Source organism: Oncorhynchus masou, chromosome 21 (assembly GCF_036934945.1).
Source record: "Oncorhynchus masou masou isolate Uvic2021 chromosome 21, UVic_Omas_1.1, whole genome shotgun sequence".
In the NCBI taxonomy this organism is placed as follows: Eukaryota; Metazoa; Chordata; class Actinopteri; order Salmoniformes; family Salmonidae; genus Oncorhynchus; species Oncorhynchus masou.
The window spans coordinates 26,983,662-27,055,750 of NC_088232.1; the positions used below are offsets into that span (position 1 = coordinate 26,983,662).

The 72,089-nt window shown below is 42.5% G+C and overlaps 1 protein-coding gene across 1 annotated transcript; it reads right to left on the minus strand.

Annotated features, from left to right (window-relative positions):
• Positions 1 to 9,387: 9,387 nt before the first annotated feature.
• Positions 9,388 to 54,279, minus strand: zgc:174356 (uncharacterized protein LOC100137120 homolog). Its single transcript, XM_064926920.1, has 7 exons — positions 54,039 to 54,279; positions 52,076 to 52,838; positions 49,334 to 49,431; positions 46,995 to 47,133; positions 45,437 to 45,520; positions 43,004 to 43,160; positions 9,388 to 9,962 (listed from the first exon to the last, which is right to left on the minus strand). The coding sequence occupies exons 1-7, from the start codon at positions 54,153 to 54,155 to the stop codon at positions 9,911 to 9,913; spliced, it is 1,410 nt and encodes a 469-aa protein (XP_064782992.1). The 5' UTR covers positions 54,156 to 54,279; the 3' UTR covers positions 9,388 to 9,910.
• Positions 54,280 to 72,089: the final 17,810 nt, after the last annotated feature.

The window sequence follows — 72,089 nt, forward strand, 5'->3', positions numbered from 1 at the left end:
ATCATTTCTTTGGAGATTCTGCATCTCTCCTTGGTCAGCCAGGCGTATTGTTTTTGCAGGAAAACCAAAGGAGATGCAGATGTTGTAGTTAGTTACATTATATAATGACCCTGAAGCACCCTTCTCATTATTCAACCTCTTTCTTTACTCAGATTGGTCTCACCTGTATGTACGTGAAGAATCTAAATTACTTTCAAGTGTTTTACTTTGAGCTAAACACACCGTAGGCTTATTGAAAACACTTACTCTGTGTTTTCTCTGTACGTATGAAAAAGATATTCCTGGCTACTGCACCCAAATTCACCCAAAGTCATTTATATATCTTAAGAGGTTAATAAGAGAGCATGTCTTATTGAGCATGTTCTATTAAAAACACACACCATACTTCACTGTGAAGAACAAGTGCACCCAGCATATAGAAAGAGTAGGGTGGGAAAGGAGATGAGAATAGAAGAGAAGTGCAGAAGTATAAAACGTAATGGATTAGATGTGATGTCTTGGATGTGTTCACTGATGGCCAACATGGAAAGGTCTGCTTTACAGTTAATACAGCCCACTTGATGCCACTGGGCCTGAAGTAATGTCCTTGTCACTCCTATTATTTCCCTCTATGCCACTGACGTATCTTTAATGGTCTCGTCTAACGTTCGTTCGTCACCCTGACCAATATTTTCACAGACTGCACGGCCACGGCGCGATTATGTTTTATTGTTAAAGGAAACACGAAGGGAGAAAAAAAGCAATTTCATGCACCAGAAGACTTGATGTATAAACAAAATGGATCTCGATATCCTCATGAAAGTCATAAAGCCTTCATAAGATGCTCTGCTCAACTTAATTCTTCAGGGGCAATATATAGGAAATGTATAGACGGCTACGGAGCGCTGGCCTTTGTTAAATGCAGGGATTCTGAAAGCCAGCACTTTCAAAACATTAATGGGAAAATACAACTTTCAAATGGCAAGTCGCACAAAAAAGTGCTCTTGTATCATATTGCAAATGTCATCACCTAGTGTGAGCCTTGATACGTTTAATTGATATTACATACACTACCCTAGGGAATTAAATTCCTTGCCTCATTTGCGCCTGCCCTCATAACCTTCTCTTTTTGGTAAATAATCTACTGAAACTATGTACCAAATTCATTATTACCCTTTTTTTTGCATATACTTCGCTAAGTATGTGCGGTGCACTTTCTGTGGAGGGAAAATCTCTGTTTTAGTGCTGTTCTGGCCCATTGCTCACATGCAACTATTTAGCATTTTCCATTTGATGAACAGAAGATCATGAAAACAGGGCCCAAGGAATTTACATATGGATGCAGTAGCTGTAAATATAGCTGGTCAATGTGATATACTATATATATGCAACGCACATGCGTTGCCAAAGGGTTGTGGAGCTGTGGAGTATGAGCTACTTGTATATGATTAATGCCTCGCAGCACAATCTAACATCCCCTTCAGTTTGAATCAGCCCCATGTGGTTCGACATGTGTCAACTGCAGCAGTGTTGACAGATCAGACTGCTAGGCCTACATTATTGAGCACTCCAAATCTACATAAGATTAATCATTTACAAAATAGACATTTTTGGTCAAAATGGCATGAGTTCTCGTTCAATCAAATACATGAATAACCATGGGAAGATAGAACCCTCCTCGAATAAGAGTTATATTTTACCCACCAATGACACCATAGTCCAATGAATGATCCAATCTGCTTTCTCTGATTTCAGAAGTGACTGCTTCTGAATTAACATGCGACACGAAGGGTTGAGTAAAATGTGGTGGGATTAAAAAATATTTAAAAAAATAGGTGTTTATAAGGTTCCCCATTAGCTTTTGTGGAAGCAGCAGCTACTCTTCCTTGGGTCCACCAAAAAAAACACAAAACATGACAAGTAACAAAACACTGATACACTGACAGACAAGGACCATCACACACATTTTAAGTACAACGGTATACAGAAAAATACAACAAAAAAAGAAAACAAACAATACACCACCCAACACATTTCTGTGTTAGAGTGTGCCTGTGTGGGCGTGTGTTTGTGTGTATCCCCTCACAGTCATCTCCGTTCCGTTTTTTGAAGGTTCCGTGTGATCACGGCTCTGTTTAATACTGTGCTTTGCCGTTTTGGAGTTGAGGACTGTGAAGAGACCCCTGGTGGCATGTCCTGTGGGGTATGGAGTGTATGCCGGTTGCATGGGCACATTGGCACATTAATAAACCAGATAATTATCATACCGGCAAGGTTGTGCTATTAGAGCCATTTGAACTAGTGCAATAATTAAAGAAGCCTAATTATATAGCAATCACATCACAGTGAATATGTATTGTGCCCACTCACCTCGTCTGACTGTGAGAGCACTCACACACAATGGTGCCCCTTACATGTGACCACTGATTACAGGATAATGTCCACTTTCAGATATGTCCTATGATTAGCATTAGCCCCATACATGAGATAACAAACCAGACCACAGAGCAATGTTTCATTCTCATATCTATAAATGATAAATACATGTTTTGTATTTTATCCATGGACATTCACAAAGCCCTTTTCTGTGGTTACATTGACATGAATTTGATTTACATACTTCCGAGTGTCCAGTCAAAGGACAATACCAGCTTGATGGTTGCTAGTCTAATGTGTGTTGTCAGGTCAGCTTAATTTTTACATCTATAAATGAGCATTACATGTTTTGTATTTTGTTCATGAATATATTTTGTCCAGGAATACAATGCCATTTTAATGCCCTTTTCTGTACCTACTTTTACAGCAAAATACTAGCTTAATCAAATAAAAATGTATTTGTCCATGCACCGAAATGCTGACTTACAAAGCCCTTAACCAACAATGAAGTTTTAAGTAAAATACCTAAAAAAATTAAGAAATAAAAATGAGAAATAATTAAAGAGCAGCAGTAAAATAACAATAGTGAGGCTATATACAGGGGGTACCGGTACAGAGTCAATGCAAATAGTCTGTGGTAGCCATTTGATTAGATGTTCAGGAGTCTTATGGCTTGGGGGTAAGAAGCTGTTTAGAAGCCTATTGGACCTAGACTTGGCGCTCCAGTACCACTTGCATTGAGGTAGCTGAGAGAACAGTCTATGACATGTTTGGCTGTAGTCCTAGACAATTTTTAGGGCCTTCCTCTGACACCGCCTGGTATAGAGGTCCTGGATGGAAGGAAGCTTGGCCCCAGTGATGTACTGGGCCGTACGCACTACCCTCTGTAGTGCCTTGCGGTCGGAGGCCGAGCAGTTGCCATACCAGGCAGTGATGCAACCTATCAGGATGCACTCGATGGTGCAGCTGTAGAACCTTTTGAGGATCTAAGGACCCATTCCAAATCTTTTCAGTCTCCCGAGAGGAATAGGTTTTGTCATACCCTCTTCACGACTGTCTTGGTATGCTTGGACCATGTTAGTTTGTTGGGGATGTGGATGCCCAAGAACTTGAAGATCTCAACCTGCTCCACCACAGCCCCGTCGATGAGAATGTGTGTGCAATCTCGGTCCTCCTTTTCCTGTAGTCCACAATCATCTCCTTTGTCTTGATCACGTTGAGGGATAGGTTATTGTCCTTGCACCACATGGTCAGGTCTCTGACCTCTTCCCTATAGGCTGTCTCGTTGATGTCAGTGATCAGGCCTACCACTGTTGTGTCATCAACAAACTTAATGATGGTGTTTGAATTCGTGCCTGGCCGTGCAGTCAGGAGTGAACAGGAAGTACAGGAGGGGACTGAGCACGCACCCCTGAGGAGCAGCGTGGCGAATGTGTTGTTACCTACCCTTACCACTTGGGGGCGACCCGTCAGGAAGTGTGCAACCAGAGTGAAAAAAACTCATTATACCATTTCTATTCGCCACATGAAGTTGTTCAGTTTATGTCTCAGTTGTTGAATCTTGTTATTTTCATCCAAATATTTACAGATGTTAAGTTTGCTGAAAATAAACACAGGACGTTTATTTTTTATTTTTTAAATTTGTGTGTTTATAAGGGTTAGGGTTAACCCTAACCCTTTTCTCCTCAATTTTGTGGAATCCAATTGTTTATAGTTACTATCTCGTCTCATCGCTACAACTCCCGTACGGGCTCGGGAGAGACGAAGGTCGAAAGCCATGCGTCCTCCGAAACACAACCCGTAACACAAGAAGCCGCACTGCTTCTTAACACAGCGCGCATCCAACCCGGAAGCCAGCTGCACCAATGTGTCGGAGGAAACACCTGGTTAGCATGCACTGCACCCGGCACAGGAGACGCTTGTGCGCGTTGAGACATGGATATCCCCACCGGCCAAACCCTAACCCGGACGACGCTAGGCCAATTGTGCATTGCCTGGGCGCAAACCCAGCCTGGGCACGAACCCAGAGTCTCTGGTGGCACAGCAGCACCAATGCGATGCAGTGCCCTAAAACACTGCGCCACCCGGGAGATACAATGTGGGCACAATCAGAATCAGATTCTTCAGTGGTACTGTGAGAACTTGCTGCAGACAAAGGACTTATGTTAGCCCCAGGTTTGAACTTGGCTTCTGTGAGGAGGGAGGCATCAGACTGGGATTTTGAAAGTAGAGAGCAGCCTTTGGGCCCCAGTCTGTTTGAGAACACATGTCAGACTACACGTCAGTAAGAGTTCCACAGGCAATGTCTACTCTCATTTAAGTCTCTTCCTGACAGACGGCTGAGGAACATCATGCCAAAGAATGATCGCATGTCACATGGGATGGTTGATGTTGAGGGAATCTGTCCATCTCGTTCTCTCTCACTCTCCCTTTCTCACACATTCATATACCCCCCCCCCACACACACACACACTCACACACAAACTTAACTAACGTGTTACAGTACAGTGAACAATATCACCTCAATATCATCTGATTATATTTGGGTGAAATAGCACCGTTCATGGACCACACTTTATAGCTTTAGCACTGGAGTGTAAGAATGACAAAGAGGTGAGTGATGGTGCAGTTACTCAGACAAACCTGTGCTTTATGATCACTATACACACACTTAACCTGCAACACAACAAACATTTTTAGCCAAGCTAAGAGTAAGTTATTTTCAATTTCCTCAAGACTCTTTCCAACTGCATTGGTCAGCTGCGGCATCAGAGTCATTAATTAACACATTGGATGTGTCCCAAATGACACCCTATTCCCTAAATAGAGCACTACTTTTGAGCAGAGCCCTGTGGGCACTCTACGGAATAGGGTGTCTTTAGGGCCGGCACCATTGAGTCAGGGAGTAACTGGTGGAGGGAAACTCACTGACCATTCGACCATGCTACTGGACTGGTATGTATTGATCTCAGCAGGTAATAAGAAGAGCCAATTGGAAATAACGATTCCTTCTGTACAGATGAGCAGATATTGCTGGGAGAATAATCTGTGAGATTGGATTATTTTTTGAAACACAGACTGGAGGATCTATAACGATAGGGCCATTAGTGACATCTTCTATTACTCATTATCTTGGACTATCATCTGTTTATCTGTTCCTCGGGGCTCAAGGGCCAGAAAACATTCTGAAGTCAGTCTTCTAGTCTGCCGAGGTGTAATGAGGTCTCCACACACACACACACACACACACACACACACACACACACACACACACACACACACACACACACACACACACACACACACACACACACACACACACACACACACACACACACACACACACACACTGTGTTATTATGAGCTCCCTGACGGGCTCTCTCTCCGGCATTACTGTTGAGCCACCGGAGCATCCCTCATAACAGGGCTACTACATGAGAGCTGAGATGAACAAAAATAAATCCCCTTAGTAAACATCCGTTATTAATTGACTTCAAGCTTCTACATGACTGTTGCTGTAGTGTAAGGTCATCTCTTAAAATATTTGAGCATACACATTTCTGTGTGAGCAACAAGTTCTCACAGTACCACTGAAGAATCTGGCATTTGTCTATAAATGTCAAATTTCGAAGTTAAATTAAGTTTAGGCTTTCATTCTGAATTAAGGTTTAATACAAGTCTAAGCTGTGAATGGGGTGGGGGTCTCAACACACACACTCACCCACACACACTGTGGCATTATGATCTCTTTGAGGGGCTCTCTCCTCTGTTACTGTTGATCCACGGGACATCGGCGAATGTGGTGGATCGAGACACATCCAAAGCAAAAAACAGATAGCGTAAACTGATGGATTTGGATGGGGATTTTATGTTACTTAGATTAACGCACTGGTGCATCAGTTGACTCTAGGGGGTTATGGTTTGGGTTAAAACAAAGCAACTGCACTGTTAAGTTTAGGCATTAATTCTAGCACTAGGATTGAACACACAACCCTCGGTGCCAGAGCTCGCTGCTTGATGGTAATAGTGCTCACCGTTGCCCGTAGGGGCCGGTTTTGAAGTAATCTTCCGATGTCCTGCTTACCTGAACAGACGTCAAATTTTGCAGTGGACCTTGAGCGACCTGGCTGGAGTGTCTGTGTTTTGTACGTGGTGTCCATATGCAGCAGTCTCACTGTTCTGTATTCACACTGCTTCCAAGTGGTGCGGATTTGGCAAAGCCACAGCTCCCTGTGTATGGTGTGTGTGTCTGAGAGTGTGGACCATTAACATTACAGAGTGAGAGGGAGAAAACAACGGGAAAAGACCAAACAAGACCCCTCACTGGTTCAGCAAGGATTGGACAATATCACGTACCCCTAGGCTCGCTTTTTACTGCATCAAGCACAGTAATGTTGACTGGCTGGCATTGCAGCAGGAGATGTCAATTATGACATGTTTTTGTGCTTCCAACAAAAAAGAATGTGAAGTTCAAATGAAAACCTTGGGGTTGTTCGGTTTCCAAATATCATGGGCCATTGCCTTTACAGGGCTAGCTGAAAATCTTTTGTGTTCAAGTGAGTGATGGGGGAAAAAAAGCATCTTAGGAAGGAGTTATTCCTTTGTTGACTGCTGTCAAACTCAATTTGACAAAAGAACAGCACTAAGAGAGCATTAAGAGCCTAGCAACTAAATGTACTGGCGCTGACACTCAGCGTTTTCTGTCCTCAAAATACATCCTTGAATTGTTTTCTGGTACTATAACTACCTCCGTGATAAGGTCTGGTTAGACCTAGAACACAATGAATGACAATTAAATGAGGAATGGGCCTGCTGATGTACAGATAAACTACATAATACTCTACTTATATTGTCAATAAAACAAGTGTAGGGATACGGCTGAAAATGTATGTTAAAGCGCATAGATCATCTGTAGCGTTAACAACAAAATCCCTTTAGTAATTCAATATGATACTGCAGTTGAAATAGTTTTTTGAAATAGTTTCTCAAGAGATGAAAGGGCTCCCTGCTCTAGAAGGCATGTGACAGGAAATTAAAACATTGTCATTCCACAGCTATAAAGAGACAACACATCGACGAGGCTGAAGTGGAGCGGGTCGAGAGCTTCAAGTTCCTCGGTGTCCAAATTACTACCCACTGGGTACAAACGTCAATTCACCATCTATTCCACTTTGGTTCAATGTAATTTCAATGATAGGATGTGGAAACACCAGTTAGTGCCCAGTAGGTAAGGACTTAAAATGGTCCACACAGACATACAGTTGGGAACCTCTCAGGAGGTTGAAAAGATTTGGCATGGGCCCTCAAATCCTTAAAAAGTTCTATAGCTACATCATTGAGAACATCTTGACTGGCTGCATCAGCGCTTGGTATGGTAACTGCACCGCCCTTGATCGCATGGAGCAACAGGGGGTGGTGTGGCCGAGCTCCCTGCCATCCAGGACCTTTATATCAGGCGGTGTGGAAGGAATGCACGGAAAATTGTTAAAGGCTCCAGCCACACAAGCCATAGTTTTCTCTGCTTACGCATGGCAAGCGGTACTGGAGCACCAAGTCTGACACCAGAAGCTTCTGAACAACTTCTATTCCCAAGCCATAAGACTGCTAAATAGCTAACAAAATGGCTACACAAACTTTTATTTTATTTACATTTTTGCACTGACTCTATGTACACTCACAGGACTATACACACTCACTCATACACACTGACACTCCAACAGACACTCACACACCCATAACACGCACATACTTTCATACTGACTCTACTCACACACAGTCATCATATACACTGCTGCTACTCTGTTTATCATATGTCCTGATGCCTAGTCAACTTACCCCTACCAATCCAGTATCCCTGCACATCGTAAATGGCACTGACCCTGTATACAGTAGCTTACTTAATTTCTTGTGTTCTTCCATCAATTTATCATGTGTTTTTGTTCTACTTTACTTATTTTATATTATAAACTGGGTGGTTTGAGTCCTGAAAGCTGATTGGCTGAAAGCTGTGGTATAGCAAACCATATACCACGTGTATGACCAAAAACATTATTTTACTGTTTTAATTACATTGGCAACCAGTTTATAACAGCGATAAGGCACCTCAGGGTTTTGTGGTATATGGCCATTATACCACAGCTAATGGCTATATCCAGGCACTGTACATTGCGTAGTGCATAAGAACAGCCCTAAGCCGTGGTATATTGGCCATATACTGTACCACACCCCCTCCTGCCTTATTGCTTAAGTATAATAGTTTTACTACTGATATTGATTACTGCATTGTTGGGAAAGAGCTTGCAAGAAAGACATTTCACTGTACTTGTGTACTCAACAATAAAACTTGAAACCAACAAAAAGCACTCGGCTCGGTACTGTAGACCATCTAAGGTAAAGGGTGCACTGGAGCTACTGTATGTGCTGTACTGTTACAGCAGTCAGTTGGATAGGAGGAATGTTGTTTTTAAATCGTATCTCCTTAATTGGAGGATGATATTTGGCTCGGTCTCTGTAAAAGGTAAAAAAGCTGCAGAATGCTTGCTCTCAGCTCTAATTGTGGTGCGTCGTATGAGAGCCTGTGTGTGTGTGTGTGTGTGTGTGTGTGTCAATAGAGGCTCATCAGTGAGGCCAGAGAGAGGTTTACTACAGCTTTTCTCAATGACCTTCTCCAGATATGGAGTCTGACCTTTTACTCTTCTAACTTTATTAAACGGTTATTATGACTTCCTTTATCAGCTCAATCACAACTCTCCATTCTGTAAAACAACTTCAACAATCTCTCATCTTCTCGCTCTCTGCCTTTCTTTGTCTCGCTCTCCACTCATTTCCCTCTTTTCGTCTCACTCATCTCCCAATCTTTCTCCCTCAAATCGGTCTTACCCTCTCCCCTCTCTGCCTTTGGATTTCTCTCTCCATATTTTCCCTTTCCCATGTCAAATTAAAATAATAATGGAATGCATAGTGATACCACAGAGATCTAAGATGTTTGTCTTTCTCTCAAGCGGCATAGGCTTTTATTATGATAATGCAATTTTATTCATAAAAGCAATTCTGCTGCAATCATTTTACAGGTGTGAAGAAACATATGTGTTGATTGAAATAACAGAAATGGGTAGAAGAGGTGATATTATTCATTTACCTTTACCCGTTTCCTGCAGAGCACAGCAGAATCAGAACATATGTGATGAGAATAACTTAAAAACATGGATTATAGGTTACTCAAATGCAACGGGGTTGTCCCATTTTATTTATCGGAAAATAAATAAATATATAAATAAAAAATCTATATGATTTCCTGTATAATGTACCATCTAATGCCCTCAAACTCAACTCTGGACATCGAAGCCAATTACACTGCATTTTTCATTGTTCCCATCTAATCAGGGACTGATTTAGACCTGGGACACCAGGTGGGTGCAATTAATTATCAGGAAGAACAGAAAACTCCGGACCAGGTAGGGTAAGATTGAATAGCCCTGATCTACTGTATATTATGCACTGTATAGGGAGTAGGATACCATTTGAGACACATCCTAGGTGTACTATAGGACTGGATTTAGTCCTGTATGACCAGGCGAGGTTGTGTGGCTGGCATCTCACTGATCCACCTGTTTGAAGAGACAGTGAGAGAGAGACAGAGAGAGAAATACATTGTTTACTGGAGAAACTGACCTATTCATCACACCAAATTATCCACCAATGAAACGCTTCAGTTTGTATTTCTCCTGAGGGATCTCCCTATTCTCCCAACCTTGCCCTATGAATCTCATATCCCGTACAGAATTTCATCAAATTGGGGTTTTATGGATATAAATGCAGGACATAAGATTACTGTGTATGAATTATTAAAGGATATACCAGTAGGGAGCAGTCCACAGATAAACACTTTATAATATGGTAATCTATTATAGATAACATAATCTAAAGACTACGGTCATCAGGTGGGACCCTGTGTTGTATCGACCCTAATGCATTGCTAGAGCTGTTCCAAGCCATCATCCTGCTGGAAACAATACAGCAAGGTTTGGTCGTCCAAGTGAGTTTGAAATAGAGTCAGGGATAGGGTCGCAAAATTCCTGGAACTTTCAATAAATTCCCTGGTTTTCCAGAAATCCTGGTTGGAGGATTCTGGATTTCCTGCTTATTCCTTCCCAATTCCAGGAATACCCCAACTGGGATTTTGGGAAAACCATGGAATTTATTGAAAGTTCCCGGAATATCATATCAGCAACATGTTATCTACGATGTCCACCATGAACAGAATATAACCCTGTAGCTAGTAGGCTACATCTGAAGGGTTTAAAAACAATATATACACACTTTTCACATTTGTGTTTTTTCATCAGAAATGATTGTTATGGGTACCTTCATTTGGGTGTAAAATATGACTATTCTCAGATTTTTCATTCATAGGTTTTTGGTTGACTATCCATTGTTTAGCTGAAATGGATTGTTCGTATCCTGTATATGTGTCTCTGATATGTGGTTGTCTCACCGAGCTATCTTAAGATGAATGCACTAACTGTAAGGCGCTCTGGATAAGAGCATCTGCTAAATGACTAAAATGCAAATGTACATGTGTTACATACAGCTCTCATAATACTGTATTGAATTATACATAAATATTGATGTCACAAATGTATCATTTGAACAGTTCTTTCTTAAAAACAAAACAAATATGTTTTAAGTGAGAATAGGCATTGGTCTAAAGCCGAAAAATAAATTCACATGAGCACCACAATGCCAATTCCACCAATACTCTAACAAGGTTTTCCAGCACACAGCTTTGACCTACTACAGTAGCTATGTTGGTATTGTACTGCAAACTATGTGTTGGCAGGTTGCTTAGGGTTCAAACTTTCAAATCTCAAATAGACTAATTCATACTCTTAGAGAAGGTGCTTCCACAATAATGTGATGAGTACCGCATACAAGGTAAAGTTTTGGATTCTTCACACACCACAGTAAGACATTATCCCATTAAAATATCTTTACATGCTTTTTTTTATTAAATGAAAGCAAGCTTTGATTGTATACTTACAGGACTGTAAGTTGGTGCATGCCTGTATTTCCTTAAACCTTTATTTTAGCAAAACATGTAATTTAAACAAATATATCATAATAAGAAACATTTTTAGTCAGTAGGTGCCCAACATAACAAAAAGGTGGTGGTGTGTTGGACACAGTAGATCAGATAGATGCATTCCTGATTTCTGTAATTGTTAGCTCACCTGTGTAATAATGACATAGGCTCAGAACCACTTGCCTTTCACACATGGCCCTGTTTTATCAATTGCTTTGAGGAACAATGGACAGTTCATTACCTCTGTCGAAAGAATGTGAGGCTTAAAGTTATGTTTGTACTTTTAAAATAAAGATGGTGATGCAAAAACAATACACATTTAAAATAGGCCCATATCTAAAAATACATAAAGCGAAATGATACTGTAGATATAATGTGCACTCGGAAAGTATTCAGACCTCTGGACTTTTTCCACATTTTGTTATTTTACAGCCTTATTCTATAATCGTTTTTTTTTTTAAAATTTTTAAATACAAATTCCAGGCGGAAGCCACTCCTCAGTAAAAGGTACATGACAGCCCGCTTAAAGTTTTCCAAAAGGCACCGAAAGACTATCAGACCATGAGAAACAAGATTCTCTGGTCTGATGAAACCAAGATTGAACTGTTTGGCCTAAATGCCAAGAGTTACGTCTGGAGGAAACCTGGCACCATCCTTACGGTGAAGTTTGGTGGTGGAAACATGCTGTGGGCGTGTTTTTCAGCAGCAGGGACTGGGAGAATAGTTAGGATCAAGGGAAAGATGAATGGAGCGAGTAGAGAGAGATCCTTGATGAAAACCTGCTCTAGAGCACTCAGGACATCAGACTGGGGTGAAGGTTCACCTTCCAACGGGACAATAACCCTAAGCACACAGCCAAGACAACGCAGGAGTGACTTCTGGACAAGTCTCTGAATGTCCTTGAGTGGCCCAGCTAGAGCCCGATGGAACATCTCTGGAGAAACCTGAAAATAGCTATGCAGCGATTCTCCCCATCCAATCTGACAGAGCTGGAGAGGATCTGCAGAGAAGAGTGTGGTGTGCCAATACAGGTTTGCCAAGCTGGTAGCGTAATACCCAAGAAGACTCGAGGCTGTAATCACTGCCCAAGGTGCATCAACGAAGTACTGAGTAAAGGGTCTGAATACGTATGTAGATGTTATATTTCCATTTATTTATTTATATACATTTGCTAAAATAATTTTGGGAAAAGTATTTGCTTTGTCATTATGGTGTATTGTGTGTAGATTGATAAGGGGGAAAAACGATTTAATTCAATTTTGTCTAACAATTTTTTTTTTTAAGTCGAGGTGTCTGAATATTTTCAGAATGCACAGAATAGCGTTTTGAAATGACACCATAAAATTATAGATTTTAAACAAATACAGCTCTGTCATTGAACAACCCCATGTCATAATTAGATTGTGTTTCTTCACTCTCTTTCATAAGATCTTTAAATTAAACAAAAGCTAATTTACCAACATTTCTTAAAATGCACATATAGCGTTTTGGAAATAAACTAATTTCATAAGGGATGTTTGAGTTGAAAAACAGCATGTAGCATCATTGATGACTTGATAATATAACATACGTATAAGATGAAATGTAACAGTCATATTCTCATTCTAAGCATGTTTATTTTAGCAAACAATGGGTGTAGTAAAACCACTAGACGGTATCACAGTGTGTATTACACTTGACCATTACACACCTACTCATACAAAAGACCATCACCTGGATGAAATCAACTTTAGAAAAGTGTTGGCTAATAAACTATTGGCTTGTTGTCGGAGCCAAGGTTGGCGCGGGTGACTGAATTGATAACTACTTGCTGCTGTCAGATGTGTATACACCGGTGACTGCTTGCATTCATTCTTTGCTTGCGGGCTCATTTCTGTGACAGGCCCCAACGATGTGCCTTCATTTCAGTCTTAATGAGAGAGTGTACATGCGGAACAGAAAAGCTTTAGGGTGCCGCAGCCACAACTAATCCAAACAGCCGTCTCTCTGTTGGCGTTCCTTCACTGTAATAACACGAGCGCAGCTGAGGCCAAATTAAACCTGTAATTTTGGGAAATAAAAAATATATAATTGTGGCGGATGTGTCGGCACGCTACAATGCTCTCTGAGTCTGATCCCTGCGGAGAGTCTAGTTGGTGCTGATGAAGGAATGTCCAGTGGGATTATGCAATATACCCATCCTTGTCATTGAGAGTGAGACAATTGGAAGTGTCATGTTTATCATCACCCGTCCAATTACCAGCTTGGTTTGGAGTTCTTGGTTATACCTTTGACTTTGAAACATCCTGGATTTGTTTTGCAGGTGCATTACAACACTGTTGTTTTTACAGCGTACTGCATCTGGCCTACACACAATACGCCATAATGTCAAAGTGGAATTGTGTTTTCAGAACATTTTTATGTTTTATTAAAAATGTAAATCTGAAATGTCTTGAAAGTATTCAACCCCTTTGTTATGACAAGCATAAATAAATTCAGGAGTAAACATTTGCTTAACAAGTCACAAAATAAGTTGCATGGACTCACTCTGTGTGCAACAATAGTGTTTAACAGGATTTTTGAATGACTACCTCAGCTCTGTACCCCACACATAAAAGTATCTGTAAAGGTCCTTCAGTCAAGAAGTGAATTTCAAACACGGATTCAACCAAAGACCAGGGAGGTTTTCCAATGCCTCGCAAAGAATGGCACCTATTGGTAGATGAGCAAAAAAAGCCAACATTGAATATCCCTTTGAGTACTGTATGGTGAAGTTATTAATTATTATTAGACTTTGGATGGTGGGTGTATCAATACACCCAGTCACTATAAAGATGTAGGCATCCTTCCTAACTCAGTTGCCAGAGAGGAAGAAAACTGCTCAAGGATTTTCCATGAGGCCAATGGTGACTTTAAAACAGAGTTTAATGGCTGTGATGGGAGAAAAGTGAGGATGGATCAACAACATTGTAGTTACTCCACAATACTAACCATTTAGGTAAAATGTTTTAAGTGAGAGTGAAAAGAAGGAAGCCTGTACATAATACAAATATTCCAAAACATGCATCCTGTTTGCAATAAGGAACTAAAGTAAAATTGCAAAAAAATGTGGCAAAGAAATCAATGTTATGTCCTGAATACAAAGAGTTATGTTTAGGGCAAATCCAGCACAACACATCACTGAGTACCATTCTTCATATTTCCAAGCATGGTGGTTGCATGTTATGGATATGCTTGTCATGGACAAGGACTAGGGATGTCATGTCTTATTATGTCTGTTCCTGTCCTTTCTCTTCACTCTGTCTCTCTCTGCTGGTCTTATTAGGTTACCTTCTCTTTCTCTCCTTCTCCAGCTGTTCCTCATCTCCCCTAACTAGCTCATTCACCCTTTCCCCACCTGTTCCCTTTTTTCCCTCTGATTAGGTCTCTATTTCTCTCTCTGTTCCTGCTACTTTCGGTGTCAGATTCTCGTTTGTGTTTCTCATGCCAGAAGCAAGCTATCGTCTCGTTTGCTTCCACCTAGTCCTATCCTGTCGGAGTCTGCCTGGCAGGTGCATCCTGCACTCTACTAACTATCTTTTGTTTGCACCGTGTCCAGTTCATCATATGCTACGTGTGATCAGCTACCACCGTTCCTCTGTGACCCGCACCGACCCAGAGCGACCTGCAGCCTGTCGCCGCTACCCAGCTATTCATCAGAGGGACTTTATGTTTCATTTGTCACCCTCTCTGCGGGTATTCTATTGTGCCATTGACAACGTCGGAAGAGGATCTATGCCATTCCTGTTTTTTCATTAAAAGAACTCTGTTTCTGTTAAAACCGCTTTTGGGTCTTCACTCAAGTACATAACAGAAGAATCTGACCAAGAATGGACCCAGCGGCTCCGGACCCTTTTCACTCCGCCGTCGAGATCCAGGGAGCGATGCTAGGCAGACACGAGGAGGAATTGTCTGCTGCTCGACATGCCGTTGAGACCCTGGCCGTCCAAGTCTCCGACCTCACAAGACAGGTTCACCAACTCCACCTCGATCCACCGCCCACTTCCAGGGTTTCCGAGTCTCCGGAGCCCAGGATCAATAACCCGCCGTGTTACTCTGGGGAGCCCACTGAGTGCCGCTCATTCCTCACTCAGTGTGATGTGGTGTTCTCTCTCCAGCCCAACACTTACTCCAGGAGCACAGCCCGCATCGCCTACGTCATTTCTCTCCTTACCGGACGGGCGCGTGAGAGTGGGGCACGGCAATCTGGGAGGCGAGGGCTGAGTGTATTAACCAGTATCAGGACTTTAAGGAGGAGATGATACGGGTTTTTGACCGTTCTGTTTTTGGGGAGGAGGCTTCCAGGGCCCTGTCTTCCCTATGTCAGGGGAATCGATCCATAACGGATTATTCTATTGAGTTTCGCACTCTCGCTGCCTCTAGTGACTGGAACGAGCCGGCTTTGCTCGCTCGTTTTCTGGAGGGTCTCCTCGCCGAGGTTAAGGATGAGATTCTCTCCCGGGAGGTTCCTTCCAGTCTGGACTCCTTAATAGCTCTCGCTATTCTCATAGAGCGACGGTTTGATCTTCGTCGCCGAGCTCGTGGAAAGGAGTTCGCGTTCTCCGTTGCCCCCCTCTCCGCATCACTGCCACCTGCCGCATCACTGCCACCCTCCTCCGCCGGCTCGGATGCTGAGCCTATGCAGCTGGGGGGTATCCGCATCTCGGCCAAGGAGAAGGAACGGAGAATCACCAACCGCCTCTGTCTCTACTGCGGCTCCGCTGGTCATTTTGTCACCTCATGCCCAGTAAAAGCCAGAGCTCATCAGTAAGAGGAGGGCTACTGGTGAGCGCAACTACTCAGGTCTCTCCTTCAAGATCCTGCACTACCTTTCCGGTCCATCTCCGCTGGACCGGTTCATCTGCTTCCTGCAGTGCCTTGATAGACTCTGGGGCGGAGGGCTGTTTTATGGACGAGACCTGGGCTCGGGAACATGACATTCCTCTCAGACAGTTAAGGGATCCCACGGCCTTGTTTGCTTTAGATGGTAGTTCTCTCCCCAAGATTCAGCGTGAGACGCTGCCTTTAACCCTCACTGTCTCTGGTAATCATAGCGAAACCATTTCTTTTTTAATTTTTCGTTCACCTTTTACACCTGTTGTTTTGGGTCATCCCTGGCTAGTGCGCCATAACCCTTCTATTAATTGGTCTAGTAATACTATCCTATCCTGGAATGTTTCTTGTCATGTGACCTGTTTAATGTCTGCTATCCCTCCTGTTTCCTCTGTCTCTTCTTCACAGGAGGAGCCTGGTGATTTGACAGGGGTGCCGGAGGAGTATCACGATCTGCGCACGGTGTTCAGTCGTTCCAAGGCCACTTCTCTCCCTCCACACCGGTCGTATGACTGTAGTATTGATCTCCTTCCGGGAACTACTCCCCCGGGGTAGATTATACTCTCTGTCGGCTCCCGAACGTAAGGCTCTCGAGGATTATTTGTCTGTATCGCTCGACGCCGGTACCATAGTCTCCTCCTCCTCTCCCGCCGGAGCGGGGTTTTTTTTTGTTCAGAAGAAGGACGGGTCCCTGCGCCCATGCGTGGATTATCGAGGGCTGAATGACATAACAGTTAAGAATCGTTATCCGCTTCCTCTTATGTCTTCAGCCTTCGAGATCCTGCAGGGAGCCAGGTTTTTCACCAAATTGGACCTTCGTAACGCCTACCATCTCGTGCGCATCAGGGAGGGGGACGAGTGGAAGACGGCGTTTAACACTCCGTTAGGGCACTTTGAATACCGGGTTCTTCCTTTCGGCCTTGTTAACGCTCCAGCTGTCTTTCAGGCACTAGTTAACGACGTCCTGAGAGACATGCTGAACATTTTTGTTTTCGTTTACATGGACGATATCCTGATTTTTTCACCGTCTCTCCCGATTCATGTTCAGCACGTGCGACGCGTCCTCCAGCGCCTTTTGGAGAACTGTCTTTATGTGAAGGCTGAGAAGTGCACTTTTCATGCCTCCTCTGTCCCTTTTCTCGGTTCCGTTATTTCCGCTGAGGGCATTAAGATGGATCCCGCTAAGGTCCAGGCTGTCATTGATTGGCCCGTTCCTAAGTCACGCGTCGAGCTGCAGCGCTTTCTTGGCTTCGCGAATTTCTATCGTCGTTTCATCCGTAATTTCGGTCAGGTGGCAGCTCCCCTCACAGCCCTTACTTCTGTTAAGACGTGCTTTAAGTGGTCCGTTTCCGCCCAGGGAGCTTTTGATCTTCTCAAGAATCGTTTTACATCCGCACCTATTCTTGTTACACCTGACATCTCTAGACAGTTTGTTGTTGAGGTTGACGCGTCAGAGGTGGGCGTGGGAGCCATTCTTACTCAGCGCTCCCTCTCTGACGGCAAGGTCCATCCTTGCGCGTTTTTCTCTCATCGCTTATCGCCGTCAGAACGTAATTATGATGTTGGTAATCGCGAACTGCTCGCCATCCGCTTAGCCCTAGGCGAATGGCGACAGTGGTTGGAGGGGGCGACCGTTCCTTTTGTCGTTTGGACTGACCATAGGAACCTTGAGTACATCCGTTCAGCCAAACGACTTAATGCGCGTCAGGCTCGTTGGGCTCTGTTTTTCGCTCGTTTCGAGTTTGTTATTTCTTATCGTCCGGGCTCAAAAACACCAAGCCTGATGCTTTATCTCGTCTCTTCAGTTCTTCTGAGGTCTCCACCGACCCCGAGGGGATTCTCCCTGAGGGGCGTGTTGTCGGGTTGACTGTCTGGGGAATTGAGAGGCAGGTAAAGCAAGCACTCGCTCACACTCCGTCGCCGCGAGCTTGTCCTAGGAACCTTCTGTTCGTTCCCGTTCCTACTCGTCCGGCCGTTCTTCAGTGGGCCCACTCTGCCAAGTTAGCCGGCCACCCCGGCGTTCGGGGTACGCTCGCTTCCATTCGCCAGCGTTTCTGGTGGCCCACTCGGGAACGTGACGCGCGTCGATTTGTCGCTGCTTGTTCGGTCTGCGCGCAGACTAAATCTGGGAACTCTCCTCCTGCCGGCCGTCTCAGACCGCTTCCCATTCCCTCTCGACCGTGGTCTCACATCGCTTTAGATTTTATCACCGGACTGCCTTCATCAGCGGGGAAGACAGTTATTCTTACGGTTGTCGATAGATTCTCTAAGGCGGCTCATTTCATTCCTCTCGCTAAGCTCCCTTCTGCTAAGGAGACGGCTCAGATCATTATCGAGAATGTTTTCCGAATTCATGGCCTTCCGTCAGACGTCGTCGTTTCGGACAGAGGCCCGCAGTTCACGTCTCAATTTGAGGGAGTTTTGCCGTTTGATTGGGGCTTCCGTCAGTCTCTCGTCCGGCTTTCATCCCCAGTCTAACGGTCAAGCCGAACGGGCCAATCAGACTGTTGGTCGCATCTTACGCAGTCTTTCTTTTCGTAACCCTGCGTCTTGGTCAGAACAGCTCCCCTGGGCAGAGTACGCCCACAACTCGCTTCCTTCGTCTGCTACCGGTCTATCTCCTTTTCAGAGTAGCCTCGGGTACCAGCCTCCGCTGTTCTCATCTCAGCTCGCCGAGTCCTGCGTCCCCTCCGCTCAGGCTTTTGTCCAGCGTTGCGAGCGCACCTGGAAGGGGGTAAGGTCGGCACTTTGCCGTAATAGGGCGCAGACTGTGAGGGCCGCTAATAAGCGTAGGACCAAGAGTCCTAGATATTGTTGCGGTCAGAGAGTATGGCTCTCCACTCAGAACCTTCCCCTTAAGACAGCTTCTCGCAAGTTGACCCCGCGGTTCATTGGTCCGTTCCGTATTTCTCAAGTCATTAATCCTGTCGCAGTGCGACTTCTTCTCCCGCGCTATCTTCGTCGCGTTCACCCGGTCTTCCATGTCTCCTGTGTTAAGCCCGTTCTTCGCGCCCCCGCTCGTCCCCCCCCCATCCTTGTCGAGGGCGCACCTATCTACAGGGTTCGTAAGATTTTGGACATGCGTCCTCGGGGCCGTGGTCATCAGTACCTAGTGGATTGGGAGGGGTACGGTCCTGAGGAGAGGAGTTGGGTTCCCTCTCGGGACGTGCTGGACCGTTCGCTGATCGATGATTTCCTCCGTTGCCGCCAGGTTTCCTCCTCGAGTGCGCCAGGAGGCGCTCGGTGAGTGGGGGGGGGGTACTGTCATGTCTTATTATGTCTGTTCCTGTCCTTTCTCTTCACTCTGTCTCTCTCTGCTGGTCTTATTAGGTTACCTTCTCTTTCTCTCCTTCTCCAGCTGTTCCTCATCTCCCCTAACTAGCTCATTCACCCTTTCCCCACCTGTTCCCTTTTTCCCTCTGATTAGGTCTCTATTTCTCTCTCTGTTCCTGCTACTTTCGGTGTCAGATTCTCGTTTGTGTTTCTCATGCCAGAAGCAAGCTATCGTCTCGTTTGCTTCCACCTAGTCCTATCCTGTCGGAGTCTGCCTGGCAGGTGCATCCTGCACTCTACTAACTATCTTTTGTTTGCACCGTGTCCAGTTCATCATATGCTACGTGTGATCAGCTACCACCGTTCCTCTGTGACCCGCACCGACCCAGAGCGACCTGCAGCCTGTCGCCGCTACCCAGCTATTCATCAGAGGGACTTTATGTTTCATTTGTCACCCTCTCTGCGGGTATTCTATTGTGCCATTGACAACGTCGGAAGAGGATCTATGCCATTCCTGTTTTTTCATTAAAAGAACTCTGTTTCTGTTAAAACCGCTTTTGGGTCTTCACTCAAGTACATAACAGGGAGGGTTTTTTTAGGATAAAAAGAAACGGAATAGAGCTAAGCAAAGGCAAAATCCTAGAGGAAAACCTGGTTCAGTCTGCTTTCCAACAGACACCGGGAGACAAATTCACCGTTCAGCAGGACAATGACTTAAAACACAAGGCCAAAAATACACTGTAGTTGCTTACCAAGACGACATTGAATGTTTCTGAGTGGCCTAGTTACAGTTTTGACTTAAATCGGGTTGAAGATTTATGGCAAGACTTAAAACTGGCTGTCCAGCAATGATTAACAACCAATTTGACACAGCTTGAATAAGAATTGTTTGTGCAATCCATGTTTGCAAAGCTCTTAGAGACTTACCCAGAAAGACTTACAGCTGTAATCACTGCCAAAGGTGATTCTAAGATGTATTGACTCAGGGGCGGGAATACTTACGGTAATGAAATAAAATAAAAAAGTATCTTTTGAAAAACATTTCAAGTGACTTTTTAGAAAAAGGATACAGACAAATATTAACTTGCAAATGTACAAGTCTAAGGGGGGCCTTGCAGAGGTGCACTTACTCTGGTACTGTCCAAACAGCCTTAGGGCCATGCCATTAATACTATACTGAATACCAGTGTGACTGTTCATGTGGATATATTCAATTGAAGAATCATTTTGTACACTTTTTCTGCTACAATTTAATGTTCACGAATAAAAATCTAAAGTTCAATGGGTTTCCATCGCATTTGGAACTCTACCGTTTTGTCACAAAAACAGGCACACGTGTGCTCTAGTCAATGGCTTGTAGATACAGTCCGGATCGGCTGTGAGGGTACGCTAGTGTAGTTGAAAATAGAGATAGTGAATAAATGTGAACGATGATGAAGGCCAGTGATGAAGATGCGTCTAGCGACTTGCTGAGGACCAGCTTGATGACTCAATCACGATTTATGGCATTGTTTGGGTGGCCTGTCATCTGTGTACTATCACAGGGGTCAAACACACCTTATCTGTGGTAAGCTCGAGGAAGAGCCATTCCCACAGAAGTCATAGGGTCACTGAAGCCAGGAGAGATGTGAAGAATGATGAAACTTGAATCGACTAAATTAATGTTAGTGAATTAAAATGGTCATGTTTGGATTGTTTCAAGAGTTCGTAAAGAGCTAAGAATTTTGATATGTTACATTGTACTGTAAGTGGTATGGATTTATCGTTACAGAGAAACTGTTATTCTAATTGTCGGATGGCGGATAGTTCAAAGAGGAGTGACACGGGTGCACCCGTATAATTTAGATAAGAGTTGCGATGATTAGATCCAAGAATGTGTGTGTTGTTTTCATGTCTCTGTTTTAATGTTTTGAGTCACGCAAAGTGATGGTAATTAGACGATAGGAGATACTGGGAGTTAGTGATCTTGGAAGAATAAAAGCTGGGCTTAAATTTAGATCAGGGAGTCAATGGTAAACCGATCTCTTGATGTACATTTGTATGTCATAGTGGTGAATTTCTATGCTGTTAAGACTTAGGATATTTTGTATTCTTTATATCGTGAAGACTTCCGGTATGTACCATTTGCTTATTGAATTCTTATTGCGTAACTGCAATAAATATGATTACTTTTCAAATGGATACAAACAGTAGTCCTCACATTTCTGAGTAATATTCCTTTAATTATTATTTGGTGAAATGTCTAATGGTAAATGTTATTCACAATACACATAGCATATGTGGCTCGTATTCAGGAAACTAGGCCTATGTCACATGTCACTACTTCACAGGAACTGCATTTGAACATAAACATTTACTTTTTATCAAAATGAGTTTTTTGGCAGAAAGACCTTCAGGAACATGTGAACGTTCATGTGCCTTAATAACAAACTTGTATTTTATCCATAAATCCGAATAAAATTGTTAATTAAATGAGCCTAGTTGGTTTAGCCACAGAAAAAGTCAGAAGCCTTCCCGCTAGCCATGATTGGCTGAGATAAGATGGGCTGGACATGCCGGGAGATGAGTTTGGATTGCTGTGCATGTAGTATACTTCTGTCTATAAAGTGAGTTGTTCAGTATGTGTTGATAATCTTTTCAACAGAGCCATTTTTAAAAGATATAACGTTAGCCATCGAGAACTACAAAAGTTTTGCTACTTTTCTCAACAACATTGATACCCTGAATTTACCAGGCGCTATCGACAGATCAGCTGGTAAAAAGTGATGTGCTACTTTCTGCACATGCCACGGTCAGTGTGAACCAGAGTGACCTGACACCACGCTGGCCAAACAAGATGTAGCTACAAATAAAACAGAGTTAAATGGTTCCAGTCTGCCGTGAAGCATTCATCCATTCATCCATATAAGCAATTTAGACAAGTGTTGGGTAAGCGTCGTCTAATAATGATAAAATATTTATACAATACTTTTTTTCTGGACACTTTCTGTTTTCGATATTAATATACAAGTAACCACTTCGCTGTACCATTTACATCTTCTGTATCCTGTGCATGTCACAAATAAAATGACCTTTCATTTAATATAGCGTGTGTTCACCAAATGGCCTCATGTGAATCCTTAAAGAGATGGATGTGGCTAAGGCTTAAGGTGTGAACGATGCTGAATGGGTGTAGACAAAGAAGACCTCTCCACTACTTGTACCAAAACATTCAAGGGCCATTTTCTCAAAAGTGGGGTTACAAGTTGATCAAATTTCAAGCCAGAATTACTTTCCCATTGTTCTTCAATTGCAGTGTATGACCGAATCTAGGCGGTCGGTCACATACATGCTTGGTCTCTAACTATACATCTCTGAGTCAAGGTTAACTCAATCATTTAATGCTAGGACATTGATTGCAAGACATTAACTCCTTGTCCCTTAGCCTCTTAATAATTGCATTGAAAACCTAGACACGTGCATCTTATAGTATTTCGAGCGGTGACATAAGGCTCGCAACCTTGGCTATTCCCGCTGTATACGATTATGGGCCTATAGCATTCATATGATAATGAAGTTAGATGGCATATCATAGTAGGGTCAGAGACCCCTACACACATTCTCTGTCATCCTCAGACAAAGTGAATTTTCCCTATCCTACATCAGTGCTCGACTTGGACTGATCTAGGTTCCGGTACTCATTTTGGGTGCCGGTAGTATTTTTATTAAGGTGCAGGAGCTCCACAATACCTTTGAGCTAATATTCTGTAAGAGAAACATGAGCTCAAGCAGTAGAAGATTTGAGGTGCCGGTACTCAAGTTCCAGTGATCTCCTGCCCAAATCAAGCACTGGCCGACATGTTGAGATTATTATGGATAAGAGCGGGAACATTTTTAAAATGTCAGCCTAGAATCAATCATCATGTCACCAGAATAAGACCCTCCATACCCTGGACCCAAACTGTTACAGACCTATATCCATCCTGCCCTGCCTATCTAAGGTCTTCGAAAGCCAAGTCAACAAACAGATCACTGACCATCTCGAATCCCACCGTACCTTCTCCGCTGTGCAATCTGGTTTCCGAGCCGGTCACGGGTGCACCTCAGCCACGCTCAAGGTACTAAAAACGAGATCATAACCGCCATCGATAAAAGACAGTACTGTGCAGCCGTCTTCATCGACCTGGCCAAGGCTTTCGACTCTGTCAATCACCATATTCTTATCGGCAGACTTAGTAGCCCCGGTTTTTCTAATGACTGCCTTGCCTGGTTCACCAACTACTTTGCAGACCTAGAACATGTGGACATCTATAAGTACCTCGGTGTCTGGCTAGACTGTAAACTCTCCTTCCAGACTCATATCAAACATCTCCAATCTAAAATCAAATCTAGAGTCGGCTTTCTATTCCGCAACAAAGCCTCCTTCACTCGCGCCGCCAAATTACCCTAGTAAAACTGACTATCCTACTGATCCTCGACTTCGGCAATGTCATCTACAAAATAGCTTCCAATACTCTACTCAGCAAACTGGATGCAGTTTATCACAGTGCCATCCGTTTTGTTACTAAAGCACCTTATACCACCCACCACTGCGACTTGTATACTCTAGTCGGCTGGCCCTCGCTACATATTCGTCGCCAGACCAACTATCTCCAGGTCATCTATAAGTCCATGCTAGGTAAATCTCCGCCTTATCTCAGTTCACTGGTCACGCTGGCAACACCCACCTGTAGCACACGCTCCAGCAGGTGTATCTCAGTGATCATCCCTAAAGCCAACACCTCATTTGGCCGCCTTTCCTTCCAGTTCTCTGCTGCCTGTGACTGGAACGAATTGCAAAAATTGCTGAAGTTGGAGACTTATCTCCCTCACCAACTTTAAACATCTGCTATCTGAGCAGCTGACCGATTGCTGCAGCTGTACATAGTCCATCGGTAAATAGCCCACCCAATTTACCTACCTCATCCCCATACTGTTTTTATTTATTTACTGTTCTGCTCTTTTGCACACCAGTATCTCTACCTGCACATGATCATCTGATCATTTATCACTCCAGTGTTAATCTGCAAAATTGTAATTATTCGCCTACCTCCTCATGCCTTTTGCACACAGTAGAAAAAAAAGAGTCTATATATATTGTGTTATTGACTTTTTATTGTTTACTCCATGCGTAACTCTGTGTTGTCTGTTCACACTGCTATGCTTCATCTTGGCCAGGTCGCAGTTGTGAATGAGAACTTGTTCTCAACTAGCCTACCTGGTTAAATAAAGGTGAAATAAATAAAATAAAATAAAAAATAATATTTATAGGAAAGGAGCATCAAGATAACTTTGCACTTTCACCACCCTGTTAAGTGGCCTAATAAACTACATGGTTTCCCCGAGTCGTATCGCGTGACTCCAAGTTTACTTGGAGATGGTTATTATATCAATATTTATGCATAAAGGCATTTCCACCCACATTTATCGCATAATTAATTTTACCGACAAAAAGATCCGACCATGTTGAACGAACAAATTATCTGTCAGTATTTATAAAATTGTATCATAGCTGTCGTGATTTCTTTTAATAAGATGACTTTACTCGTCTAAAAACTGTGGATGGAAACGTGGTTAAAGTCATTAATAGTATCTTCAGCTCCTGCACAATTTATCCATTCAGAGTGGACTGTCACTCATCTACCTACAGTTGGGTGCCAGTCTGGCTCTGCTTTGTCCATGTCTAGCACAGAAAAATCCAGGGAATCAATAAATATAGAAAGAGAAAGGGAGGGGGGGGAAAAGGGAGAGCGAAATAGAGAGAGAAAGAGAGAGACAGTTATGGAAACAACCCTGGTCTTACAGCCACCAGTTATTACCATTGTACCAGTCAGACAGTTTGGCCATTGAGTGGAACTTTAGAAGGAAGGCAAATGTATACCTAAATAAATAATTAAATCAACAGACATGCTTATTTTGCATTGAATCTGAGCAGTAGCAGTATCTTTCTGGCAAGTGTGTTTCTGGTTTGTGTGTCTTTAACAAACTGGATCAATCCACTGTTGTAATCAATGCAGTCGCTTCAACAAATCTCCATTCAGCAACAGTAGGAGTAACAGACTGTTCCCACGCATCAACAGACACCACAAAAAGACAGTAATCTGTTTCATATCTGCCTTCACCAGACGGTACTACGACCATCCTAACAGATGACAAAAAATCCGTCAAATTATCAGTCTCTTGAAAATGTTTTTCATCAGTTGACACATTTGGACTTCTGTCTGTCATCACCTCAGTTCCGTTTTCTGCAACTTCCCTTTGATTGTTTGTGAAAAATATATTTGGAATATAATATATTTTGTCATGTATTATACGGCATTCTGTACCATTTCCACAGTCATTAATTATAATCTAAGCTCACTACTTTATGATAAATGTAAATCTCTAGTGGAATATACCACATTTGCATTCAATTTCCCAACCTGCTCAACCAATAAACAGAGTTTGATTTCCAGGCTGTACAACATGGGAGGCTGACTTAACCTCATCCATTTTGATTTATTGTGGGGGGGGGTTTTCCGGTGCTTTCGGGAATTATTCAGACCCCTTCCCTTTTTCCACATTTTGTTACGTTACAGCCTTATTCTAAAATTGATTAAACATTTTTTTCCATCAATCTACACACAATACCCCATAATGACAAAGTGAACAGAGGTTGTATTAAACATAAATGTATTAAAACATAAAACTTTATTTAAATAATTATTCAGACCCTTTGCTATGAGACTCGAAATTGAGCTCAGATGCATCCTGTTTCCATTGATCGTCCTTGAGATGTTTCTACAACTAGAGTCCACCTGTGGTAAATTCATTTGATTGGATATGATTTGGAAAGGCGCACACCTGTCTACTTAAGGTCCCACAGTTGACAGTGCATGTCAGAGCAAGAACCAAGCCATAAGGTCGAAATAATTGTCCGTAGAGCACCGAAACATAATTGTGTCAAGGCACAGATCTGGGGAAGGGTACCAAAAAAATGTATGCAGCATTGATGGTCCCTAAGAACACAGTGGCCTTCATCATTCTTAAATGGACGAAGTTTGGAACCACCAAGACTCCTTCTATAGCTGGCACCTCGGACAAATTGAGCAATCGGGGGAGAAGGGCTTTGGTCAGGGAGGTGACCAAGAACCCGATGGTCAATCTGACAGAGCTTCAGAGTTCCTCTGTGGAGATGGCAGAACCTTACAGAAGGACAACCATCTCTGCAGCACTCCACCAATCAGGCCTTTATGGTAGTGGTCAGACGGAAGCCACTCCTCAGTAAAAAGGTACATGATAGCCCGCTTGGAGTTTTCCAAAAGGCACCTAAATGACTCTGACCATGAAAAACAAATCCCAAATCATATCGTATTGGTCATATACACATGGTTAGCAGATGTTATTACGAGTGTAGCGAAATGCTTATGCTTCTAGATGCGACAGTGCAGCAGTATCTAACAGGTAATATCTAACAATTCCACAACAAAACCTAATATCTAACAAATTCCACAACAAAACCTAATACACACAATCTAGTAAAGGAATGGGACAAGAATATAGAAGTATAAAATATATGGATGAGCAGTGACAGAGCGGCTAAGATGCAATAGATAGTAAAGAATAGATAGTGAATGATATTATATACATATGAGATGAGTAATGTGAGATATGTAAACATTCATAAAGTGGCAATATTAAAGTGACTAGTGTTCCATTTATTAAAAAGTGGCCAATGATATCAAGTCTGTAGGTAGGCAGCCGCCTCGCAGTGCTAGTGGTGGCTGTTTAACAATCTGATGGCCTTCTCTCTCTCTGTCCCAGCTTTGTACCTGTACTGACCTCACCTTCTGGATGGAAGCGAGGTGAACAGGCAGTGGTTCGGGTGGTTATTGATCTTTTTGCCATCCTGTGACATTGGGTGTTGTAGGTGTCCTGGAGGGCAGGTAGTTTGCCCCCGGTGATGTGTTGTGCAGACCGCACCACCCTCTGGAGAGCCTTGCGGTTGTGGGCGGTGCAGTTGCCATACCAGGCGGTGAAACATCCCGACAAGATGCTGTTGTTGTTGCGCTGTTGAAGGCACAACTACACTGTCTGTGACCGTGGACGATTTCAGTTTGTCGGTGATATGTACAATGAGGAAATTAAAAACCTTCCACTTTCTCCACTGCTGTCCCATCGATGTGGATAGGGGGGTGCTCCCCCTGCTGTTTCCTGAAGTCCACAATCATCTCTTTTGGTTTGCTGACATTCAGTGAGAGGTTATTTTCCTGACACCACACTCCGAGGGCCCTCACCCTGTAACGGTTTTGACTTGAGGTTATTATTTATAGGGGTGCCAGGTAGTTTGTGCCTACCAGAGAAAACAAATGTTTCTCTTTTTGGTTTGGGAGGAAATGAGTCCCATCTGGTCCGTCAAGTCTACACCAATGCAAAGGACTCATGTAAAAATCAGGATGGAAATACACTTTTCATAAACCCTTAAAACATTGGAAAGAACTTCAAAAACAACTGTATTCTTTTGCATGGGTTGTATTACAAACATAAATGATCACATACATGTAACAATATAACAAACAATGAGCTCTGGTTCCTCCAGAAATGTCCTGTACCTCAGGCCTAATAAGAGTCCAGCCCGGTAAAGTAGTTCAAGGAACTCAAGTGACCTTAGTCACGCAATGTTTGTCCATTCATAAAAGTGTAGCGTAAACCCAGTATCAAATCATACAATCAAAATAACAATTATTTTACCACACAACCATCAAGTGTTTCAACTCTTAAGTCCTCAACTACAACTAACTACATAAATCATCATGGTATACATCACATCAAAACAAATTAAATACCGTATACAAAAAGGCTGTAGTCAGTCGGTCAGTCAGACAATCCAATCCGCCAATATATCTCCAGCGGAGAAAGGCCACGAAGAACAACGGAGAGGTGTAGTCCACGGAGCAAAGAGTGGATCCGATCCTGGGTAAACTTGCTATTAGGCTACAAAACACACTTTTAAAAGCAACAAAACAAACGGAATAGAGAAGCTTTGGAACTGAGGGTTGAACACACTCATTCACGTCTCCATCACAACCCCACTTTTGCGCAGCTGATGCTGGCTATTTAATTGGGAATTAAAGGGGAAGCGCCCTATTGGAAGAAGAAGCACAGTTGGTTCAGAAAAATTCAGGGCCGCCACAACCTCCTCCCTGTAGGCTGTCTCGGCGCTATTGGTAATCATGCCTACCACTGTTGTATCGTCTGCAAACCTGATGTTTGAGTTGGAGGCGTGCATGGCCATGCAGTCGTGGGTGAACAAGGTGTACAGGAGGGGGCTGAGAACACACCCTTGTGGGGCCCCAGTGTTGAGCATCAGCTCGGTGGAGATGTTGTTTCCTACCTTCACCACCTGGGGCGGCCCATCAGGAAGTCCAGGACCCAGTTGCACAGGGCAGGGTCAAGATCCAGGGTCTCAAGCTTAATGATACGTTTGGAGGATACGATGGTGTTGAATGCTGAGCTGTAGTCAATGAACAGCATTATTACATCGATATTCCTCTTGTCCAGATGGGATTTGACAGTGTGCAGTGTGATGGCGATTGCATCGTCTGTGGGCCTATTGGGGCGGTAAGCAAATTGAAGTGGGTCTAGGGTGACAGGTAGGGTGGAGGTGATATGGTCTTTGACTAGTCTCTCAAAGCACTTCATGATGACAGAAGTGAGTGCTACGGGACGGTAGTCATTTAGTTCTGTTACCTTAGCTTTCTTGGGAACAGGAACAATGGTGGCCATATTGAAGCATGTGGGGACAGCAGATTGGGATTGATTGAATATGTCCGTAAACACACCAGCCAGCTGGTCTGCGCATGCTCTGAGGACGCGGCTAGGGACACCGTCCGGGCCGACAGCCTTGCGAAGGTTAACACGTTTAAAATGTTTTACTCACGTTGGCCACAGAGAAGGAGAGCCCACAGTGTTCGGTAGCGGGCCGCCTCGGTGGCAGTGTATATTCCTCAAAGCGTTGTTTAATTTGTCTGGAAGCAAGACGTCTATGTACACGATGGGGCTGGTTTTCTTTTTGTAATCCGTGATTGTCTGTAGACCCTGCCACAATAGTCTCATGTTTGAGCCGTTGAATTGCGACTCCACTTTGTCTCTATACTGATACTTTGCTTGTTTGATTGCCTTACGGAGGGAATAACTACACTGTTTGTATTTAGTCATATTTCCAGTCACCTTGCCATGATTGAATGTGGTGGTACGTGCTTTCATCTTTGCGCGAATGCTACCATCAATCCACCGTTTCTAGTTAGGGAAGGTTTTAATAGTCACAGGTATTAAACAGTCCCCGGGGCTAAATTATGAAAGACTGTAGTAACGATAAGCTCCGATGTGATATGTTCTGCTTTTGGTACTGGAGAAATTAAGAAAATACCTTTCCTATTTATTATTGCTGCATAAACGTTATCTTGCACATTTTATCTCACCAACCGTTTCTAATTTGCAATAAGATGAAGACATTCGTCTATGAAGCATATTCGCTATTCCCAATCCAGAAGAGAGACTTCTCTCGTGCAGAGCCTGTGTGTGTCTCGCACACATCACACACACACACACACCTTAATTAGCAAAGATGGCGGAGAGAACTAAACGTTCAAAAGGCCACAAGTGCAACAAGAATTTTGATTGTAAGGGCGGAAATACAAACAATCTGTCCAAACATCTATGGAAAGTGCATCATGTACAGGCAGAGAAATGCAGTTTTCGACTGCCTAGCTCGTTGTTCATCCCTCGTTGCCCGATCTACTTTCGGTATATATGCTAGCAGCCTGGAGCCCACACACAGAGTTAACTCAATTATGAGAAACATGGGGTCATGATCAAAAGTAACCATTAGCCAGCTGATTTAATTTATGTACGCACCCATAGCTAAACAATCACCCATTTAAAGATTTTGCTACTTTTTTGTTAAAGTTCCAGCTACAATGAACCAACCCACTCCTCCCTCTAATACCTCTGGTCCAAGCCAAAGACAAGCCCAAAGCCCCTTCACGCTGTCAGATAGTGTGACTGAGGAGAGGGTGAATGAGTGCCACCTAACCGTGACCAAGTTCACAGTGAAAGGCCTAGACCCCTTTGACACAGTGGAGTCCAAGGCCTTTAGGTAACAGTCAGTATATATATATATATATATTGAGTTGTATTCATTTTTAGGTTATAGTAGTATAAAAGGGTTGTATGTTAGTCCCATCACTCCACAATACACAACGACACAATAAATCAATAATGATAATTCAACACATTAAAACTTTTTTCTTTTTTACTGTAGGGAGATGAACAAGGCACTCAACGTCCAAATATACCCCTCCCTCCAGGAGTTACCTCAGTGACACATTCATTCCTACCTGGTGTGGTGTAGAAAAGGCCAATGTGATCACTGAGCTGAAGGACCTGCCAAAGCTGGCCATGACATTCTACACCAGTCTCTGTCAGGACCACTCTCTCACTGTTACAGTGCACTACACAAGCCAGGACAGTTTAAAACAGAAGGTCCTCCACACCAGGGCAGAGTACAAATCGCAAACTGGCGAAGTAGTGGCAGAGGAGATCTCAGACATTCTGGAAGAGTTTGACATAGAGCCGAGCAAGATTGTAGCTGTGACTGTTAATAATGCTGGCAATATAGATGTTGCAATCAAGAGGTTACACATCCTAAAAATAGGATGCTTTGCGCACACATGTAATCTGGCAGCGCAGAAAATCTACAAAATGAATTCTATTGTTAAATCAGGGCAGTGGTCGTGTAGTTCAAGTGATTGATGTCCAAAACAGTCTTGAAGGAAATGTGGCAGCTCCTTGGTAAGAAGCCAGTTCAATCTATTAAATTATTATTCTGAAATTCCCACATTTAACAATTTCAGTCAACATTCAAGTGTGTGGTAATTAAATGTACTGTATGTTATTTTTTGTTGTCGTTTCAGGCATTTCGCAACACTCACTCATCCTTGATGTCAAGAACAGATGGAACTCTATCTAATGAGAGAGAGATTCATGGAGCAGTATTCAGCGATCCAAGCAGCAGCCTTGAACCCACAACCGTGAAAAGCAATGTCCAAGGTCAACCTGGACCGTCTGAAGGACGAGGACTTCCATAAGGCTGAGGAGTTTGTCCAGCTCATGAGAATCCTCTATACATCCACACTGTGTGTGTCATGTGAAAAGAATGCCACCTGTGGACAGATCATACCCAACCTCCAAAAACTGGAAGAGAACTTCACTGTGAAGCATGAAGATACAACGTTTGTGGCAACCATCAAAGAGAAGGTGTTGGGAGAACCTCCCCGAGTGCTATCAGGATGAGGACATTCAAGCCTTCCTGCATGAGGCCACAGCAATGGACCCCAGATTTAAAGGGAGGCCGGTGAGTGACACTACCTGGGACAGGCTGAGGAAGGCAACTGTTGAGGCCAATGTGACAGAAGCAACACCAGGGCTGTCAGAGGAGCTGGAGCAGACAGACACAGAGCACCAGCAACATGAGGAGGAGTCTGAAGGAGAAGGGGGTATGGAGGAGACAGTCCCTCCATTGTACAAAACAAGGAGTGCCTTGGAGGAGCTGTTTTCAGAGGAGGACGGAGTTGAGGTTGACGATCCAACAGGACACCTCGTCCCTTACCGAGCGTGTTGACCTAGAGATTGAGCTCTACAAAGGCCTGCCTCCCATTCCCATGGCTGAAGATCCTGTGATGTGGTGGTGGGAGAAGAAAACCCACTCTGCCCCTCCTGACAAACAGCACAACAAGCTACCTCTGTGCTCAAGCCTCCTCCACCCCTAGCGAGAAGGTATTTTCGATTGCAGGGAACACAATAAGCCAGGAGAGGTCCCGACTTCTGCCAGAGAAGGCAAATATGTTGATCTTTCTCCAGAAGAACTGCTAGTCCTTTTGCAGCCTACCTTCATGCTCCACCAGTGTTGCTCTATACCACTATTTTCGCAGGAAAATATTGTTCATTTCATTTGTTTTACATTTCCATCATCATGTCACGTTCTGACCTTTATTTTCCTTTGTTTTGTCTTTATTTAGTATGGTCAGGGCGTGAGTTGGGGTGGGCAGTCTATGTTTAGGTTACTGTTTCGGCCTAGTATGGTTCTCAAGCAGAGGCAGGTGTCGTTAGTTGTCTTGATTGGGAATCATACTTAGGTAGCCTGGGTTTCACTCTTGGTTTGTGGGTGTTTGTTGTTTCCGTGTCTGTCACCACACGGGACTGTTTCGGTTTGGTTTTCGTTTATGTTCACATGTATTGTTTTGTATTTCTTAGTGTTCAGTTTATGTTTTATAATAAACGATATGGAGACTTACCACGCTGCGTTTTGGTCCGATCCCTGCTACACCACTTCAGATGAAGAGGAGGAAATCTGCCGTTACACATCACAACATTAGAGTCTATTGTGATTTATTCTAAACATTCCTGTTTCTTTAGCTGTAAATAATTGTTATTCTACATTTCAGAAAAAAAAGCCATGTTAATTCTGTTCTTAATGTTTGTTTTTTTCGTAAAAAATTACAGAAAACAAACCAATAAGAATACCGTTAAAGTACCAGATTGATAAGCAGTATTGGTAAGAGTAGTAATACCGTTAAAATCTTACCGATACCCATCCTTACAGTGGGTACAACATCTCCTATACACTTCCTTATAAACTCGCTCACCGAGTCAGCGTATACGCAATGTTATTATCGGAGGCTACACGGAACATATCCCAGTCCATGTGATCGAAGCAATCTTGAAGTGAGGAATCCGATAGGTCTATCCAACGCTGGTCTGACCAAAGTGCGAGCGCTTCCTGTTTTAGTTTCTGCCTATAGGAGGGGAGCAACAAGATGGAGTATTTTTCAGATTTTCCAAAAGGAGGACTATGAGGGCCTTGTATACATTGCGGAAGTTAGATTAGCAATAGTCGAGTGTGTTACTTGCTCGTGAACAACAATCGATATGCTGATAGCATTTAGGTAGCCTTGTTCTCAAATTAGCGTTGTTAAAATCCCAAGCTACAATAAATGCAGCCTCAATATATATGGTTTTCAGTTTGCATAAAGTCCAGTGAAGTTCCTTGATGGACGTCTTGCGGGGGGGATAAACACGGCTGTGACAATAACCGAGGACAGTTCTCGTGGGAGATAATACAGTTGGCATTTGATTGTAAGGAATTCTAGGTCAGGTGAACAAAAGGACTTGGGTGCCTGTATGTTGTTACAATTACACCATGAGTAGTTAATCATGAAACATACACCTCCCCCTTACCGGAGAGATGTACATTTCTGTCGGTGCGATGCACTAAAATTACTTGGCTGTATGGACTCCGATAGCATGTATGTTACAATCCCGGAAATCTCTTTGGAAAGCAACTCTTACCCAGATTTCGTCGACTTTGCTAACTAGGGACTGGACATTAGTGAGTAATATACTTGGGAGAGGTAGGTGGTGTGTGCGCATCCCGAAGCCTAAATAGAAGACCGCTCTGGGACAATCTCCGGTGGCGTTGTTTTGGGTCGGCCTCTGGAATCAGTTCAAATGCCGTGGAAGATACAGACAAATGATCCGCTCTGGTAAGTTCACGTCTCTCTGATATCCAATAGTTCCTCTCAGTTGTATATAATAACACTTCAAGTTCTGGGCTAACAATGTAATAAATAATACATATCAAATTAAATACTGCACAGTTTCCTAAGGACTTGAAGCGAAGCTGCCATCTCTATCGGCGCCATCTTGCAACAAAGTTCTCTGGTATGATGAAACCAAGATTGAACACTTTGGCCTGAATGCCAAGTATCACGTTTGGAGGAAACATGGCAACATCCCTACAGAGAAGCATAGTGGTGGCAGCACCATAGCGGCAGAGACTGGGAGACTAATCAGGATCGAGGCAAAGATGATCAGAGAAAAGTACAGAGAAATCCTTGATGAAAACCTGCTCCAGAGCGCTAAGGACCTCAGACTAGGGTGAAGATTCACCTTTCAACAGGACAACGACCCTAAGCACACAGCCAAGAGTGGTAGGAGAGGCTTCGGGACAAGTCTCGGAATGTCCTTGAGTGGCCCAGCTAGAGCCCGGACTTGAACCCAATCTCTGGAGAGACCTGAAAATAGCTGTGCAGCGATGCTCCCCATCTAACCGGAGAGCTTGAGAGGATCTGCAGAGAAGAATGTGAGGAACTCTCCAAATACAGGTGTACCAAGCTTGTAGAGTCATACCCAAGAAGACCTGAGGCTGTAATCACTGCCAAAGGTGCTTCAACAAAGTAATGAGTAAAGAGTCTGAATACTTATGTAAAATGTGATGATTTTTTTTAATACATTTCCAAAAATAAATTTCTAAAAACCAGTTTTTTTTTCTTTGTCATTATGGGGTATTGTGTATACATTGATGGGGGGGGGGGGACAATTTCATCCATTTGAGAAAAAGGCTGTAACGTAACAAAATGTGGAAAAAGCCAAGGGGTCTGAATACTTTACGAATGCACCGTATACTGCGGGTTGGTTCAGTCTTTTTCTGAGTGGTAAAAACACACATTTCATACCAACTCCATCCCTTCCGTTTACTTTCACAATACCAATCTCGTCTGATCACGGTAGACACCAAAACAGGTCTCAAAAAGCTGGTTCAGAATTACAATATCTAATTTGGTTCCATCTAAAATCGAAAATACATTCAGAGTCAATAGAAGACAATCTTTGATGGTTGGATTAAATCTCTCTCTCCCTCTGTCTGTCTGTCTCTCTCTCTCTCTCATATCAGTGTATGTTACGTGCACCCAATACCAGACAGACTGCATGGTCTCTCATTCTTCTCCACTGAATTTGTCATCGTCTTCACTGATTCCCTTTCATCGTCCTCCTCTTTCTCATCAGTATTCCAAGGGGTCAAAATTAGGAAGACATGTGCACTCTTTATTTTGCTCCCTCCCTCGCTCACGGTTTCTTTCTCTCGCTCACTAACACAAAATCTTGGAAGAATACTACAGTACAAGCTGCTTCATTGTATGCATTGTCTATAAATGGTGTATTGTGTCTTGTTAGAAATTAACCTCTCTCCATGGGATTCAATATTTTGATTATGTAACATGTTGATTTCAACAAAGAACATTTCTGTATTTGTATTGCAAATCCAAAGAAAATTACAACCTGCTTTTGTCAGCACGTCTCTCAAAATGTGGTCTCCAGCTAGTCACCCACCCATGCATGCACACTGCACAAGGTATACAGCCCTATTTTGGTGGCCTCTGATACATTATAATGCCATGATTCCATCTGAAATACACAGCAACATTATTGAATACTTGAACAACATAATCTCCTAGTTTGGTAAAATAAATTCTGGTATTGTGTAGAAAGACAAACATTTAAATGACTGAAAATGCATGAATTCAGTGTGTTGTTAGTTGTTTGGGATATTGCCTACATCTATACTGTATGGTCAGGACTATTTTCTAAGTAAGATAACCCTTTTTTAACAATAAACCTGTCTTCTATTGATATTCAAGATATTCATATCTACCATTATATTGCAAGTTATGAATTGCCTCAATGATGTTTGTTTTTCAAATTCTGTATTTTATTGGCTCTGTGGCTGTGGACACTAAGGGTAAGCAAACCAATGTGTCTTTTTATTTTATTTGGGTGAACTCTCTCTTTGGCCTGTCAATCAGTTTGACCTGTAAATCAATTACTGTGATTGGGATTGTCAGGGGAGGGGGCAGGATGTTTGTCAGTCACAGAGTTGGTATGGTTTCAGACCCGTCAATCAATTATTGTGGGTGGGAATAGCCCCCCCAAAAATCTTCTAATTACATTTATTGAGGCAAAAAACCTAAGAAATGAGGCTGTATTCAATCAAGTAAACATACATTCCGTGTTTACAAAACAATATAGAATTGCAGGAAACTGGTTTTCAGGGGGTGACCCCCAGACTCCCACCATAGTGTGCACCCACACTTTTATACAAAGTCATGCTTTCATGACTAGACCTACAGGTATGAATGAAGAAAGAAGCAGTTGTTAACCATGGGCTTTGCTACACAGAAAGCAACAGTTGACAACTCCATAGTCAACACTACATTCAAATCAGTAGGCCTATATCAATATCTTTAATAATACCATTTAATGATCATTAGCTTTTATAACCGTCAATGTTATGTTTTTTTATATCATATTTTGGTCCAGAATGAGGCTCTCTCCAATACCTACTGTTCCTTCAGTGAGAATTCAACATCTTCCTCGAATGTTTTCATAATTTATCTGCAGATAATCATCGAAAAACAGTAATAGCCTACCATTATGCAAATTAGGGAGCCAAACTAATGGTCCTCTCACCTATGCAATTCGGTTCCTGACATTCACCTAAAAGAGACATTCAAAAATAGCTGTTCGTTCACAAACAACCCATCACTAGGCTACACTGATGTCACGTTAGTGGTCCCTGGAAAATCTCGACATGAGCTTGAATCCTAAGAAAATACACACAAGATCATTAGTTTACTTGTCCCGACGCGATACCATGGACATATAACTACGTTGTTTGATTGATGAATAGCAAAAGGATATAGGAGTTTGACTTTATTCAGTTCGGCACCTTTTATAATCTAGTCAACACAATCAAAGCACAGTAAACACAGTCAATAGCCTATGCGGCCCAACGTGGCTTGCTAAATTAAACACGCAAAATAAATAAATGTGCCACAAAAAGAGTATGAAGTGGATTTCAACTCATCGTTACCACTTACATTACATGGGACGTATAAATTCACTCAGAGGAGATGAAGCATAATGCTTTCTCTTCTCTCTGAAAATAAATTTGACTGCAGCCAACCACAGTGCACAAAAATAACACAGGTACCGAGAGGCAGGACAGGCAGCAGATTGACAGACCAGCAGAGTTTCCCTGTCATCGCTCCATTTGTATAAGCCCTGTCAATAGATCACTAGAAGATGCATCATTTCATTCACTCTAGGGGGAGAAGGCTATATGAACTTTTCTGACTAGAGAATTGAAACTTTTAAATGAAAAGAAGCCTAGTTCATTTATGAAGTGGAAAAAGTATCCGACTGCCAATTGATCTGTTAATGGCCGTTTTGCCGATTACTGTTATTCTTATTGTGTTACTTTTTATTTTAGTCAACTTGGTAAACATTTTCTTAACTCTTCTTGAACTGCACTGTTGGTTAAGGGCTTGTAAGTAAGCATTTCAATGTAAAGTCTACACTTGTATTCTGCGCATGTGACAAATAGTTTGATGCGATTTGGTCGGCGCCTTGGGAAACCGCTGATCATCCATAACCTGTCATTACTTCTACTTCTAGAATTCCAACACAGCAGACATCAAATTACAAAAGAAAATTCCACAGCACAGCACCCTACATCTGTGATTTGTTCACTAGTTAGGACATCTACTTTGTGCATGACAAGTGCTTTTTCCAACAATTGTTTACAGACAGATTGTTTCACTTATAATTCACTGTATCACAATTCCAGTTGGTCAGAAGTTTACATACACTAAGTTGACTGTGCCTTTAAACAGTTTGGAAAATTCCAGAAAATGATGTCAATTAGCCTATCTTCTAAAGCCATGACATCATTTGAGTCAATTGGAGGTGTACCTGTGGATGTATTTCAAGGCCTACCTTCAAACTCTGTGCCTCTTTGCTTGACATCATGGGAAAATCAAAAGAAATCAGCCAATACAGCAGAAGAAAAGTGTAGACCTCCACAAGTATGATTCATCCTTGGGAGCAATTTCCAAATGCCTGAAGGTACCACGTTCATCTGTACAATCAATAGTACGCAAGTATAAACACCATGGACCATGCAGCCGTCATACCGCTCAGGAAGGAGACGCGTTCTGTCTCCTAGAGAAAAACGTTCTTTGGTGCAAAAAGTGCAAATCAATCCCAGAACAACAGCAAAGGACCTTGTGAAGATGCTGGAGGAAACAGGTACAAAAGTATCTATATCCACAGTAAAAAGAGTCCTATATCACATAACCTGAAAGGCCGCTCAGCAAGGAAGAAGCCACTGCTCCAAAACCGTCATATAAAAAGCCAGACTATGGTTTCAAACTACACATGTGGACAAAGATCATACTTTTTGGAGAAATGTCCTCTGGTCTGATGAAACAAAATTAGAACTGTTTGGCCATAATGACCATCGTTATATTTGGGGGAAAAAGTGGGAGGCTTGCAAGCTGAAGAACACCATCCCAACCGTGTAGCATGGGGGTGGCAGCATCATGTTGTGGGGGTGCTTTGCTGCAGGAGGGACTGGTGCACTTCACAAAATAGATGGCATCATGAGGTGGACAATTATGTGGATATATTGAAGCAACATCTCAAGACATCAGTCAGGAAGTTAAAACTTGGTCACAAATGGGTCTTCCAAACGGACAATGACCCCAAGCATACTTCCTAAGTTGTGGCAAAATGGCTTAAGGACAACAAAGTCAAGGTATTGGAGTGGCCATCACAAAGCCCTGACCTCAATCCTATAGAAAATGTGTGGTAAGAACTGAAAAAGCATGTGCAACCAAGGAGGCCAACAAACCTGACTCAATTACACCAGCTCTGTCAGGAGTAATGGGACAAAATTCACCCTAATACACTAATTCAGTGTATGTAAACTTCTGACCCACTGGGAATGTGATGAAAGAAATAAATCACTCTACTATTATTCTGACATTTCACATTCTTAAAATCAAGTGGTGATCCTATCTGACTTAAGAAAGGACATTTTTCTAGGATTAAACGTCAGGAATTGTGAAAAACTGAGTTTAAATCTATTTGGCTAAGGTGTATGTAAACTTCCGACTTCAACTTGTATGTATGCATGTATGACTGAATGTGTGTGTGTGTGTTAGTAGCAGCAGCATGGTTGGGGGGGGGCCACAATGGCCCCAAGGCAGCAGCCCCAACCCCACAGCCTGGGGACGATAACGTAACCGCTCCCCTCCTTACTACACCATCCACGTATGCGTGCACACACACACAGAATGGGGGCAGGTACCCTACCGGTTAGAGTGTTAGGCCAGTAACCGAAAGGGTGCTAGTCCGAAGCCCTTGAGCAAGGCACTTAACCCTATTTTCTCTAGGGTTGGCGTGGATAACGGCTGACACTGGCCATGACCCTACTCTCTGAGGGTGTCTCTTAGGGGGAGATGGGATATGCAAAAACACATTTCCAAATCACACATGCATATTAATACACACTTTTACATGTGTGAAATAGGACAAATATAAGCACTAACCACCTGACCACATGTTGCTTATATTACAGGGACCACTACATTACTTAATACCTCAATTACCAAAGACAATGGCTTAATTATAGAGTGGCATGAACATCAAATGTGGACCGTTACAATGAATTGAAAGGATGGTAATGGAGTTGGTAGTGTCTGTTCAGGGCTCCAACCAGTCAGGCATAGTACGCATCCCAAATTGCACCATACTATTCCTATAGTGCACATCTTTTGACCAGAGTTAAAGCAGTTAGTGTTTAATGGTATCCCTGTGCGTCACAGTTGGAATTCACTTATTGTAGCCTACATTATGCGTTGAGGTACAGCTGGTTCAAATCCCCAAGACGACTAGGTGAAACATCTGTTGAGGTGCACTTGAGCAAGGCCATTTCTCCCATAAGTCACTCTGGCTAAGAGAGTCTGCTAAATGACTCAAATGTTAAATGTAATTGGTATACTACTGTATGTTTCATACATTTCCTTACATGAGTTTGACGTTGTGTTGACACCATTAAATTATATTACGTTTCTGTACTGTGTTGCTTCACTAAAGCAAAACCTATTGCTGATGTTGAACAACATGGTAGGGCAAAATAGTGATATATGTTGGACCACCCTGATCCCTGGTATTGTGGCAGATAGAAACAGCTAAACAGACTACAGGCTTTCATTTATAGCCATTTACTTCATGTCCATGCATAGAATAGAAAGGTACAGGCATGGAGACCGACGGTCCTGTACTGTATTCAACATTCAAGTGACAGCTCAAAAGTAAATGAATAGAATTAATCAATTAAAATTACAAAATCAATAAAATCTATTTAAAAGTGGATACCCATCTCAGCTTCAGACTAAACGGTTCACTCCCCATGAATAGAAACCTAATACCTATCAGCAAGCAACCCACACCCAGGAAATTAAATTACATTCATCCAGTAGCGATGATTCCTCCTCACGACAATTATACCATATTGTACTATGATTACTTTCTCCATTGTAAATTCAAATCACACACACATTCTAGGAAATGAATTACTGAAGTAATCAAAGTCTATTCAAGTGAAGATTACTTAAGTGTCTGAAAAAAAGTTAAGACCAAATTGACCACAAAACTATCGGTTAGCGGCATGTTATGTTAGTAAATGTAATCTTAATTCCTTATTGCCCTTTTGAAAATACTTTCATTTGGAGTAATAATCATACAATTTTGAGAAACCCTTGAACAATTAACCTTTTGAAATGTTAATTGCCTTTATGTCCCCTTCAACCAAAGTGACTGCAGCTAAACCTACATTTTTTACGACGTACAGTGCATTCAGAAAGTATTCAGACCCCTTGACTTGTTCCACATTTTGTTACTATACAGCCTTATTCTAAAATTGATTAAATATATACGTTTTTCTAAAATATACATACAAATCCCATTATGACAAAGCGAAAACAGGTTTAGACATTTTTGCAAATGTATATACAACTTTTTTTTATATTTTTTTATTCAGTATTCAGACCCTTTGCTATGAGTCTCAAAATTGAGCTCAGGTGCATCCTGTTTCCATTGATCATCCTTGAGATGCTTCTACAACTTGATTTGAGTTCACCTGTGGTAAATTCAATTGATTAGACATGATTTGGAAAAGACACACACCTGTCTATATGGTTCCACAGTTGATAGTGCATGTCAGTGCAAAAACCAAGCAATGGGGTTGAAGGAATTGTCCGTAGAGCACCGAGACAGGATTGTGTCAAGGCACAGATCACGGGAAAGGTTGAAAGCATTGAAAGTCCCCTAGAAACACAGTGGCCTCCAACATTTTTAAATGGAAGAACTTTGGAACCGCAAGGACTGTTGCTGGTGCTGGCCAAAATGGGAGAACCTTCCAGAAGTACAACCAGCCCGCTAAGAGTTTTCCAAAAGGCACCTAAAGGACTCTGACCATGAGAAATAAGATTCTCTGGTCTGATGAAACCAAGATTGAACTCTTTGGCCTGAATTCCAAGCGTCACGTCTGGAAGAAACCTGGCACCATCCCTACGGTGAAGCATGGTGGTGACAGCATCATGTTGTGGGGATGGTTTTCACTGGCAGGTAATGGGAGACTAGTCAGGTTCGAGGCAAAGATGAAAGGAGCAAAGTAGAGAGATCCTTGATCAAAACCTGCTCCAGAGGGTCCAGGACCTCAGAGTGAGGTGAAGGTTCGACTTCCAGCAGGACAACGACTCTAAGCACACAGCCAAGACAACGCAGAAGTGGCTTCAGGACAAGTCTCTGAATGTCCTTGAGTGGTCCAGCCAGAACCCGGACTTGAACATGATCTAACCTCTCTGGAGAGATCTGAAAATAGCTGAGCAGCAATGCTCCCCATCCAACCTGACAGAGCTTGAGAGGATCTGCAAAGAAAAATGGGAGAAACTCCCCAAATACAGGTGTGCCAAACTTTTAGCGTCATACCCAAGAATACTCGAGGCTGTAATCGCTGCCAAAGGTGCTTCAAGAAAGTACTGAGTAAAGGGTCTGAATACTTATGTAAAATGTGATTGGTTTTTATTTTTAATAAATTAGCAAAAATTTCTAAACATGTTTTTGATTTTTTTAATTATGGGGTATTCTGTTTAGATTGAAAATAAAAAAAGATTTAATACATTTTAGAATAAGTCTGTAACATAACAAAATGTGGAGAAGGTCAAGGGGTCTGAAAACTTTCAGTACACATGTAGGATTTTCATTTGAGCCAATTTAAACCTGCAACAATAGGAAATGTGAATTATTACGTGGATTATAATTAATGTGCAGTTTTGTATGGGTTGATACATTTTTTATAAGGGAAAATTAAGTAACATTTCTGAAGTGGAAATTACAAACTTCTAAAGCCTTTTTAAAACCTCAAATGCACTATAAGCTTTACATTTCCTGTTCTCCTGCAACAGGGTGATTAAATATAGATCCTACATCTATACATATGACTCCTTATCGATCTTTATTCTTCTCATAGACTGCACGTCCATGCCAAGACTTGAATCGTTGCGTGTCAAAGACAGACACTTTCTGACAACTGAAGAAGTTTGAAGAATTCTGATTGCTAAACCATGGTATTTCATTGTAATAATTTTTTGTTAAATGGTTATCAATAAGTTATATAAAGACAACAGGCAGGTGACTTACTGCATTAAGATGAAGATGATGAGTGTGAAGCCTGCCATGACGATGAAGGGCATGCCAGGGAAGGTGGGCAGGGTCAGAGGGAACAGGCCATTAAACATCACCGCTGCAAACATAATACATGTGGTCTCCACAGACGCAGAGAAGGAGAACATCGCACCTGCAGGGTCACAAAAGAAACACGAGTTTATGCAGAGCCTTACGTTGACAGAGTTCCATCAACTGAACTCATGAACGTTGCAATAGTTGTTGAAACTCTCCAAATATAAGGCTCTGAGTTTTCAGCGGTTCTAAGTTTGAAGACACAAATTATTCTAAGCATTGATTTCTGTGTTACAAATTAGTTTTTTGGTGTGACTGTAAAAGAAAATAGTTGACTACCCTAGAAAAGAAGAGTTTAGACTACCAACAGAGGTTTAAATATGTAATGTTTTCATTACATTTAACATTTACATTTGTCTGTACTTTCAGATGTCTGTACTTTCATTGAAAGCATTGTTTAAGCACACACAGTCTAGGTTGAATAACTTTGAACATGAAGACAAAATTTAATTTGATATCATTGTGTATTTGTCACATGCACTGAATACAACAGGTGTAGTAGACCTTACAGTGAAATGCTTACTTACAAGAGATTAACCAACAACGCAGTTAAGAAAATACCACAAAAAAAAAGAGAAAACCAAATAATTAAAGAGCAGCAGTAAATAACAATAGCAGGGCTATATACAGGGGGTACCAGTACAGAGTCAATATGCGGGGGCACCAGTGTCGAGGTAATTATGTACATGCAGGTAGGGTTATTAAGGTGGCTATGCATAGATAATAACAGTGTAGCAGCAGCATAGAAAGGGGTGCAAATAGTCTGGGTATCCATTTGATTAGCTGTTCAAGAGTCTTATGGCTTGGGGGAAGAGGCTGTTTAGAAGCCTATTGGACCTAGACTTGGCACTCCGGTACCGCTTGCCATGCGGTAGCAGAGAGAACAGTCTATGATTAGGGCTACTGGAGTCTTAGACAATTTTAGGGCCTTCCTCTGACACCACCTGGTATAGAGGTCCTGGATGGCAGGAAGTTTGGCCCCGATGTGATATACTGGCCCGTACACATTACCCTCTGTAGTGCCTTGCAATCGGAGGCCGAGCAGTTGCCATACCAGGCAGGAATGCAACCAGTCAGGATGGTGCAGCTGTAGAACCTTTTGAGGATCTGAGGACCCGTGCCAAATCTTTTCAGTCTCCTGAGGGGGAATAGGTTTTGTTGTGTCTTCTTCATGACTGTCTTGGTGTGTTCGGACCACGTTAGTTTGTTGATGATGTGGATGCCAAGGAACTTGAAGCTCTCAACCTGCTCCACTACAGCCTCATCGATGATGAGGCAGCTCTACCCTTTAGCTCAGTGCGAATGTTTCCTGTAATCCATGGCCTCTGGTTGGGGTATGTACAGTGCCTTGCGAAAGTATTCGGCCCCCTTGAACTTTGCGACCTTTCGCCACATTTCAGGCTTCAAACAAAGATATAAAACTGTATTTTTTTGTGAAGAATCAACAACAAGTGGGACACAATCATGAAGTGGAACGACATTTATTGGATATTTCAAACTTTTTTAACAAATCAAAAACTGAAAAATTGGGCGTGCAAAATTATTCAGCCTCCTTAAGTTAATACTTTGTAGCGCCACCTTTTGCTGCAATTACAGCTGTAAGTCGCTTGGGGTATGTCTCTATCAGTTTTGCACATCGAGAGACTGAAATTTTTTCCCATTCCTCCTTGTAAAATAATTTTGCACGCCCAATTTTTCAGTTTTTTATTTGTTAAAAAAGTTTGAAATATCCAATAAATGTCGTAGCTAAGTATCTAGACAAGGTAGCTATTTAACTCTTGAAAATCTTGATTGCTATTCAAAGTTATTTTGCCTGCAAGAACAGTATCATTACTAGTGGTGCAATGATTTGAGAAATAATACAAATGTTACCAATCTTTCAATGCAGGTATACATTCTACATAGTATTGTTTCAATAAAATGACTGAATAAGAGAAAGGAATAACAAACTGTTACTGTGCATCATTTGTTCATCCAACCATTCTCTGATGTGGCCATGATGGACTTACGGAGAACACGGAATATCCACGAGGCTGCTGGCCCTTTTCTCTATGCTGAGGATGTCAATGTTCATCAAAATATAATAACATGCATATTTCTTTCAGGAGTTGGACTTGAAGAACAGGGAACATTCTGGGTCAAAAGTCCAATGTTAAACTGTCTCTTCATTTCAGTCACGTTGAAGTGTAATGTAAGGTACGCCTTGCAACTTATTCCGCTTGCTCTTTAGGGGGCTAGGTCAGGTTACTGTGAGGCACTTTGTGAACACTTGATGTAAAAAGGGTTTTATAAGTTAAATGTGATAGAGCAAATGTGGTGGAGCTCAAGACCCACCTTGTTCGTCTGGCTCTACGATGGTGGAGGACAGAGAGCGGATGACAGCCTGAGTGATGCCAGCAGGGGCAGACACCACAGCCACTGGGGGGAAGGGAGAGACAGGAAATGGCAGGGTAGGACAGACAGAACAAAATGAGGACAGACAGGACAGAACAGGAGGACAGGACAAATGGGCAGATGGGACAGGCTCAGGCTCGTTAAAGGGGAGGTGAGGGTAAGACATTGCATTCTCCCTTTATTAGAATACAGTTTAAAGCCTAATCATCACAATTGAGGATGTGTGTGTGTGTGTGTGTGTGTGTGTGTGTGTGTGTGTGTGTGTGTGTGTGTGTGTGTGTGTGTGTGTGTGTGTGTGTGTGTGTGTGTGTGTGTGTGTGTGTGTGCACGCATGTAGATGTGCTGTATGTGTACTTATTATGTTTGTTACTTAAAAGGTGCACAACGCAGAAAAGGCTCCGTAATTTCCTGGTGGCTAAAATTCAAATAGTTGGCCTAATTTACCATAACCAAACATTTGTATTTTCAGCTGTTAGAAGCTGGTGTACAAAACCGAAAGTAAAAGAAAGACGAAACGTAAGAACGGGAAGCATAGAAATAGCACCCCCAAAAAGTGACATATTGCAGCTTTAAAACATGCAGTCAGACGAACCAACTCCTGCCTGGCTATGGAAATGGGGGTGATGACTCTGAAGCTGTACCAGCGTGCTAACCCTCATTATTCCAGACAAAGGAAGAGAGCAGAATGCAGATATCTGGTGAGGTTGCAGCTAATTATTCACATAATGCTTAAAAGTGTGTGTGTGGTCATGCCACTCATCTCCCCTCTAAAATGCTTTAGTCCACCTCCACGTTGATTAGAATAACAATTTCTACAACTATTTATTTAATTAAGGATATCAATACCCATCCTGTACATCTCCCTCGGTCTCAAAAGCCTGTCTGACCACTAGGCTGGCACAATGCACTGTTATCCTAAAGGAGTCCGTGTTTAAGCAGCTCGTCAGGAAAATGACAACTTCACATACTCCAAGACAAAAGGATTTGTGTCTCTTTTTAATTAAAGCACAGCAGTGTCGAAGTGTGTCAACATCATCACAACAACTCCTGGCTAAAATCCAATCCAGCCTGTACTGTTATGTTGCAGTCTTAACCTCATCAGTTACGAAGGTCTCTGCATGAAACCTTTCAAACATTTTTTATTTATACCAGGGGTGGCCACCCTCCACCCAGACAGGGAGTGGCCCTGCATCTACATGCTTACTCCAACCCTGCTGTAACACACCTGATACAGCCAATCAGGGTCCTGGTGGGTAGCCAATTCCTAGACTCAAGTGTGTTAGATTAGGGTTGGAGCAAAAGCCTGCAGGAGGGTAACTCTACAGGAGGACGGTAAGGCACCAAAACTTTTATATTTGAGAAAACGTCAGGGATTTTATTCATAGTGTCTCAGAGTAGGAGTGCTGAACTATCCGTATTCTTAAAACACTTTGTGAATAGCGGACCAGAATTTCATATTAGTTCAGTACATCATCAATCCGTGCATTGGTCCTCTCACCTAGAAACACCATCCACGTGTTAGTGGAGAAGGCCATTAGAACTAAGCCTGCTGTCCTGAAGAGAACACTCACTTTGGCCAGAGTCATCTCTCCTACCACTCTCATAAGCAGTGGGAAGATCCCCAGCAGGGTACACCCCTAGGACAAAACATTACATACCTTTAGACATTCTTTACTTCTTATTGCATATTAATGATTGTTTAATTCTTGATTGGAAGTTGAATGAATTGGATACATTGAGTGATGGGATCATTGAGTCTATTATTCCTAACAATCTGCAATTACCGTTGGGCAATCAATTTACTGGTCGCTCCTAAAAACACAATTTTGGGTAATTTGGGGAAAGTTTGCTGTTTGGCTTTTGTTCTACAACGAGTCATTATAATGTTGGAACCGCATTCCTTTAGAGATTGTGTCAAAACAACAAACATGGATATTTATGTACTTGTGTGTGTGTAGGCTATATATGTGCGTGCATACACTTCACGCCCGAGTGTGTGTGTGCACGCGTCTGTCTATGCCCATCAGAGTGCCTGTGTGTAATGTGACTCATTTGCCCTCTTTGTCTAAAAGCTGACAGATTTGATTTAATTATCCCGTCCAGCTCAGGGTGACAAGTTGCCAGTGTCCTCATCCCCCCTCTGCCCCCTTCCCTCACCAGCAGTCTCAAATCTACACTAGGAAACATAATAGGAATGCATAAACGTTTCCCTGAGAAGGTCAGCTCTCTATGTTTTTACTTCAATCAACTCATTAGAGCTTGTGGTGTTTGTGCTGTTTAATCATTCTTAGGGAACTCTGCTCTGCCCTAATTACAAGTCAATCTCATTCTCAACCTTTAAGCCAATTATTAAAAGCTACCTCAAGGAGAGGAGCCGTGAACCCACCCCTGCTGCCCTCCCAGACCTGCTACGGAGGAGAAGTAATACATTTAATTGACAATTCCATAACCCTTTGATATTCTATTATGTAACTAACATTAATATTGGGGATGGATTACCTGTGTTAGTTTAGCCGAGGCTACAAGCTGCTCATTTTCTCCTCCTAATTCCCCGAGCTCTCCCTTGTTTTTTCAACTTTCACTGTTTGAATCCCGAGAGCTAAAAACAAACCCTGTAGTTTTCCCCTCTTCTAAAGTCTTTCATCTGTTGGTAATTAAAGTATGTTTGTAGCAGAGGGCAAGAAGCAACACTCAGACATCCCCCATAGACTACGGACATAATACACCTCCTCCTCCAAATCGATTCCGCTGCCTGCCTCAGAGTCAGCCCAACAAAAGGCAGCAGAGCGTTCTGAGAGCCCCTGTGGCACCGTGCGGAGCAGTTGAGCCGACAGACTAAATGGGAAAGCGTCGCCTCTCCGATCTGGATTCTCAGCTCTTTAACAAGCAGTCTTTGTTTAAGTGTCACATCAAGGCAAGACATCGACCCAGACTCATTCATGAGATCACGAAGGACGAAGAGAGACACACTCAAGTACCCCCCCCCCCCCACACACACACACACACACACACACACACACAAAAGGGTCCCTTGAAATACATACAGCATCTGAGTTGTAACTGCTGTGAACATATTAGAACTATGGTTGCTATTGGTTCAGATCAGTAAAGGTCTTGTGTAAGTACATTGTTTGGATGTTTTTTGTGTGGTTTCAGCTATTTTTAATGAAACTATTTTTGTTTCTGTTTTGCCGTTATGTGGTTTGGGATTTCTAAAACAAGGTGAAACGGTAAGCATGTGTTATTGTAAATGTGTGGGGACCGGATGGTACTATGCACTCTTGCTCCGAGCCATGGGACAGGGACATAGCTAGTGCATATCATTAACTATCATCCAATCCATGGCCAGTCAAGTGGAGACCTGTGGACCTTGGTTTGGAAAGTCACACGTGGGTAACTAACCCCAGTACGCAGACAGAGGAACAGTAATCATGTGATCTGAGTCAGGTGCAAATGTTTTCACAACATTATGCAATGAAATTTGGCAGTACTCTAGGAACATATAAAGCCAAAGGCAATGGGATCATCATTTTTTCAGTTAGATTTAGTTTTATGATTGAATCAGCTGAACAAATAAACCCATAGGTGCAAGTGGTAATGCAAACAAATGTAGCTTCCATTTGAAATGTACAGTACAGAGCTGGACCTCTAGTTATGTGGATCAGACTTTGCACCATATCATCCAAATCTTTACATATTACTGTCTTATTACAGTATTATTGTCAATGCATTTCTCAGTGATTTGAGTCTTTAGTTGCTGGGAAAATCAATTGATGTTTGCCTTTTGGTGCATCTAAATCACAATCATGACCTTTCTGATGAAGCAGAGCCACTTACTAACAGCAGCATCTGGGCCGACTTGAACACGCCATACAGTTCAGTTGTGAACTCCCTTGGCTCGTACTTCAAATAGAGCAGGGAGATAGCCTGCTCTCCTGGATGGAGGAAACACACACACACAGAGAATTATTGCAAACGTAATAAATGTTTAGAGCGAGTTTAGGATATAGAGGAAAGGTTCATATAGAGTTGTAATGCAGTTATTGTGGTGGAATATTACTTGTCGGTTATATATACAGTACCAGTCAAAAGTTTGGACACCAATTCATTCAAAGTGTTTTTCTTTAATTTACTACTTTCTGCATTGTAAAATAATAGTGAAGACATCAGAACTATGAACACATATGGAATAATGTAGTAACCAAAAAAGTGTTAAATAATAATATATTTAAGATTCTTCAAAGTAGCCACCCTTTGCCTTGATGACAGATTTGCACACTCTTGGCATTTTCTCAAACAGCTTCACATGGAATGCTTTTTCAACAGTCTTGAAGAAGTTCCCACAAATGCTGAGCACTTGTTGGCTGCTGTTCCTTCACTCCGCGGTCCAACTCATCCCAAAACATCTCAATTAGGTTGAGGTCGGGTGATTGTGGAGGCCAGGTCATCTGATGCAGCACTCCATCGCTCTCCTTCTTAGTCAAATAGCCCTTACACAGCTTGGAAGTGTGTTGTGTCATTGTCCTGTTGAAAATCAAAATGATAGTGGAACAAAGCGCAAACCAGATGTGATGGCGTATCGGTGCAGAATGCTGTGGTAGCCATGCTGGTTAAGTGTGCCTTGAATTCTAAATAAATTACAGACAGTGTCACCAGCAAAGCACCCCCATACCATTACACCTCCTCCTCCATACTTCACGGTAGGAACTACACATGCAGAGATCATCTGTTCACCTACTCTGCGTCTCACAAAGACACGGTGGTTAGAACCAAAAATCTCTAATTTGGACTCATCAGACCAAAGGACAGATTTCCACCGGTCTCATGTCCATTGCTCATGTTTCTTGGCACACGCAGTCTCTTCTTCTTATTGGTGTCATTTAGTGGTTTCCTTGCAGCAATTCGACCACGAAGGCCTGATTCACGCAGTCTCCTCTGAACAGTTGATGTTGAGATGTTACTGTTGCTTTTACTCTGAAGCGTTTATTTGGGCTGCAATTTCTGAGGCTGGTAACTCTAATGAACTTATCCTCTGCAGCAGAGGTAACTCTGGGTCTTCCCTTCCTATGGCGGTCCTCTTGAGAGACAGTTTCATCATAGCGCCTGATGATTTTGCGACTGCACTTGAAGAAACTTTCAAAGTTCTTGAAATGTTCCCAGGTTGACTGCCCTTCATGTCTTAAAGTAATCATGGACTGTCATTTAACTTTGCTTATTTGAGCTGTTCTTGCCATAATATGGACTAGGTATTTTACCAAATAGGGCTATCTTCTCTATACCATCCCTACCTTAACACAACTGACTGGCTCAAACGCATTAAGAAAATTAACTTTTAACAAGGCACACCTGTTAATTGAAATGCATTCCAGGGACTACCTCATGAAGCTGGTTGAAAGAATGCCAAGAGTGTGCAAATCTGTCATCAAGGCAAAGAGTTGCAACTTGAAGAATCTCAAATATAAAATATATTTTGATCAGTTTAACACTTGTTTGGTTACTATATAATTACATGTGTTATTTCATAGTTTTGATTTCTTCACTATTATCCTACAATGTAGAAAATAGTAAAAATAAAGAAATACCCTGGAATGAGTAGGTGTGTCCAAACTTTTGACGGGTACTGTACGTGAACCATAGATTTTCATGACTGTCTTTAAATGGGTCATTTTACATGTAGGTGTACAGGGCAATCACATACTTCTGTAAATACAGACTGTCTCTGAAATGGTACATCTCATTTTCCATTTCATAAAATAACTGCTAGGAATGATTCTATAAGACATTTGAGATACTGGCATTTTATTCACTATTTAGGATTCTAGGACATCGCTTGAACACATGGCCGCTTGCATGTATAGACATGAGCTCTGAAGTAAATTTGTAATGTATTCATAACCAAGTATGAATTACTATGATGGTGACTATATAACTGACAGTCTTGGCCATTTCAAAAATGGATTGGGTTTATTATGAAGTGTACCATAACTGTACATGGTTTCAAAAATCATGTGGTCATGTATGGATGACAAACTGTACGTTGACATTGAGGTATGTAGGGAATGTAAACACTGAACCACATTCAAAATTGTTTCTTGGTGACAGTGAGTGCACAGATGCGTACTGCTAATACTGTAAAGGCCTACCATAATGTATGTGTCAAATAAGAAAACAATATGACAGCTCGATTGAAAACCCCCAGGGCAAGAAGCAACACCCAGACATCCCCCATAGACTACAGACTTAATACACCTCCTCCTCCAAATCGATGCGGCTGCCTGCCTCAGAGTCAGCCCAACAAAAGGCAGCAGAACGTTCTGAGAGCCCCTGTGGCACTGTGCGGTGCAGCGAGCCGACACAGACTAAGTGGGAAAGCATCACCTCTTCGATCTGGATTCTGAGCTCTTTAACCACATTCAACATTGTTGAGTGCACAGATGCTGTATTACTTATACTGTGAAGGTCTATCATACTGTATGTTTCAAATAGGAAAACAATGGCATTAATAGCTCATTTGAAAATCCTCAGTTGAACAGCTGTGTTGAGACAATAATGATCAAACAACAGATGGAGTTTACTCACCTACAGCTACCAGGTTGTTGATGAATGTGCAGACTATAAGAAGGTGGAGTTTCTGCCTCTGCTGTCCTGGCCTCCTCCTGAACATGGCTTTGAAGGACCTCTTGACATCAGACAGGCACAACAGGTTGGATGATGGTTCAGTGTCAGTGTCACCAGCTTCACATGGCAGTCTGTCTCCATCTTCCCCTGAGGGTGGAGGTGGGACTGAGCGTTCAGGATCCCGTAACCAAACCAGAATATAGAGCACTGAGAGAACATGGCAGGAGCAGTATGCCACAAATGCAGACATCAGCCCAAACTCCTGTATCAAGAAACCAACTAACAAGAACCCCACCATCCCTCCTACGTAGATCATCGACTCTGCCGCCGCCATACGCAGAGTACGGTTATTCCCCAACCCGGCTGTGACATCTGCTAAGTAACTAAATGAGCTAAGGAATACTGAGACGTATCCTCCAGAGAGGCCCGTTACCCCTGCGGCGACTAGCGACCAGTACACACTAATGTCCTCCAGTAGAGACATTGCTATGAGCACACCACCACTGACCAGAGACATAAGGCAAGGCAGCAGCATGACAGCCTTGCGGCTGGAGCGGTCAGACCAGGAGCCTAGCAGCATGGCTGGAAGGATGGACAGTAGGCTGGTCACACATGTGTAGATCAGGAGGATGTAGGAGGAACGACCCTCAATCAGCTCCTCCTCATCCTTGAGGTGCGCCGGGCTGCTGCAGATGTAAGAGTCTTGAAACAGCTCATAGCACACCTGGACAGAGGAACAGACACTTTAAGGTTTCCAGATCAAGATTAAGCCTAGTCCTGGAATAGAAAGCGTGCACAATAGAGAATCTATTTAATATAAAAAATTGTCCAGGAAAAGGCGTAATCTGGACACAGGAATTGTTATTAGGTACTCATGTTAGGGACTATTGCTATAATACACTTTTTTCATAAAATAATTTCATAATGACTCCCAGAGATAATGCCAAGGCTTCAGCTCAAAATACTTATGCAGTGTTGAGGCATGTAAAATGACCTTAGTCAATCCCACAGTTCCCATTGCACAGACTCAAGAACACATTTAATTCAAACCATACTTCTGCTTCCCTGTCTACATTCATCATTCACATTTTACTGGATAAAATCGAACCTGCAGAGCTGAACTTACTCTTGGGGAACCATTTCATCTGCTATGCATGCTATTGCAACATGGAAAGTGCTGCAGCATTAATGAGCCCAAACAGACAGATAAGATGTCAGTCTGAAATTATTAAATAAATCTGGACAATATAAACCATAAAAACAGAGAAAAACGACACAGAGAAATTATGGCCCTAGCTGCAAGAGGCACATTGTCTACAGAGTTTTATGTACAGTACATACAGACGTTGTTTGACGGTTGAACTCTGTAGTGTATTATATGCATGTGCTGCCTCACCTATACATGGATATTGAATTGAGTTCAGCAGAGGTAGGAGAAAGAGGAGGGAGTAGACTGTATATTAATAAAAAGGCAGGGAGCTGTGAGAACCAGATATTTGCATCTGTATGCTATTTGTAACCCACAAGCATACAGTAGCCTATATCGGTTCAGTCCTATGTCTGAGCTTTACATTTGCTTTGAGTTCCATTGAAATAAACAAAAACTGTGCCCAAATTGTATACACTCTACTCTAAATTTCGGGATATCATATCTAATGTTAGGCCTACTATTTTAATCTCAATGTCAGGTTGATTGATTTAGACTTTTACATATGTCACTGGAACTGCAGGACTGTTTCACCTCATTTTGGTCGAAACATTGGTCTAGTTGAACATGTATAAGCAACAATAATCGAGTATAGCCGATGCTACTGAAAATATAAACCATAGTTCTGATAGTTTAATGAATAGCCTAATACGCGAACATGTGTAAGTAAACAGGTGTGTTTGATAATGCAGCGAGCAGATCGTTGGCCCACTGTACCTTTGTGATGACCAGCTGTTGATACGCAGGCGTCACGATGAACGTGCTGGTCATGTAGAAAAAAATGACCGGCTCCACGGTAACGAATGTTCGGACCCATTGTCCCCATGTTGACATTTCGTTGTTGAGTCGCTCTTGCAATAGCAGACAAGTGCAAACACGACTGGCGTAACAGAAATACAAAAGACAAGGTAACTCTAGCTACAATTAGACTATAGGAGGTATAACAAGTTATCGAAGTCTTACAGAGGAGTCACATGTTTGTCAGTATAACGCATCACTACCTCGTCCCCACAGGAAAGATTACACGTTCCATGTTATAAAAATGAGTCACAGCAGCTCCTCGTCCCGCAATAAAGTAAAAGGTTGCACTCCGAAAAGACACTCAATTCCAAGTATGCACTAGCTAATTTTGTCCAGGGTAGGACTCAATGGTAGTGCACTATGTAGGGACTAGTCTATAGATTGCTATTTGGGATGAATGATGTGCAAAAGGTCAAACCTTGGCCACCATGGTTTTGCAGACTAGGCTAAACAATAAGACCATGATACACCTTCCTGTTTTGCTTCAGTGGAGTTGGAAAGAACACTACAGAGAGATGACAGCGACCACCTGACATAAAAAAATATGTTGCCTTTTTAACCGGTGTGAAATGGCTAACGAGTTAGCGGTGCGCACAAGTAGTGATTCAATTGGTGATGTCACTCCGTCTGAGACCTTGAAATACTTAATTAAGGTATTACATTTATTGAGGTAAGACAATTGGGTACTTTGGCGACGTACATGCTGACCAGACCGGACACATCGAGCGCGAGCGTTGCAAAATACATTTTCACATACATGTTATTCAAACATTAAACCCACGCTGGTCTGCGTGGCCAGTGTTGCCAACACATTTTAAGGGGAAGTTGCTAGAAGCAGGTCGATTTGTTGCTAAAAGTTGCTAAATTGCGTTGGGATGTCATTGCGTGATGACATCATTACGTTATAACGAAAACCGTGTCGTTACGTAAATACACAATGACGTTACTCAAATTGACTGGCCATCTCGGCGAAAAATATGATTTGACATTGGTTAGTTTAGATTTGTTTGTTTATTGTCACATATTTTTATTTGTACATTTTTTACCCAAGACGGCATACGTCCTTTGTCATGCCCCGTGTATATATATATTTACATCTTTTCCTCGCATATATTTTAATATTTTTTTTTCTAAAAATCTCAACTTCAAAACACTCTCATGCAACCCGCCTCACCAATTTAAACAAAAAAAAGTATTATTCACCTCAAATCTAAAATCCACAATAGAAGCTAGCCACGGTTGGTGGTCATCAGCTATCCTTTAGCTCGAAAAGCTATCGACAGTTTTGTACCACGCGACTCAGACCAGAGCATACTGGACCTATTTTCTCTCCATATCCCCGGATTTCACGAGGTGGCTAAAAACAGACCTCCATCCTCTGCCAGGTTGCTACCCATGGCCCGGCTAGCTGTCTGAATTGCCGTGACCCCAACCAACCTCACTACTCACTAGACCCTTATGATCACTCGGCTAAGCATGCCTCTCCTTAATGGCAATATGCCTTGTCCATTGCTATTCTGGTTAGTATTTATTGGCTTATTTCACTGTAGAGCCTTTAGCCCTGCTCATTATACCTTATCCGACCTTTCAGTTCCACCACCCACACATGCGATGACATCACCTGGTTTCAATTATGTTTCTAGAGACAATATCTCTCTCATCATCACTCAATGCCTAGGTTTACCTCCACTGTATTCACATCCTACCATACCTTTGTCTGTACATTATACCTTGAAGCTATTTTATCGCCCCCAGAAACCTCCTTTTACTCTCTGTTCCGGACGTCCTAGATGACCAATTCTCATAGCTTCTAGCCGTACCCTTATCCTACTCCTCCTCTGTTCCTCTGGTGATGTAGAGGTGCATCCAGGCCCTGCAGTGCCTTGCTCCACTCCTATTCCCCAGGCGCTCTTTTTTGAGGACTTCACTAACCATAATAGCCTTGGTTTCATGCATGTTAACATTAGAAGCCTCCTCCCTAAGTTTGTTTTATTCACTGCTTTAGCACACTCTGCCAACACGGATGTCCTAGCCGTGTCTGAATCCTGGCTTAGGAAGACCACCAAAAAATCTGAAATCTCCATCCCTAACTACAACATTTTCAGACAAGATAGAACAGCCAAAGGGGGCGATGATGCAATCTACTGCAGAGATAGCCTGCAGAGTTCTGTCCTACTATCCAGGTCTGTACCCAAACAATTTGAACTTCTACTTTTAAAAATCCAACTCTCTAAAAACAAGTCTCTCACCGTTGCCACCTGCTATAGACCACCCTCTGCCCCCAACTGTGCTCTGGACAACATATGTGAACTGATTGCCCACCATCTATCTTCAGAGCTCGTGCTGCTAGGTGACCTAAACTGAAACATGCTTAACGCCCCAGCCATCCTACAATCTAAGCTTGATACCCTCAATCTCACACAAATTATCAATGAACCTACCAGGTACCACTCCAAAGCCGTAGACACGGGCACCCCCATAGATATCATCCTAACCAACTTGCCCTCTAAATACACCTCTGCTGTTTTCAACCAAGATCTCAATGATCATTGCCTCATTGCCTGCATCCGTAATGGGTCAGCGGTCAAGCGACCTCCACTCATCACTGTCAAACGCTCCCTGAAACACTTCAGCAAGCAGGCCTTTCTAATCGACCTGGCTCGGGTATCCTGGAAGGATATTGACCTCATCCCGTCAGTATTGGATGCCTGATTATTATTTTTTTAAATGCCTTCGTCACCATCTTAAATAAGCATGCCCCATTCAAGAAATGTAGAACCAGGAACATATATATCCCTTGGTTCTCTCCAGACCTGACTGCCTTTAACCAACACAAAAACATCCTATGTCGTTCTGCATTAGCATCGAACAGCCCCGTGATATGCAACTTTTCAGGGTAGTTAGAAACAGATATACACAGGCACTTAGAAAAGCCAAGGCTAGCTTTTTCAAGCAGAAATTTGCTTCCTGCAACACAAACTCAAAAACGTTCTGGGACACTGTAAAGTCCATGGAGAATAAGAACACCTCCTCCCACCTGCCCACTGCACTGAGGATAGGTAACTCTGTCAACACCGATAAATCCACTATAATTGAGGATTTCAATAAGCATTTTTCTACGGCTGGCCATGCTTTCCATCTGGCTACCCCTACCTATACTCAACTGAATTGTACCCCCCACAGCAACTCGCCCAAGCCTTCTCCATTTCTCCTTCTCCCAAATCCAGTCAGCTGATGTTCTGAAAGAGCTGCAAAATCTGGACACCTACAAATCAGCCGGGCTAGACAATCTGGACCCTTTCTTTCTAAAAATGATCTGCCGTAAATTTGCAACCCCTATTACTAGCCTGTTCAACCTCTCTTTCGTGTCGTCTGAGAATGAAGCTGCAGTCTACCCCCTCTTCAAAGGGGGGGACACTCTTGACTCAAACTGCTACAGACCTATATCTATCCTACCCTGCCTTTCTAAGGTCTTCCAAAGCCAAGTCAACAAACAGATTACCGACCATTTCGAATCCCACCATACCTTCTCTGCTATGCAATCTGGTTTCAGAGCTGGACATGGGTGCACCTCAGCCACGCTCAAGGTCCTAAATGATATCTTAACTGCCATCGATAAGAGAAAATACTGTGCAGCCGTATTCATTGACCTGGCCAATGCTTTCGACTCTGTCAATCACCACATCCTCATCGGCAGACTCGATAGCCTTGGTTTCTGAAATGATTGCCTCGCCTGGTTCACCAAATACTTCTCTGATAGAGTTCAGTGTGTCAATTCGGAGGGCCTGTTGTCCGGGCCTGTGGCAGTCTCTATGGGGGAGCCACAGGGTTCATTTCTTGGGCCGACTCTCCTCTCTGTATACATCAATGATGTCGCTCTTGCTGCTGGTGAGTCTCTGAATCACCTCTACACAGGCGACACCATTCTGTATACTTCTGGCCCTTCTTTGGACAACCCTCCAGACGAGCTTCAATGCCATTTAACTCTCCTTCCATGGCCTCCAACTGCTCTTAAATACAAGTAAAACTAAATGCATGCTCTTCAATCGATTGCTGCCTGCACATGCCCGCCCGTCCAGCATCACTACTCTGTACGGTTCTGTGGACAACTACAAATACCTAGGTGTCTGGTTGGACTGTAAACTCTCCTTCCAGACTCACATCAAACATCTCCAATCCGAAGTTAAATCTAGAATTGGCTTCCTATTTCGCAACAAAGCATCCTTCACTCATGCTGCCAAACATACCCTCGTAAAACTGACCATCCTACCGATCCTCGACTTCGGCGATGCCATTTACAAAATAGCCTCCAATACCCTACTCAATGAATGGGATGCAGTCTATCACAGTCCCATCCGTTTTGTCACCAAAGCCCCATATACTACCCACCACTGCGACCTGTACGCTCTCGTTGGCTGGCCCTCGCTTCATAGTCGCCAAATCACTGGCTCCAAGTCATCTACAAGACCCTGCTAGGTAAAGGCCCCCCTTATCTCAGCTCGCTGGTCACCATAGCAGCACCCACCTGTAGCACGCGCTCCAGCAGGTATATCTCTCTGGTCACCCCCAAAACCAATTCTTCCTTTGCCCGCCTCTCCTTCCAGTTCTCTGCTGCCAATGACTGGAACGAACTACAAAAATCTCTGAAACTGGAAACAATTATCTCCCTCACTAGCTTTAAGCACCAGCTGTCAGAGCAGCTCACAGATTACTGCACCTGTACATAGCCCATCTATAATTTAGCCCAAACAACTACTTCTTCCCCTACTGTATTTATTTATTTATTTTGCTCCTTTGCAACCCATTATTTTTATTTCTACTTTGCACATTTTTCCACTGCAAATCTACCATTCCAGTGTTTTACTTTCTATATTGTATTTACTTCGCCACCATGGCCTTTTTTTTGTCTTTACCTCCCTTATCTCACCTCATTTGCTCACATCGTATATAGACTTATTTTTCTACTGTATTATTGACTGTATGTTTGTTTTACTCCATGTGTAACTCTGTGTTGTTGTATGTGTCGAACTGCTTTGCTTTATCTTGGCCAGGTCACAATTGTAAATGAGAACTTGTTCTCAACTTGCCTACCTGGTTAAATAAAGGTGAAATAAAATAAATAATATAAACACAACACATTTTATACTATCTGATTTTTTTAAACACAACACATTGAATTATTGAACAATTACACATTACACATTATTGAACAATTGCATTTTATTTATTTGATTTTTAACTAGTAAACCTACATATTCTGAACAATTATAGTTTTAAGCAGTGTATTGGTAGTTAACATGCTACGAAACTGATCAACAATTATAGGTACAAGCTAATAACAAGGTATATATGCTATCTTATTGAACACGCAGCTTAACTCAAATACCGATGTGTGCGCTAGGCATCTCTCCAGGTTGTTGTGCTGCTTGGCTGGCTAGCTGCTCACAGGTTTCCTCCAGATATTGCCACTGTTCTCACTGACACTGCAGTGCACACTGCCACCATCAGCTGTGTGTCTCCGCCAGTTTCAGAAAGTCCACTCCTTGCATACGTACTGTAAATATGATGAATCATAGATTGGTAAGGAAATCCTCTTCATCTTCACTGTCTAACTGCATTGTCACGGAGCTGGAACCAGCAGTAGAGGATGGAGTGGCCTTAAAGCTGTATGCTGCTGTGGTGCCAAACTGCTGCAGAACTTCACTTGGTAGTTTATGCTGGTAACAGGTATCACCAGCAAGCTTCAGTCCACACCGCACCAGGAGTATGGACTTGAGAGTGTGCAGTGCCATTCTATTTTTTAACTTTGACTTGAACACACTCATTTGGCTGAACAGCCATTCAACCTCCGCATTTGAGTGTGGCAAGGAGAGGGCAGCGAGGAATAGTGATGGACTGAGATGTCCATCAATGGCATCCTTCAGGACATACATTTTTGCCATAGGGTTGACTACTCTGCTGCAAATTGATATTAAGAGGTATACCAGATTGTCCAAAAGCTTGACAGGATCTGTCAAATCAAATCAAAGTTTATTTGTCGCGTGCGCTGAATACAACAGTTATAGACATTACAGTGAAATGCTTACTTACAGGCTCTAACCAATAGTGCTGAGAAAAAAAGTGTGTGTGTGTGTGTGTGTGTGTGTGAGTGTGTGTGTGGGGGGGGGGGGTAAGTAAAACAACAGTAAAAGGACATTTGAAAATACAAGTAGCAAGGCTATATACAGACACCGGTTAGTCAGGCTTATTGAGGTAGTATGTACATGTGGGTATGGTTAAAGTGACTGCATATATAATGAACAGAGAGTAGCAGTAGCGTAAAAAGAGGGGTTGGCGGGTGGTGGGACAGAATGCAGATAGCCTGGTTAGCCAATGTGCGGGAGCACTGGTTGGTCGGGCCAATTGAGGTAGTATGTACATGAATGTATAGTTAAAGTGACTATGCATATAAGATAAACAGAGAGTAGCAGCAGCGTAAAAGAGGGGTTGGGGGGGCACATAATGCAAATGTCCGGGTGACCATTTGGGTACCTGTTCAGGAGTCTTATGGCTTGGGGGTAAAAACTGTTGAGAAGCCTTTTTGTCCTAGACTTGGCACTCCAGTACCGCTTGCCATGCGGTAGTAGAGAGAACAGTCTATGACTGGGGGGGCTGGGGTCTTTGACAATTTTCAGGGCCTTCCTCTGACACTGCCTGGTGTAGAGGTCCTGGATGGCAGGCAGCTTTGCCCCAGTGATGTACTGGGTTGTACGCACTACCCTCTGAAGTGCCTTGCGGTTGGAGGCCGAGCAATTGCCATACCAGGCAGTGATGCAACCGGTCAGGATGCTCTCGATTTTTGCTCTCCCTCAGGTGACTTCACTGCAACTTGTACATCTGGTCTTGTCCATGTACGTGGCGTGGAGCACATCCACCATGTAGCAATGCTCACTGGCCTTGGTCAACTCAAAGTGGAGTTTCAGTTCTTCCTGCAGGCTCAATATACGAGTTACCGCAGGCTCAATCGATAGCCAACGTGTGGCACACACTTTGGTGATCTGCAGGGGTTTCTGGCCACAATTATTGCGTCATACACTGCTTTGTACGCCTTGCGACGTTTTGGGGAAATCGAAAATCAGTTGTAGGTTACCCTGATTTACTACTCAACACTCCGAGGGATGGTTTCTTTGGATGCTGCACTGACAGCCAATTATACAGAATGGCATACACAGGGGAAATTTGGGCAATGCATATTTTTCCTTTAAAATCTTGTGCACCCTGTTGTGCACCCCAGTCATCACGGACGCATTGTCAGTGGCAATACCCTGAATATTCTTTTTTTTAAGGTTACACTTCTCAAGAAACTCAACTACTGCCTTTACTATTGATCTGGCATCGCCCCCCTCCAAATCAACCAGCCCAAGAAATGTGGACACAACAGTTATTTTTTTAGCACTGAAATACCGAATCACCACACCCAGATCTTTCAAGACACTGACATCAGTGGACTCATCCAAAAGGAGACTGAACTTCTCATCCCCCACACTTTGCAAGCCATACCTAAATGGTCGAATGCTAGCAGCGAACAATGGCCATTTCCATAGTAGCTTCTGCGCTTTTGCAGTTATCCACTTTCTTAACCAACTGTGGAAATGTAGACTGGGTTGCGGTTTTGATTTATTTCTATGCTTTGCTGTAGCACAATGTTTTTTGATGTCATACATTTTTGCAAGCATATCTGATTTGCAGTACGCACAGTATGCCCGACAATCATCCCCAATTACTGGCTTCAGCCACCCTTTAAATTCAGGTACAGACTCCCACTCTTTTCTGTACTTCTGGCTGTACAATTTTGATTGAGACATGTTGATTGATGTTGTAAGTTCTGTTCAAGCTCAAACATTTGTGACCAACTATATTCCTTGGGTTTGTCTCGTCGAACGCATACTACTGCTGCTGGAATTAGCCAACAATGATGTGCAATTTGCTGAAATTGCTGCAGGTCTGCTGATGCCTGTGCACGAGCTGAGCGCCTGCTGCTGACATCATTCACAATGCACTTTTGCAGCCAGGCACGTGTGTTGTGACTGAGTGTGTGACAGAGAAAATCATTTTTGTGTCATTTAGAGGGAAAATGTGTGCATTTTAGCTTTTGAGTCACTTTTCAAAAGTTGCTAAAAGTTCCAAATACATTTTTTAAAGTAACTAAATTTGTTGCTAGGTGCTGTTTTAAAAAGAAGTTGCCAGGGTAGTCTGAAAAGTTGCTAAATCTAGCAACAAAATTGCTAAATTGGCATCAGTATGCGTGGCCAGGCGCTAAAATAGAAATCGGTTCAATTTGTTAAGCTCAACATGCTTCAAGTCCAGCCTCTCCCATCTCTCCGTTGGTTTTCAGAAGCATATATGCACGCGCCACTTCCTCATAGATTTTTAGGAGAATATACCTATGTGGTTGATTGAAAGATTAATTTAGGTCCACTCTCCGGTAGGTTGTAGTAATGCTTTAAATTTGGTTGCCAACCGCCATATTAAGTCCAAAATAATAGTAAGTCTGAGGAAGGAGGAGAATGATGAGAAAGGAATTTGGTTTACCTTTTTATCTGTGGATTAATTGTTGGAGTAGAAGACCTTGTGCATTTCAGGTAAAATAACAACCCATTGTTTATATCCCAGGACAAATTAGCTAGCAACAGCAAGCTAGCTAGCTAAATTGCCATATATGTTTAATGCTTTTCGACCTGTCCCCAAATTAATATAATTGGTTCAGAGTTTGTTTTGATATTGCAACCTGCGTGCCCTGATTGCTTCTGATGTGGGTGAACAAAATCAATGTGCACGTGTCCGGCTTGGTCAGCATGTTCGAAAGTATTTTTTAAATCTCCTGCTTTGGGCTGAAGGTGTCAATGTGTAGGTCATACATGCATAATCTATGAGCAGAAATCCCTAGTTTGAAAGAAACTGTTTTCTTGAAGCTGTGCCATGCCATTTTCCCTACATTTACCCCCCCCCCCCCCACATAGGATAGCCCCCTAGCAGTCTGAGTTCTAGCCAATGATCGTCAGTCCCTCACATTTGAGTGACAGCTAGCAAGAGAACTGCCCAGCGTTATCCAATTAGGTTGTAGGGTAGGCCCAATGGCTCACTGGACACAGCAGAGAGAATTAGGCCGATACATATGGGATCAATATTATTTATTTATTTAACCTTTGTTCAACTAGGAAAGTCAGTTAAGAACAAATTCTTATTTACAATGACGGCCTACCCCGGCCAAACCCGGTTGACGCTGGGCCAATTGTGAGCTGCCCTATGGGACTCCCCATCACGGCCAGTGAACACACAGTATGCATTTTGCATTTGTGTATCATGATCTGTACAAATAAGTACCAATCCACAAATTTAAATCACTATCCACATATGTAAATCACTATCCACAAACAAAACCTTTTGATTCGTATTTGTAAATCGATATATTGCATTAGAATTTTTTTAGAACTGCAGATATGCAGGTCATTTCCATAAAGATTTGCATATATTCGCAAACCTGCCACTCCATATTTGGAAGCGCTTAGGTCACCTGACTTTTGGCAGGGATTTGACGACAAGAAAAATACAAAAGGTTCTCATGCGTAAAAATCGATTTGTAGTCGTAGAAAAACAGTTAGCACGAATAGAAACTATTCGTAGTTGTAGGTTTGCCATATCTGTCATGTCTGACACATTGGAAACAATTAACAAAAAACAGAGCAAACTAGAATGCTATTTGGCTTTAAAGAGAGAGTAAACAGTGGCAGCATACCTGACCCAAACTTAAGGAAAGCTTTGACCATGTACAGACTCAGTGAGCATAGCCTTGCTATTGAGAAAGGCCGCCGTAGGCAGACCTGCCTCTCAAGAGAAGACAGGCTATGTGCACACTGCCCATAAAATGGGGTGGTAACTGAGCTGCACTTCCTAACCTCCTAACAAATATATGACCATATTAGAGACACATATTTCCCTCGGATTACACAGTTTCACAAAGAATTCGAAAACAAACCCAATTCTGATCAACTCCCATATCTACTGGGTGAAATACCAGTGTGCCTTCACAGCAGCAAGAATTGTGACCTGTTGCCACAAGAAAAGGGCAACCAGTGAAGAACAAACACCATTGTAAATACAACCCATATTTATTTTTATTTATTTTCCCTTTTGTACTTGAACTATTTGCACATCATAACAACATTATAGACATATGACATTTGAAACGTCTTTATTCTTTTAGAACATTTGTGAGCATAATGTTTACTATTCCTTTTATATTTCACTTTTGTTTTTTATCTATTTCAGTTGCTTTGGCAATGTAAACATATATTTCCCATGCCAATAAAGCCCCCTTAAATTGGAAGGAGGGAGGGAGGGAGAGAGAGAGTGTGCAGTGGTGTAACAATAATTTAAAGTACTACTTAAGTCGTTTTTTTCGGGTAACTGTACTTTACTATTTATATCACCTATTACTTTTACTTCACTACATTCCTAAAGAAAATAATGCACTTTTTACTCCATACATTTTCAATGACTCCCAAAAGTACTCGTTACATTTTCACAGGAAAATGGTCCAATTCACAAACTTATCAAGAGAACATCCCTGGTCATGCCTACTGCCTCTGATCTGGCAGACTTACTAAACACAAATGCTTTGTTTGTAAATTATTTCTGAACAAGAAAATGGTGCCGTCTGGTTTGCTAAATATAAGGAATTTGAAATTGTTTATACGTTTACTTTTACTTTTGATACTTAAGTCTATTTAAAACCAAATACTTTTAGATGTTTGCTCAAGTAGTATTTTACTCAAGTAGTATTTACTTTTTCCACCACTGATGAAGTACCTGAGAAACTCTTTTAAAGCATTAACATTTTTAGTTGAAACTATTGTAACGGCGTTCTTCGTTTGTTGAATGAGAGTCGGACCGAAATGGCCGGACTAAATATATTCACGTTACCCAATACCTGATTAAAACCAAAGCGAAAGGAGGGAAACGAGAGGGTTTACTCTACCCAAAATCTCTCCATGAAAATAAGACCACGAAGTGAGGAATTTTTTATGGAGGTCAATGAGAGGATTAGGTCAACAAAAAATGGAATTGCTAATTTGCTGCATGAGACCTATTTGATCGAATAGAAGTTTTGTTATGTTTAGGCTGTTTCAAATGCACTGATATACAGTACCAGTCAAACGTTTGGACACACTCATTCAAGGATTTTTCTTTATTTTTACTATTTTCTACATTGTAGAATAATAGGGAATACATCAAAACTATGAAATAACGCATATGGAATCATGTATTAACCAAAAACAAGTGTTAAACAAATCAAAATATATTTGGGATTTGAGATTCTTCAAAGTAGCCACCCTTTGCCTTGATGACAGCGTTGCACTTTCTCTCAACCAGCTTCATGAAGTAATCACCTGGAATGCATTTCAATTAATTTGAGGAATTTCTTTCCTTAATGCGTTTGAGCCAATCAGTTGTGTTGTGACAAGGTAGGGGTGGTATATGGAAGATAGTCCTATTTAGTAAAATACCAAGTCCATATTATGGCAAGAATAGCTCAAATAAGTAAAGAGAAACAACAGTCTGTTATTGCTTTTAGACATGAAGGTCAGTCAATCCGGAAAATTTCAAGAACTTTCAAAGTTTCTTCAAGTGCAGTCGCAAAAATCATCAAGCGATATGATGAAACAAACTGTCTCTCATGAGGACCGCCACAGGAAAGGAAGACCCAGAGTTACCTCTGCTGCACCTCCAGAAATTGTGGCCCAAATAAATGCTTCACAGAGTTCAAGCAACAGTAACATCTCAACATCAACTGTTCAGAGGAGACTGCGTGAATCAGGCCTTCGTGGTCGATTTGCTGCAAAGAAACAACTACTAAATGACACCTATAAGAAGAAGAGACTTGCTTGTGCCAAGAAACATGAGCAATGGACATTAGACCAGTGGAAATCTGTCCTTTGGTCTGATGAGTCCAAATTTGAGATTTTTGGTTACAACCGCTGTGTCTTTGTGAGACGCAGAGTAGGTGAACGGATGATCTCCACATGTGTATTTCCCACCATGAAGCATGGAAGAGGTGTGATGGTGTGGGGGTAAATTACTGGTGAGACTGTCGGTGATTTATTTAGAATTCAAGGCACACTTAACCAGCATGGCTACCACAGCATTCTGCAGCGATATGCCATCCCATCTGGTTTGTGCTTATTGGGACATTCATTTGTTTATCAACAGGACAATGACTCAATGCACTTCCATGCTGTGTAAGGGCTATTTGACCAAGAAGGAGAGTGATGGAGACCTGGCCTCGACAATCACCCGACCTCAACCCAATTGAGATGGTTTGGGATGAGTTGGACCGCAGAGTGAAGGAAAAGCAGCTAAAAAGGGCTCAGCATATATGGGAACTCCTTCAAGACAGTTGGAAAAGCATTCCTGGTGAAGCTTTTTGAGAGAATGCCAAGAGTGTACAAAGCTGTCATCAATGCAAAGGGTGGCTACTTTGAAAAATCTCAAATTTAAAATATATTTTGATTTTTTTAACCTGTTAAATCTATGGGGGCGCTATTTCATTTTTGGATAAAAAGACGTGCCCGTTTTAAGCGCAATATTTTGACTATGCATATAATTGATAGCTTTGGAAATAAAACACTCTGACGTTTCCAGAACTGCAAAGATATTGTCTGTGAGTGCCCCAGAACAGAAGCTACAGGCAAAACCAAGATGAAACTGCAACCAGGAAATGAGCAGGATTTTTGAGACTCTGTTTTTCATTGTCTCCTTATATGGCTGTGAATGCAACAGGAATGAGCCTGCCCTATCTATCGTTTCCCCAAGGTGTCTGCAGCATTGTGACGTAATTGTAGGCATATCATTGGAAGATTGACCATAAGAGACTACATTTGCCAGGTGTCCGCCCGGTGTCCTCCGTCGAAAATGGTGCGTCATCTTCAACTGCCCGTCTTTTTCCAAGCGATTCACCGGAGAAAGGAGACTACCACGAACGATATATCAATGAAGAGATATGTGAAAAACACATTGAGGATTGATTCTAAACAGCATTTGCCGTGTTTCAGTTGATATTATGGAGTTAATTTGGAAAACAGTTCGCCGTTTTGATGACTGAATTTTCATTTTTTTTGGTACACAAACGTGATGTACAAAACGGAGCGATTTCTCCTACACAAAGAATCTTTCAGGAAAAACTGAACATTTGCTATGTAACTGAGTCTCCTCATTGAAAACATCCAAAGTTCTTCAAAGGTAAATGATTTTATTTGAATCCTTTTCTGGTTTTTGTGCAAATGTTGCCCGCTAAATGCTATACTAAATGCTACGCTAGCTATCACAAATGCTTGTTTTGCTATGGTTCAAAAGCATATTTTGAAAATCTGAGATGACAGTGTTGTTAAGAAAAGGCTAAGCTTGACAGCTAGCACATTCATTTAATTTCATTTGCGATTTTCATAAATAGTTAACGTTACGTTATGCTAATGAGCTTGAGGCTATAACTGCTTACAGGTTTTTTTCATAGTCAAACGTGAACAAAACGGAGCGATTTGTCCTACACAAATAATATTTTTTTGAAAAACTGAACATTTGCTATCTAACTGAGAGTCTCCTCATTGAAAACATCTGAAGTTCTTCAAAGGTAAATGATTTTATTTGAATTATTTTCTTGTTTTTGTGAAAATGTTGCTGGCTGAATTCTAGGCTTATAGCTATGTTAGCAATTAATACTCTTACACAAATGCTTGTTTAGCTATGGTTGAAAAGCATATTTTGAAAATCTGAGATGACAGTGTTGTTAACAAAAGTCTAAGCTTGAGAGCAAATATATTTATTTCATTTCATTTGCGATTTTCATGAATAGTTAACGTTGCGTTATGCTAATGAGCTTGAAGCTATAAATAGAATCCCGGATCCGGGATTGCGCGACGCAACAGGTTAAATCTAGAATTTACTTCCTATTTCGCAACAAAGCCTCCTTCACTCATGCTGCCAAACATACCCTCGTAAAACTGACTATCCTACCGATCCTTGACTTCGGCGACGTCATTTACAAAATAGCCTCCAACACTCTACTCAGCAAACTGGATGTAGTCTATCACAGTCGTTTTGTCACGAAAGCCCCATATACTACCCACAACTGCGACCTGTATGCTCTCATTGCCTGGCCCTCACTACATATTCGTTGCCAAATCCACTTGCTCCAGGTCATCTATAAGTCTTTGCTTGGTAAAGCCCCGCCTTATCTCAGCTCACTGGTCACCATAGCAACACCCACCCATAACACGTGCTCCAGCAGGTATATTTCACTGGTCATCCCCAAAGCCAACACTTACTTTGGCCGCCTTCCCATCCAGTTCTCTGCTGCCAATGACTGGAACGAGTTGCAAAAATCACTGAGGCTGATTTTTCAGCTGTCAGAGCAGCTTACTGATCACTTTACCTGTACACAGCCAATCTGTAAATAGCACACCCAACCTCATCCCCATATTGTTACTTATCCTCTTGCTCGTTTGCACCACAGTATCTCTACTTGCACATCATCATCTGCACATCTATCACTCCAGTGTTAATGCTAAATTGGAATTATTTTGCCTCTATGGCTATACATTTGTTTATATGTAAATCTATGTTTATTTTGTCGCACTGCTTTGCTTGGCCAGGTCGCACTTGAAAATTAGAACTTGTTCTCAACTGGCCTACCTGGTTAAATAAAAAATAACAAAATTAATGATTCTACTATTATTATTATTTTTTTTTAAATTTTATATATTTAAAAAATATATGTATTTGTTTGTAATTTTATTTTTACTTATTATTTTGCAGGATGGCGCCAACAGATGGTCGCATCGCTTCGGGTCCTTCAGAAACTATTGCAGTATTTTTTTTAAATGTATTATCTTTTACATTGTTAGCCCAAAAAATCTTAAGTGTTGTTACATAGAGCCGGGAAGAACTATTGGATATAAGAGCGACGCCAACTTACCAACATTACTACCAGGAATATGACTTTCTCGAAGCGGATCCTTTGTTCAGACCACCACCTAGGACAGTGGATCTAATCCCAGAAGTCGACCCAAAACAACGTCTCCACCAGAGGCAGGCAGAGCGGCCTCCTGGTCTGGCTCCGTAGGTGTGCACTCCGCCCACCGCTTCCGAGTATACTACTCACCAATGTCCAGTCTCTTGACAACAAGGTAGATGAAATTAGAGCAAGGGTTGCCTTCCAGAGAGACGTCAGAGATTGTAACATACTCTGTTTCACGGAAACATGGCTCTCTCGGGATACCTTGTCGGAGTCAGTTCAGCCACCAGGCTTCTTCATGCATTGTGCCGACAGAGATGAATACCTCCCTGGGAAGAAGGGCGGGGGTGTATACTTCATGATTAACGACTCATGGTGTATTCATAACAACATACATGAACTCAAGTCCTTCTGCTCACCAAACCTAGAATTCCTCACAATCAAATGCCAGCCATATTATCTCCCAAGAGAATTCTCATCAGTTATCGTCACAGCTGTGTATTTTACCCCCTCAAGCAGACACTACGATGGCCTTCAAGGAACTTCACTGGACTCTATGTGAACTGGAAACCATATATCCTGAGGCTGCATTTCTTTTGTGCTGGGGATTTTAACAAAGCAAATTTAAGAACAAGGCTACCTAAATTTTATCAGCATATTGATTGCAGCACTTGCGCGAGCAATACACTTGATCACTGCTACTCTAATTTCCGCGATGCATACAAGGCCCTCCCTCACCCTCCCTTCGGAAAATTCGACCACGACTCCATCTTGCTTCTACCGTCTTGTAGGCAGAAACTCAAACAGGATGTACCCGTGACTAGAACAATTCAATGCTGGTCTGACAAATCGGAATCCACGCTTCAAGATTTTTTTGATCACGAGGACTGGGAAATGTTCTGGGCAGCCACAGAGAATAACATCAATCTATCCGCTGACGCAGTGAGTGAGTTTTATAAGGAAGTGCATTCGAGATTTTGTTTCCACTGTGACTATTAAAACCTCCACTAACCAGAAACCATGGATGGATGACGGCATTCGCGCAAAAATGAAACCATGTCAAGAGGACTGGGAATATGGCCGGATATAAACAGCGTAGTTGTTCTCTCCGCAAGGCAATGAAACAAGCAAAATGTCGGTATAGGGACAAAGTGAAGTCGCAATTCAACAGCTCAGACACGAGACGTATGTGACAGGGTCTACAGGAAATCATGGACTACAAAAAGAAAACCAGCCACGTCATGGACACCGTCTTGCTTCCGGACAAATGAAACACCTTCTTCGTCTGCTTTGAGGATAATACAGTGCCACGGTCGTGGCCCGCAAATGACGCCCCCCTCCTTCTCTGTGGACAACGTTAGTAAGATATTTAAATGTGTTAACCCTTGCATGGCTGCTGGCCCCAGACGGCATCCCTAGCCGCGTCCTCAGAGCATGTGCAGACCAGCTGGCTGGTGTGTTTACGGACATATTAAATCTCTCCCTATCCCAGTCTAATGTCCCCACATTCTTCAAGATGGCCACCATTGTTCCTGTACCCAAGAAGGCAAAGATAACTGATCTAAATTACTACCACCCCATGGAACTCACTTCTGTCATCATGAAGTTCTTAGAGAGATGATCATGTCACCTCCACCTTACCTGCCACCCTAGACCCACTTCAGTTTGCATATAGCCCGACCAGGTACACAAACGATGCAATCGCCTGCACACTGCCCTATCCCATCTGGACAAGAGGAATACCTATGTAAGAATGCTGTTCATTGACTACAGCTCAGCATTTAACACCTTAGTTCCCTCCAAGCTCATCATTAAGCTGGATGCCCTAAGTCTCAACCCCGCCAAGTGCAATTGGGTCCTGGACTTTCAGACGGGTCACTCCCAGGTGGTGAAGGCAGGAAACATCATCTCTACTTGGCTGATTCTAAATACTAGGGCCCCACAAGGGTGTATGCTCAGCCCCCTCCTGTACTCCCTGTTCACCCATGACTGCGTGGCCATGCACGCCTCCCACTCAATCATCAAATTTGCAGCTGACACAACAGTGGTGGGCTTGATTACCAACAACGACGAGACAGCTTACAGGGAGGAGGTGAGGGCACTTGGAGTGTGGTGTCAACAAAATAAAAGAGATGATTGTGGACTTCAGGAAACAGCAGAGGGAGCACCCCCCCATCCACATTGAAGGGACAGTAGTGGAGAATGTGGAAAGTTTTAAGTTCCTTGGCGTACACATCACAGACAAACTGAAATGATCCACCCACACAGACAGTGTGGTGAAGAAGGCATGCCTCTTCAACCTCAGGAGGCTGAAGAAATTTGTACAGCAACTGCACCGCCCTCAACCGTAAGACTCTCCAAAGGGTGGTGCGGTCTGCACAACGCATCACCGGGGGCAAACTACCTGCCCTCCAGGACACCTACAACACCCGATGTCACAGGAAGGCCAAAACGATCATCACCCACCTGAGCCACTGCCTGTTCACCCCGCTACCATCCAGAAGGCGAGGTCAATATAGGTGCATCAAAGCTGGGACCGAGAGACTGAAAAACAGCTTCTATCTCAAGGCCATCAGACTGCTAAACAGCAATCACAAACTCTGCTGCCTACATAGATACTCATACCACTGGCAAGGTTAATACATGGATCACTTGTCACTTGTCACCACTTGAGTAATGTAAGATATGTTAACACTATTAATATTATTACTCATTACCATCTATTGCACCTTGCCTATGCCGCTCGGCCACCGCTCATCAATATATTTATATGTACATATTCTTATTCCATCCCTTTAGATTTGTGTGTATTTGGTAGTTGTTGGAGAATTGTTAGTGCAGTAATATCTATCTAGTAATCTGTCGGAACTAGAAGCACAAGTATTTCTCTACACTCGCATTAACATCTGCTAACCATG

Coding starts and splice junctions, on each gene's coding strand:
- zgc:174356 (XM_064926920.1), bottom strand. CDS start 54,155: ATGTCAACATGGGGACAATGGGTCCGAACATTCGTTACCGTGGAGCCG. Junction 49,432..52,075: donor CAACAACCTGGTAGCTGTAG/GTGAGTAAACTC, acceptor TCCTCCATCCAG/GAGAGCAGGCTATCTCCCTG. Junction 45,521..46,994: donor CACGTGGATGGTGTTTCTAG/GTGAGAGGACCA, acceptor CCTTCCCCCCAG/TGGCTGTGGTGTCTGCCCCT.